The sequence below is a fragment of the Cucumis sativus genome, unplaced genomic scaffold, assembly GCF_000004075.3.
Source record: "Cucumis sativus cultivar 9930 unplaced genomic scaffold, Cucumber_9930_V3 scaffold94, whole genome shotgun sequence".
NCBI classification, from domain to species: Eukaryota; Viridiplantae; Streptophyta; class Magnoliopsida; order Cucurbitales; family Cucurbitaceae; genus Cucumis; species Cucumis sativus.
Window position 1 is genome coordinate 1 of NW_022279583.1, and position 72,089 is coordinate 72,089.

The 72,089-nt window shown below is 30.8% G+C and overlaps 4 protein-coding genes and 1 long non-coding RNA gene across 12 annotated transcripts; 4 read left to right on the plus strand and 1 right to left on the minus strand.

Moving 5' to 3' along the window:
* Window positions 1–10,364: 10,364 nt before the first annotated feature.
* On the plus strand, window positions 10,365–15,139 carry LOC105435884 (trihelix transcription factor ASIL1). 3 transcript variants are annotated; one of them, XM_011659392.2, is made up of 2 exons: window positions 10,365–11,793; window positions 14,117–14,633. In XM_011659392.2, exons 1-2 carry the CDS (start codon window positions 10,968–10,970, stop codon window positions 14,221–14,223), a joined length of 933 nt encoding a protein of 310 aa, XP_011657694.2. In that variant the 5' UTR covers window positions 10,365–10,967; the 3' UTR covers window positions 14,224–14,633. The 3 variants fall into 3 exon arrangements, with proteins under 3 accessions (XP_011657694.2, XP_011657712.2, XP_011657705.2); XM_011659410.2 differs by having other exon boundaries at window positions 14,157–14,633; XM_011659403.2 differs by lacking the exon at window positions 14,117–14,633 and adding an exon at window positions 14,763–15,139 and having other exon boundaries at window positions 10,366–11,793.
* Window positions 15,140–16,411: 1,272 nt separating this feature from the next.
* LOC116401633 (trihelix transcription factor ASIL1-like) lies at window positions 16,412–21,005 on the plus strand. 6 transcript variants are annotated; one of them, XM_031890105.1, is made up of 4 exons: window positions 16,412–17,864; window positions 18,175–18,216; window positions 18,883–18,990; window positions 20,633–21,005. In XM_031890105.1, the coding sequence occupies exons 1-3, from the start codon at window positions 17,030–17,032 to the stop codon at window positions 18,930–18,932; spliced, it is 927 nt and encodes a 308-aa protein (XP_031745965.1). In that variant the 5' UTR covers window positions 16,412–17,029; the 3' UTR covers window positions 18,933–18,990; window positions 20,633–21,005. The 6 variants fall into 6 exon arrangements, with proteins under 6 accessions (XP_031745965.1, XP_031745966.1, XP_031745967.1 ...); XM_031890106.1 differs by having other exon boundaries at window positions 16,413–17,864; window positions 18,941–18,990; XM_031890107.1 differs by lacking the exon at window positions 18,175–18,216 and having other exon boundaries at window positions 16,413–17,864.
* Window positions 21,006–24,261: 3,256 nt separating this feature from the next.
* On the minus strand, window positions 24,262–30,347 carry LOC101210225 (protein LIGHT-DEPENDENT SHORT HYPOCOTYLS 10). Its single transcript, XM_011659443.2, is given in 3 exon segments — window positions 24,262–24,634; window positions 29,635–29,911; window positions 29,914–30,347. Coding segments are annotated over 2 exon segments (573 nt in total). The 5' UTR covers window positions 30,224–30,347; the 3' UTR covers window positions 24,262–24,634; window positions 29,635–29,648.
* A 6,477-nt stretch (window positions 30,348–36,824) lies between these two features.
* Window positions 36,825–38,309, plus strand: LOC116406387. The gene is made up of 2 exons (XM_031890101.1): window positions 36,825–37,084; window positions 37,538–38,309. The coding sequence occupies exon 2, from the start codon at window positions 37,566–37,568 to the stop codon at window positions 38,307–38,309; it is 744 nt and encodes a 247-aa protein (XP_031745961.1). The 5' UTR covers window positions 36,825–37,084; window positions 37,538–37,565.
* A 172-nt stretch (window positions 38,310–38,481) lies between these two features.
* Window positions 38,482–39,497, plus strand: LOC116406386. Its single transcript, XR_004219395.1, has 2 exons — window positions 38,482–39,100; window positions 39,190–39,497. It is a non-coding gene; the product is annotated as an uncharacterized LOC116406386 (long non-coding RNA).
* Window positions 39,498–72,089: the final 32,592 nt, after the last annotated feature.

A 72,089-nucleotide genomic window follows, 5' to 3' on the forward strand; every position in this document is an offset into this window, starting at 1 on the left:
CCTGTCGTATATTCCTCAATTACTACCGTTTTTTATTCTTCTTCTTGTCGCTAATTCCATTATGCTAACCATTTCAATGACAATAATGTTCTAATACATCACACCCATATTGAAACAAAGACTCCACACTTTAATATGTATACGCTATAATACACTTTATAATATTCGTATACCCATTAAAAGATAGTTTACATACAAAAAGAATAAACATTAAGATATTTAGGTACCAACAAGCTTAACATCACACTACAAGAAAATCTACCTACTACGACAGTTGTATACATCCCAAATTGAAAGGAGGAAAGAAAAAGCTGTCACAAAAGCTAAAAAATCGGGTTTTTGACGGGAAAAGACGGAATTTTTCAAATTTCACTTTCCGCGATAGTTATTTGGTGTCATAAAAGATACAAAAAATGAATTTTTAAATTTATTAAAATAAAATTTATTTTAAATAAAAAGTTTATTAAAATCTGATTTTTTTTCTTAATTTCAAAAACATTAAATAATTTATTTATTAAAATAAAACATCTCCAAAACCCTTTTTCTCCACCACCTCCTCCTCCTCTTCTTCTGCTTCTCTCCTTCTTCTTTTTTTCTTCTTCTTTGCATCGCCCCTCGTTCTCGATTTTTCCTCCCTTCCGCTAACCATCTCTCTCCTCTCTCATGCACATCGGGAATAATGAGACTTTTCGTCAACGACACGTCTGAAATCTCCCTCTTTCTCTCCTTCAGTCGACGCCACCACCCAATACCCTTTGCATCGCTGAACTAACTAGTGAAACTCAGCCATTATTTCTATTGTTTGTATTTATACATTATATTAACTTCAAATGCTTTCATTTTACCCAAAATGTGATATATTGATGGTTCTTTTTAAGAAAAACATCTCTCATAGTTTTGCTTTTATAGGAGATATATGTGTTTGTTTTGTCTACCATCCTATTCAATATTTTTGTTTACGATCATTTTTCTAATTTGAATCTACATTTTTTTTCTTTATGGTTGGCTATGTGATGAAGCATTTTGGTAGCTTACAATGTGTTTGATGAAATACCTCAATGAAGCATTTGATTGATTTTTAATAAACTTTTTTTCGTTCGAATTAGGAAATCAAGGCCAAGGGAGATTTTATGTCCATGAGCTGAAGCTTTGAGAAAAAGAGAATGAAAAATGAAATGTGAGATTTTAAACTTTGATGGTGTGTAGGGTCTTTTTGTTTGTCTATGCATTTCCCAAGTGAATTTGAGTACTTTTGATTTTTCTATTGATCTTTTTTTTATGGTTGCTATTGAGTTGTATCGTAATTGCCTGATATTTGTGAGGTAAGACACTTGCTATTAAACCTAAATGTATCACCCTAATTTTGAAACTCATAACAAAGTTACCCAGTCTCTAAGGAACTTTACCCCGAGTTCACAACTTGGGGGTGATCTCAAAACAACCAATGCCAATATCTTCTTTAAAGATCCTTCAAATACTTTCACCAAGAACAACATAATAATCAACAATCAAATTGTCATCAATTGAAGAGCATGAAGTTGAAATTGGGTTTTAAAGTGGAGTTGAGTGTGGGGTTAGACTTGAAATTGGGCTTACAATTGGAGTTGGTACTTATATTTGGATTTTGTGAACCTTTATTTGTTAAAGGTGATGAAGTCATTGATTTTTGGAGCCTAGCAAATTATCCGACAAAATGAAACAACAATAATAGTGATATACAAAACTTAATACTAGAAAAGTCAATGAGCTCATGACTTGAGAAATGAGTTTAATGTATTTCACTCTCCAAAGTTCTTGTATTTGTCTCAGATATGTATGTGTCTATTGTTTATTAGCTTACCAAAATGTTCTTCACTCTCCAAAGTTCTTGTATTTGTCTCAAATATGTATGTGTCTATTGTTTATTAGCTTACCAAAATGTTCTTCAATACATATCTAATGTCCAACTCACAAAGACTTGGTAACACTAAAATGTTCATATTCTTTTTGCATAATTATTGAGGCATAAGTCTAACCAATTTGTTTAATATCATTTGATAGTATAGAAGTTTATGGAGCCCTTGTTTAGATAGATTTCTTTTAAATGTTCATATTCATGGAGCCCTTGTTTAGATAGGTTTTTTTTTTTTACAGTTTAATATATTGAAATGTCCCTTGTTTATCCTTTTTATGAATATTTATTTTATAAGAAGCATAAAATGAAAAATTTGAGCTAGTTTTCATATTATTTGATCCTAGATATATATAGAAGAAAAAAACTTTGAGGAGGTGAGGAAACTAGTATTTGGAGTATATTTATGTATGAGACTTGCACTTTATATTTTTATCCTAAAGTGTACATACTGAAAATGACTTGAAGTTGTTGTGATAAATTTTGTAATAGTACCATCTTACTATGCACGAATGATAAATTTTGAGCAAGAGCCATTGTTGTAGCAAACAGGTTTTTAAGTATATAACATTTCTATTTATAAGTAGTATATCATGTAAGTTTTCTCCTAAATCTCCATCAATGACTGCATATCTCTTTCTATACGACCCTTTTTGTAGCATATCTCCATTGCAACAATGTAAGTATCTTATCTTTCTCTCTTCCACTTGTTAAGTATTTGGTTGATATCTTTTCTTAGATTGTCACCGAGTTCATTAACCTAAACCTCCATCAACAATGTCTTCACGTTGCAACTTGTAATAATGTTTCTTGTCTTCTTCTGTTTTTTTATCTACTTATAGTTCATGTTGATTGTATAATAGTAGTGTAACTGTTAAGCTATTGATTTTGATATTTGAGACCCCATTGTTAAACTTTAGACCAATTGGTCATTGTCTATCTTTTATTATGTACTTTAATCACATCTTTCTTTTGAAATATATATGTATTTTGTATGTTTATAGTTTTATCATTTAGGCACAAGTTATTTACAGAGTATTGCACTCAATTGACCAACGGTTTCCAAATCCCACAATGTTTTCATTCGCCTTGTGCAGTTTCAGTAGCCGCGGGGGAAGTACGATCGCGTGAGTTCTTTCTTTCTCCTTCGCTCTTTGTTTCTTCTTAACCCTAATTATTATCTCTGATTTTGAATAGTTTTGTACATTTTCACATTGGACTTTGTTAAATGATTCTACTTTGAAGTTGATATATCTTTTTGTTTCTAGTCATTTTCGAGTTTGGTTGATATATCTTTTTGTTTGTTGAGATGCAACCTAGCAACATTTTCAATTTTAAAAACTGATTTTTACTATAAGTAATTGCATGTTCTGAGTTAGATTTGCTTATAGGAGATGGTTATAAGGTATGCTTTTCTCTTTCCTTTTGTCCTCCACATTTCTTTTTCAATTAAACCATTTGAGATATATATTTTTTTAACTGATTGCTAAGTTAAAAAGGATGTGCTTCCTTATTATTCATTCCACTGTGTTGTTGTAACCACAAAGTTCCAATTGGACAAGAGAACTATAAGCATTACTTTCTTATCGATATTTGAAATTTCACAAGAGCAATTCATTATAACATCTTTTACTATTTTGTTTCATTCATATGGTATATTGTTCTTCTTCATATTTGGGGACTTGTAAGTTTTATCTAATTATGTCATATGGTTGTTAACTAATAAAAAGACTTGTTAACATATCCTCATCTTCAAAGAATTCCAGGTTCTCTCTCTTAGTGTGTGGGTGTGAGTTTACTTTTTTTGGGGTGTTCTGGTAGTTCTTGAGCCTAAATACATGTTGAAGTGTTATGACTATCGTGCCGTTATGGTAGTTTTTTTTTTTTTTTTTAATTTTCCTATTGGCTAAGGATATATGTTTTATGTGTGCCATTTTCACTGTTCTTTATTTTATTGGGTGGAGGGGATGGACAAAAGTTTGGGCACACTAGTTATTCTTCTATAATTTCACTATTGTTTTTTATTTTTCAATCTTAAATCAATGGGAGTATTAACTTATAACCTATTGGCTAAAGACATGTTATGTGTGTGCCATTTTCACTGTTTTTTATTGTGTTGGGAGGGGGGCTGGAATGAAGGGTTGAGATGTTCTTTAGTCACACTCTAATTAAAATGAGATTTTGTTTTCTTACTAGGTTTGGAATAATCTATTGGAGCAATGAATCCAACTTGGAGCAATTGATTGATATAACACTTTTTTTGTTTTTTTTAGAAATGAAGGATTCGACGATGGTTCAAGCAACAAAGAATATTTTTAGAGGTGAAGGATTACCGGTTGGTTGTTCATGCTTGTACAGAAAATCATGTTATATGTATTATGATGGTATTTACACTAGTTTTGAGTAAGGGCTATAATTCCATACTTGTAAATTGTTCAAACTTGATTGGAAATGTACGAATACTACAAAGTGCATTATAATGTGTATATATATATATTAAAGTGTTGACCATTTGTTTCTATATGAGTGTTATGTATTATAACATATTGTCGTTCAAATGGTTCGTGTAATGGTAGAGCGACAAGGAGAACAAAGAAAAACGGTAGTAATTGAAGAATTTGCAACAAGAAATAAATATCATAATTTATGAATCTGTTTATGAATTTGTTACACTCCATAATTATCAATATTAAAACAATGACATTTTTTTATAAGAAATATTGTCACGATTGCCCTATATTTGACAGAAAAAAAATGTCGTCAATAGCAAAACAATGACATTTAATTTCTAAAAAAACTGTCATGATTCACACATCCTTGACATTTAAAAAATGTCATAATAAACGAATTTGCGACATTTTTAAACTCTTGTTAATACACAAATGATGATAGTTATTTGTTGTTATAATATAAAATATGACAGTTATTTGTTGTCATAAAATAGTAATTATAACGACATTGATTTTCTGTCATGAAAAAACTTATTGCGACAGTTTTCGAAAACTTTCATGAAATGACTTTTCATGACTTCCGCTTCTATGACGGTAAATAACTGTCATAGATTTTATTCGCGACAGAAAATAACTGTTGTCGTAGACCACTTTTCTTGTAGTGTCAGTACATTGGAACCAAACTTTTTCTACTAACCATACAAAAAGTCCTATTTCAATCCATTGCTCCATCTATATAAATTTGCTACAGAAAGTCATACTCAATCAGAACTTTAGGTTACCATGCGCATCACAAATGACAACATGTTCAATTCTACAATCTAACTTCTTTCTAAATAAACCAGCTTACAGCAACAAGTACATGTCAAATGTAGTTGTGATCATGGTCAATAATTATGCATGAAGAAAAACAAATCACTCATTGCTTATGGTTTATTAAAGAACCACTACTAGTATAAATTTGTTACAGGCATCATGAATCATATGGTGCAGAAACTTTACCAGACATTGAATATATCTAGAGGCAAAAGATAAATGAAGAACGTGTCTTCGCTAAAGAGCAATAGATGCGAACTTTTCCCACCACTAACTTGTAAAATGATGACTCCATTAAACAAACCCTAAAACAAAAAGGTGAAACAGTAATTTAAAACTACTCAAACATAATAGGATGAGTATAGGTATCCAAAAAAAACTACTATACTATTGAAGGATGAGCTCTCTGTCTTACCAAAAGGTCAAATCAACTTCACTACTATTGGTTTGCATCTTTAATAATAACTAATAAAAAACGGACAATGGGTAGCAAATTGTAACAAACATGAAGGATAGCTCGTCAACACAAAACGCAAAGAAGTTAAGAAAAACCATTCATAAAACCATATGAAAAGTATAGACCTACAAAATTTTATAGCGTATTAGGGTAATCCAAGACAACTTAGTTGCATGACAACAACATCATTTCAAGAAAGAATAAGACAAATAATATTTAGACCACTCTCATAGTGAACAAGATACATTTTGAACTAAGTGCTTTGAAATTTGAAGATAGCTTTTGAATATGGGTAAAAAAATATTTTGACAATTCAAACACTTCCTTTTCAACAACAATGTATGCAAAACATTAACTTATATATTGGATTTTATTGTGTTGTATTTTATTATTGTGACTGCCATTAACCTAAAAATAACTACTCATCACTACTAGGAATCGGTATACTTGATGTCCTAACAATGGAAGACTGAACCTTTAAGGATAAACCTCCAGACAAAAAGCAACATAATAGATAAAATCGAAGAAAATAGTGGGGAAAGACTAACAGCTAGATTTAGTGAGAGAATATTCAGCCATTTTCTAAAGTTTTCGGTAACAAAACCAGTGATCCCAATTACTCTTGCACCTCATTCAACGTATGTGCAAGTCGAAATTGACCACCCAACTACATTTCCTTATAGAGGGTAGGGTGCTTAAATTTGGGCTGAGGGATTTTACCCTGATTACAGGCCTGAACTGCGAGGAAATATCATATGTTAATACAGAGGATATAGAGGGTGGAGGACGACCGAAAATGATTTATTTCGAGACCCTGAAATCGGTAACAAGGCATTGATTGAGCACTATGTTCAATATAAGTACAATTGGAACGATTGACGATAGGATAATGATGACCAAATTATACTTTCTAGAGAGCTTTCTACTCCCAAGACAAGAATTTTTTAGTATAGAGTGGGATCACGTTTTGATGGTAGATGATGGCAAGTTATTTGATAGGTATCCTTGGGGGAGAGTTGCTTTTGACCTCTTTGTAGATTTCATGAATATGGTTGTGACTAGCAAAGGGCAAACATGGATATTCGTGTGAGGGTTCATTTTTCTGATCCTAGTTTGGACTTACGAGGTAATCCCAACCTTGAGTACGCCACCAAACTTCTTTGCAACACGGATGTCAAATGAAGTACCCCATATAATAAATTGGAAAGAATACACACAACTAAAATGGAAGGACCTACAACAGAAGGTCTTTGATTCGCCAATGGTATGCAACTCATTTTACAACAGATTTTATATGTAGATAATCACTTATAGTTGTAATATTTTTTTTTCTTCTTAAAACAACTTGAACTATCCCCAATGCTCGCTACATCTGACGAAGTGAGCAAACCATACTTCACCGTTCCTTCATGTAGGAAAAAAAAATCTAAGAGAGGCATAGAGGAGTTTACAATGGGCAAAAAAATTGATTGTGTAGCTTACGTGTCGCTTAGTAGAGGAATGCCCTCTACAATCCAACTTGATGGACTAGCCAAGGCTATTGAGAGTATTAAACAAAGCCATGAGAAAATGGAAAAAAGTATAGAGCATATGATTGGATTGTTCAAGACTATGAAGGAGAAAATGGACAAAAAGTTTGAAAAATTGCATGTCAACTTAAACAACATTATCGAAGAGATTAAAAGAAAACAACCTACTTCCTCAGGTGCCCAAAAGACAAACAAATATATTGTAAGCATGAGCTTTAAACTATAAGTTACTTCTATGATTATGTGTATATGAAATAAATTTTGAAAATACATTGTATTTGTAATTTAAGGAGTAAGGTCTTTTGAGAAGCACCTTGATAAGGTAGAGGAGGGAAATGAAGAAGAGGACAAAGAAGAAGATGAAGCTGAAAACCTAAGCATGGAATTGATGCATTAGAAAGACCTTGGAAAAAAGGACGGCCATGACAACGGTAAGAAAAGGGAATGGGTTGCTGGAAGTGGGAGCCAAGGCTCTGGAGGGCCAGCTGGTAGACAACCGACATTAACAAAATCAGAAACAATACCTCCAAAAAATAGGCAAGATGTTGATCAACCACCGTATAAGGTAATTTATAAAGTAAATTATACTACATTATGCTGAAATTGTTTATAACAAATGTTTGAAACCAAACCGTATACGTAACTTTGCACAACTTTCGTATCATCAACAATCCTTTTTCCTTTATTGGTAGACTGAAAAAGGCTTTGTTAAGCAAACAGACATGATTGTCATGTCGATCAATAGTTGGGAAATTTGACGCTGTTAGGGCGAGGAGAAGAAGATGAGGGTGGATCGACGAGATGGAGATCTCGTAAGATAGGGTTTCTGAGATTTTGAGGAAGACGAAGAAAATAAGAGAGTGAAAGAGAAGGGGAGAGGAAGGAGAAAGTAGAGAGAGAGGTAGCCGTTAGAGAAGAAGTGGAGGAAGAAATTTTTTAGAACTAAAACAAATATTTTGTTTTTAAAGATTAGACTAAAAAATCAAATTTTAATGCAACAAAAGAGAAAAACTAAGGTAAAAAATTATCAAATAAGAACTATTAATTAAAACGATAACCCGTAAAGTAACAAAATTTTCAGTAATGATAAAGAAAAAAAATTGTTTTTCAAATAATTATAATCCAAAATTTTCAAGAAATGTGAAATTTCATTTAATAAGACAAGAAATTGTGAACATTAGTTTTCAATTTTGGCAATGGATGAAAGTATTAGGAATTGAAAATAATGATGGACACGCAACTTAACCGTCACCACAAACAAATCCAATTTTTCATTAAAAAATGTTGAATTTATAATTAATGGTTCTAGAAACTTTCATACAATTTTTTTTTAATTTAACTTACTTAATTTGAGTTTTCTTGCGATGTTAATGTCGATATTATACGAAAAATTGTCTTAAATGATAAAATTGTTGAAGATATTTACAAATATAATAAAGTTTTACAGTCTGTTAGTGATAGACATCAATAGACATTTATCGGTGTTTATCAACATCTATTAGTGGTCTATCAATTATCCTCTCTAATTTTTTAGTTTAGTGGTTATTTATCAAGCTCTTAATAAATTCAATAGCGATTTAACAAATATAATTTAAAAGAATATTCCAAAAATTACCTCGAAGTATCACTTAAATTTTCAAAACGACCTAACAATGCTAAAATATAAGTTCATAAGTCATAACCCACCAAAAAGCACAAATAGAAATCTAATTCTAATAGACCATGTTGTAAATATCGGTCTATCACTGATATATATAAGATTCTATAGAGCACTTATAAACTTTGTGATATTTTTAATTTTTAAAGATGTTTCTATATACTTAATTATTAGTTCCAATAAAACAAAATAAAGAAAAAACTATTTAAAACTTGAAACATAAAATAGGAGAAAAAAATATAAAGAGATGAAACAAAATTTTAAATATATGTAAATTTTAGATAAAATAAATTTTCAAAATATATGTAAATTTTAGATATTAAATAAAAAAAAATGTAAGTTGAATTTTAATTAGTAAGATTAGGGAGGTTTAAAAACAAATTTTTAATTTTTTTAAAGTTGATTTATAATGATTTCTTTAAACTTAATATCATGATTGATTTTGAATTCACCAACCTTAAATATTTTTTAAATTTCAAATAAAGTTTAACTAAAATTATATATACCAAGTTTTCTAGAAAACAATGTATCATAATTTTTTTAAAATATTGTCCGCCTAAAAACCGAATCTTAATACAAATTCTAAAAGTTAATTTTCATAAATATAAAGCAAAATATTTACGGTTCGAATCAAGAGGACAACTAAAGGACTATAATGATGTCAAAAAATCTGATTAAAACAGAAGAAACTACTATTTCGTTTGAAAATTTCTATGAAAAATAGAAGACGGTTCGATACCTAAATATGAAGTAAAGACGTGCAGAATTTTTCCAAAAGCAATGCAGAGTAAAGTAGCCAAAGTCTAGATGTACTTATGAAGCAATTAAGAGTAAAGCGGCCGAAGAAGAAGAGATATGGAACAATCGTGAAATGTCCAAATGTGCTTTTGAAGAAATCTGTTAAGAAGATGAGGTTTAAAATGGATTTCAAACATTTGTTAGGGTTTTGATTGAAAGAATGAAATAAGAGACTAAAGTCCAAGAAAAAGAATGATAAATTGTAGAGGTGAAGCTTGTTGTTAATGACAATTCTTCTAATTTTTATGTTTTATGAGAAAAAATATTTTTTCATAGATTTTAATTGTATGTAGCATATGTTATTTAATTACATGGTAGGTGTGTTTTTGGTGAATAATTATATATTTCAAATTGGCCAGATTTATTTATTTTGTTTTTCAAATTTTTATGTTAAGATATTCTAACCTTTAAAATTATTTTTACTAATATTCTAATCTTTAAAAATATTTCAAATTGTGGAGGGTGTTTTGGTAAAGAAAATATGAATAATGAGCATATTTGAATTTAGAAGGAGGAGATGATTGAGAAAAAAGTTGACCAATTTTAAAGCATGAAGGCTCATAAACAATAGTTTTAAATTAAAATTTGGATTAAAGTATCTAAATATGGGGTGTTTTTAAGAATTTTAAACTTTACAAAAAAAGAAAAGAAAAGAAAAGGCAATTGGCGCAGACCGAAAATATGGTGGCATTTACAGAACTCCATATTTAATAAAAATAGTAATTGAATTGATAAGAAGAAAAAAGAAAAAGAAATTGAAAATGGTATCCGTTGAGAAAAACAGAGAGAGTTTGCCCATATACTATACTTCCATTCACCCGACCCAAAACCCACGATTTTATTTATTTATTTATTTATTTTTGTTTTTATTTTTATATTTAAAAAAAAAAAAGAAAAAAAAAGAAAGCGTCTATGAAGAAAAATAAAAATTGGAATCGACGGCCGGCTACGCGCTTCTCGCGTGAGATCCCACGTGCTTTGAACTCCATTCCATGAATAACCGGCCAACCATCCCACGTGAACCCCTCTCCGTTTGTGAGTTTTCCCTTCTCCCCACCCAGCCAGCCAGACCGCAGTTTTCCCGCTACTCACCGACCCCACCCCCCCCCTCCCTTCACCGCACCCTTTCTTTTGGGCCGAAGCCATAGCCGAATCATCCCCAGCCCCTTCCGACACTCTATCCAAACCATCATGACCCAACCCCCCTCCTTCCGGTCCCGGCCCGCTTCCTTTTCGGTTCTCTACCCCTTATCCCTTTCCCATCCCCATCCCCATCCCCGGCCGACTCGCTCTTCATCGCCGACGCTCCCTTCTTTTTTTATCCCTTTCTTCTTCTTCTCTCTTTCTTTTCCTTCTCTCCCCATTCCTCATGGGTGATCTCACCGATTCTCACACCCCTTCCTCTGCTAACTCTCGCCAAGTTCCCATTCGTGAGGATTGTTGGAGCGAGGACGCTACTTCCACTCTCATCGACGCTTGGGGTCGCCGTTTTCTCGACCTTAATCGTGGAAATCTCCGTCAGAAGGACTGGCAAGACGTTGCCGATTCTGTTAACTCTCTCCACGGTCTTACCAAGAAGACCCATCGCACCGATGTTCAGTGCAAGAACCGGATCGATACCGTTAAGAAGAAGTACAAGACCGAGAGGGCTAGGGTTTCTGCTTCCCATGGAAATTTTCTTTCCTCTTGGCCTTTTTATGCTCGTCTTGATGAACTCATTGGTCCTACTGTTTCCATGAAGAAACCCTCTTCTCCTCCTTTGGCTCTTCCTTTGCCCTTCCGTAAGACTCCTCCTCCTTCCGCTGCTGCTTCTTCTGCTATTGTCGCTGTCTCTCAGAAGCGACCTGCTGTTGCGATGGAAGATGTGTCTTTTCGGAGGAATTACTCGGCTGCTGCCGCTGCTGCCGCTGCGGTTGCATTGTCGGAGGAGGAGGAGGAAGAAGAAGAGGAGGAGGAGAGAGTGAGCGACGATGACGAGGCGGAAGGTGAGGGCATGAGTAGGTTGGCAAGAGCGATTAAAAGATTTGGGGAAGTCTATGAAAGAGTGGAAGCTGAGAAAGTGCGACAAATGGTGGAATTGGAGAAGCAGAGGATGCAATTTGCTAAGGATTTGGAGCTGCAGCGGATGCATATGTTCATGGAGACCCAGGTTCAGCTTGAGAGGATTAAGCGAGGGAAGAAATCAACTCCCAGTGGTAAGGCTAAGCGAACTTTCTCCTCTCTTTTCCCATTGAAATCGCTTTTTCGTTTCGCATGAAGTGGAAGTTCGATCTCTTGCAGCTTCAATCATCTTTTTTTTTCGAGCGTCTTCTGTGCTGATTGTTGCAGTAGAGTTATTTGGTCTGATTGTTTGCTAGATATCGTGGTTTTTGAGATCCATGGAGCAGAAAGATTTCCCAAGATTTTTCAGAACTTTGAAATAAACTACTAATTTAACTTTGTATGGTCATATTTCAATCTTATATTAGAGATATTAGTGAACTTTTTATGTTCTTTTTCTTTCTAGGGAATCCTCCAGATAAAGTTTTACATTCTAAACACTATAAATTATTAAAAACCAGTTCCGTAACTTTGTAACTTTCTTGATTCCGAGATGAGGGTTACTTAGATATATATAACAATTTATAAGTTACTAAAACGAAAAGGAATCTTCTATTTCAAAAAAAAAATAAAACTAAAAGGAATCTTGGTCGTTCTTTGTGGTTGTGTGTGGGGGGTGGGGGGGGGGGGGGGGGTGGGTACTTGCGGTTTCTAAGGTTGGATACAATTTGGCTGTATTATGTAATCAATGCCTTATGTTTTGCTTGTTTAGAGACTTGAAAATGGACCTACGAAATGATTCTTTATTTTTACTGGTGCTGGTGCTATGTAAATACAATATAGAAAGGTTATATTTGAATATGGGTTGTAACGAAGTGGTATAGCCTTGGTTATAATGCATTGCTACGTGACCAACTCATAATGATTTAGAGAAATATGTGAAGACTCTAGAGATTTTGACAATGTCTTATAACCCATTTTTGGTTTTTGAAAATTAAGCTTATATAACACTACTCTCACCTTTGAGTTCCTTTGTTTTTTGTTTCATTGTCTATCACGGTTTTGGAAAACCATGCAAAGAAAAGGTAGTTTTTTTCCCCTTTTTTTCTTTTCTTTTTTCTTTTTTCTTTTTTCTTTTTTCTTTTGACATAAAGGTTCAACTATTTCTTTAAGAGAAGGGAAAAACCCTGAGGTGGGCACAAATTTTTTTCTTGTTTTGTTTGAGCGAACAACTATTTGTACATTACGGTTAAATTGACATATAATTATGTCTCTTATAGCCCCCTGGGGTGAGGGTCTGACACACACGTAGACATGGGGGACGGGGGGGCTGTGAGAATTACCATTACCGTTTTATGCGGATGATGAGTGGAGAGGGTGGGGTATCTTTTGGCAATTATCTTGTAATTGATCTCTTTTGAGAATTTGGGAGAGATTGGTATTCTCTTGTATACGTCCCTGATTTTAAAAAATAAAATTGAAGTTGAGGCTAAGGACTCTGAATTTCATTTATAGTCTACCAATTAGTGATTACTTTATCTCAATCACTTTTCTTGGAGAGAATTAGGTCCCTGACATGCAAGGTTGTTCTGCATATTAAAGCCAAAAAGTAATGCAATTCTTCAGGTTTGAGGTGAACACGTTTTGGTATATGTATCATCTGAAAATCTGAATTGCAGAAAGAATCATAGCGTAGAGATGGTAGAGGAATTGTGTTAGGTTGAGGATAATTGTTGTACAGTTGAGTAGCTTGAAGAAGATACATTCATAGGTTCATATGTTGGTTACAGAGGAAACAACCACCAATCTAAAGAGTTGTACATAACTGGAAATTAAAACAAAAATCCAATTGCGTGTGAACCACTGAGCCCCCAACTGTTTCTCGTTTCAGTGATAAGAAAAAACAATGATCTTAAAAATTAGAACTATACATTTCTGTATACATCATAGCCAGAATATGGTGTTGGGGAGGTATTTGGAAGGAAGAGTTATAGCCTGATAAAACTTCTCCGGGTGGAGAACTTTCGACAGTTTAATATATAGATTTTTCAATAATTCTGAACAAAATCCCTCAGACATTTTTTCCGTGTTCCAAACAGAGAATGTGTGCCTTGGAACAGTGTTTTTATTTATTTTTGTGCTTTTAAGAACATTGGATATAGAACTGATGCTAGGTATCAAGAAACTGGTCAAGTAAAGCCAAATTCTGCTTTAATTTTATCTGGGTAAACTGCTATTAGTCATTTGATAGTTAGCACCAGCAGTTAAGTCTCTACATCATCACTTTTTTTTGCAAAATGTTAGGTTGAACTTAGGCTTCACTTTCCCTAGCTGTGGTGTCTCCCATGACCAATGGGAAGGCGTGAAGATTTTAGATTTGGAAATTACAATGACTTTTTGAGCTTAGATTACTGGACTATCTCCTTCGGCTAATTTAGTTATTTGATTCATTTTTTTTAATTGGCTATTTTCTCCCAGGATTAGAAAATTTGTTCTCACGTTTCAATGTTGCTTCTAGCATGACTATGTTTGGCCTCGGAATGTTTGGGGAGGATGTCTCCAAGGTCTTTGACGCAAGCCTCTAGGCGGAAAGCTGGAGGAATAATTTGAAGTGCATGATGTCTTCTTGTTGATTATTGGCTGTGGGGGGTGGCTCTAACTGTTATCATTGGTATCAAAAGGAAAAAGGGGAAAAGGGTACTTGGTGGATAATTCCTTGCTCAAGATTATACCATTGGATCGTGTAGTTTTATATCAGTTTGTTTCCTCTGAAGATTATGAAACCAGCTCTCTGCCTCATTAATGATGTCACGTGACATACTTCCGCTCTAGTCTTGTTTTGTAGTGTACTTTGGTGTAACTAATTTAATTCAAGTTCTTCAAGAATATAAGATTTTATATTTTCGAGAATTGCTAATGTATATTGTTTCTTGAAAACCTCTTCTACTGTCAAATTTGCTAGTCATATCTCCAGGAAAACTGCCTTTCTAATCTATCTTGCTTTTCCAAATATTCTTGAGAACTGAACATTCGAAGATGGCAAAACATGACCATTCATAATCAGTCGTGCGTTTCAAGTCAAATGTTTGTGAATCTTAGAAAGACATTTCTTTTTCTGATGCAGATATGTAGAGGGTAGCCGTGTGAGAAGGGATAACATAAAAACATCGTAAGGTAAATACAAATGGAAGCTTCTGATATTGTGGAGCAGATGATGAACACCTCTAATTTTAAATATCACAAATGAGTTGGAATTTAATTTTATGAAGTTAGCCAAGGCTAACAACCCCTTCCGCACTCCTTGTAGGGAAGTTGGGCAAACTGCTAATCTAAGACGAACCATATTATCTTCTACTATTAAGAATTAGCTTGGTGTAATTCAGCTTCTTTAAATATCTAAATGCCACCATTTTACAGATTTGGTTGGTGTAACTAATCTTGTATGAATGTTGCTTTTGTGGTGGTAAGTTAAGTATGAAGTTCTCTCATCTTCTTCTCATGTGTCGTGATGGTTAGTGCTCTGGTGAGAATCTAAACTTAGTTTTTTATTTTTTTGGGTGGGGGAGATGTTTTTAAGTGTTGTATTTATTTATAGTGATTGTTCCGATGGATTTCATCGCCTAACTTCGAACCAAATAATTTATGTTTCTGAACTAGTCTAAGTGGCAAAACTGGTCTAGATCAAGCACTTTAAGGCCAGCTTGATAATGTCTTTTGTTTTGTTTCTTTTTTTTTTTTTTTACAAATAGACTTGTTTGACAACTATTTTAAACTATTTTAGAGAAAAAATTAAATTAAATTTCGCTAACTATATAGTTAGAGCAAAATTTCATTTTAATTTATTCTATTGTATGTCTCTCATAAAACAAAAACTTGACTTGTTCTAATCAACTAATCAATACGAATTAAATGGATGAGAAACATGCAAATTTTGTTTTGTATCAATTGCATTAAGTTCTAGGTTAAGTTAGGTTGAATAGCTAATTTTTAAGTGCTTAACTAAATATTCACGTGAATCAGTTAGGTTGAATAGCTAATTTTTAAGTGCTCAACTAAATATTCACGTGATTCAATTTTAAGTTGATTCATGTTAATTTGAAACCCATCCTAATTTATTGCTTTAAATGGATTAACGTAGAAGCAAATTTCACATATTATTTATTAGTAACGAAAGCTATAATCATGTAATCCTCAAGACACGATAATATGAAACTCTTCGATCAAAACGAAATTGAATCAACAACTACAAGTGCACGAAAATATGTATTAGCAATGATCAACCTTCGGTTTTCCTATACTTCATGATTGAGATCAGTTTGAATATTTACTAAATTGACCATAGTTGATTTATTTTGACCGATTGATACTCAACCCTATTTAAACTTACATTCTATAATGAAAAATATTTTAGATTGAGATAATTGTAAACAACTATTTATAAGGAACTAGTAGTTAAGATAATTGAGATAGGTGTAAGGAGAAGCAAAAGAGGGGTTGTTGAAATCTTTGAAGTCCTAACATGTAATTGGAAAAGAAAAATAGAACCGTTGTATACTATTTTTCCGTTGAAAAAAAATAAGATGTCACATATAAGCAATGGCCAAAGTAGGATTGTATATTATATTTGTTTATTGAGAAGAAACAAAAATGAAAGAAGGCGAGGTGGAGAATCAAAATAAGATGCTTTACAAGAAGATCCAAAAAAACCAATTTATGGTTATTATTAAACAAAGGTTTATATTCAATATTTAGGTAATAAACGAAATGAGATAGAGAATTAAAAAAGAAAAAAGCAATTGGCGCTGACCCTTCAAAATGGTTTCCGTTAAGAAAAATAAAGAGAGAGAGAGAGAGAGAGAGAGAGAGGGCATCCACCGGACCACAAAACGGACGATCTAACATAACCCAAAATAAAAGCCAAAATGCGGATATACAAATAAAACTATCGTCAACGGCCGGCCACGCGCCTTCCCATCATGAGATCCCACGTGGTTTGAAATTCATGAGTAACCGGCCAAACCATCCCCACGTGAACCCTCTCCGTTTGTGCAAATTCCCCCCTCTGGCTACCCACGCCGCACTCTTTCCCTAGTCAGCGACCCCACACCCCCCCTCCCTCTCTTCACCGAATTTGGCCGAAGCCGTAGCCGAATCCGAGCCCCTTCCGACACTCTAACCAAACCATCATGACCCAACCCCCCACCCCCCCCTCCTCTCTCCTTCCGGTTCCGGCCCGCTACCTTTTCGGTTCCCTATCCCTATCCCCATCCCCTATCCCATCCCCGGCGATATCATCGCCTCGACCGCTTCACTCGCCGACGCTCCCTTTTTCTTTTATCCTCCCCCATCTTCTTCTTCTCTCTTTCTCTTCTCTTTCTCTTCCCATTTCTCATGGGTGATCTAACCGATTCCCTCACCCCTTCCTCTGCTAACTCTCGCCAACTTCCTATTCGTGAGGATTGTTGGAGCGAGGACGCTACTTCCACTCTCATCGACGCTTGGGGTCGCCGTTTTCTCGACCTTAATCGTGGAAATCTCCGTCAGAAGGACTGGCAAGACGTTGCCGATTCTGTTAACTCTCTCCACGGTCTTACCAAGAAGACCCATCGCACCGATGTTCAGTGCAAGAACCGGATCGATACCGTTAAGAAGAAGTATAAGACCGAGAGGGCTAGGGTTTCTGCTTCCCATGGGAATTTTGTTTCCTCTTGGCCTTTTTATGCTCGTCTTGATGAACTCATTGGTCCTACTGTTTCTATGAAGAAACCCTCTTCTCCTCCTTTGGCTCTTCCTTTGCCCTTCCGTAAGACGCCTCCTCCTTCCGCTGCTGCTTCTTCTGCTGTTGTCGCTGTCTCTCAAAAGCGGTCTGCTGCTGCCATGGATCATGTGTCTTTTCGGAGGAATTACTCGGCTATGGCGGCTGCTGCTGCTGCGGTTGCATTGTCGGAGGAGGAGGAGGATGAAGAGGAAGAGGAGGAGGAGGAGGAGAGAGTGAGCGACGATGAAGAGGCGGAAGGGGAGGGTATGAGTAGGTTGGCAAGAGCGATTAAAAGGTTTGGGGAGGTGTATGAAAGAGTGGAGGCTGAGAAAGTGCGACAAATGGTGGAATTGGAGAAGCAGAGGATGCAATTTGCTAAGGATTTGGAGCTGCAGAGGATGCATATGTTCATGGAGACCCAGGTTCAGCTTGAGAGGATTAAGCGAGGGAAGAAATCAACTCCCAGTGGTAAGGATGAGGAAACTTTCTCCTCTCTTTTTCCATTGAAATTGCCTTTTGCGTTTAGCATGAAGTGAAAGTTCGATCTCTTACAGCTTCAAACATTTTATTTTGAGTGTCTTCTGTGCCGATTGTTATGGCAGATTTATCTGGTCTGATTGTTTGCTAGGATATTGTGGTTTTTGATATTTATGGAATAGAATGATTTCCCAAAATTTTTTACAACTTTGAAATAAACAACTAATTTAACATGGAGTGGTCTTGTTACAATCTTCTATTAGAAATATTAGTGAACTTTTTATGTTCTTTTTCTTTCTAGGGAATCCTCCAGATGAAGTCTACATTCTAAACACGATGAAAGGTTTAAAACCATTTACCGTATCTTTGTAATTTTCTTGAGTCCAAAATTAGGGTTATTTAGATATATAGCAATTTATAAATTACTAAAACTAAAATCAATCTTCATCTTTCTTTGTGGTTGGATACAATTTGGCTGTATGCAATCAATGCCTTGCAGTTTTCTTGTTTACTGACTTACAAATGGACCCACGAAATGATTCATTACTTTTACTGCTGCTGCTGCTATATGTAACTACAATATAGAGAGGTTATATTTGGATATAGGTTGTGGTTAAGTGGTACGCCCTTGGTTATATTGCATTGCTATATGACCAACTTGTAATTATTTAGAGAAATATGTGAAGGCTCTAGAGATTTTGAAGATTTAGAATTTTGCTTGGACAACTAAAGCTTATATAACCTACCTATGCCTTTGTTTTTTTGTTTCACTATCAATGTTTTAGAAAACCAAGCAAAGATTTTAAAACTAAACAAGAGAAAGAAAAGTAGTTTTAAAAACTTTTTTGTTTGGTTTTTGACTGAGAATTCAACCATTTCTTTTAGAAAAGAGAAAACCATGATTTGGGCACAAATAAGGCACAAAGAATTTTCTGGGAACTATGGTCAAATTTACACGTAATTATGTCTCATTTATAGTCTGGTAATTAGTGATCATTTTGAATAATAGCTTATCATGCAATCACTTTTCTTGGAGACGATAAGGTTCCTGATTCCTGACTTGATAGGTTGTTCTACACATTAAAGAGGAGAAGTATTGCAATTCTTCAGGTTTGAGGTGATCGTATTTTGACATATGTATCATCTCTTTTTTCCTTTCTTTTTAAAATTTTTTATAAGAACACGTGTGTCATCCGTGAGCATTGAAAATTTGAATGGTAGGAAGAATCAGAGCGTAGAGATGGTAGAAGAAGTGTGTTAAGTTTGTGTGTAATTGTTGTATAGCTTAATAGCATGAATAAGATACGCTCATAGGTTTCTATGTTTGTTGTGGAGGAAAAAACCACGAATCAAAAGGGTTTTACATAACTGGCAATTACAAATAAAAATAAATTCCAATTGCGTGTGAACCCCCAATTGTTTCTTGAGAATTAGAATTATACATTTCCGATACCTCATAGCCAGAATATGGTATTTAATATACACTTGTTTCAATAATTCTGGATAGTCTCTCACAGGTTTTTCTTCCTTTCCATGTTTCAAACAGAATGTGTGCCTTGGAACAGTGTTTTCATGGTTTTAAGAACATTGGAGTATACCACTATTCCTAAGTCTCAGAAACTGGGCCATGTGAAGCCAAGTTCTGCTTTATTTTATATGGGCAAACTGCTATTAGTCATTAGATAGTAGCACTAGCAGTAAGACACTACATCCGTTTTTTGAAATGTTTGGCTGAACTTAAGCTTTACTTTCCCTGTTGAGGTGTCTCCCATGACCAAGGGGAGGCTTGAAGATTTTTGATTTGGAAATCTGCACAATGATATTTTGAGCTTAGATTACTGGACTATCTCTTAAGGCTATTTTAGTTATTTGATTCCTTTTTTTATTTGGCTCTTTTCTCCCATGATTAGAAAATTTGTTCTCAAGTTTAAATGTCGCTTCTAGGATGACTATGTTTGGGGAGAAAATCTCCAAGGTCTTTGACGCAAGCCTCTAGGCGGAAAGCTTGAGGAAAGATTTGAAGTGCATTTGTCTTCCTATGGATTAATGGCATTGGGGGTGGCTCTAACTGATGTCATTCGTATTTAGTGCATGATTCCTTCATCAGGGTTATTATATCAGTTAGTTTACTCTGAAGATTATGAAACCAGCTCTCTGTTTCATTAATGATTGCCATACTCAGTCCTACTCTAATCTTGTCTCGTGGTCTACATTGGTCTACATTGGTTTAAACTTACATATTTCAAGTTCTTAAAAGAGTATAAGATTGACATTTACGAGAATCTATAATGTCTAGGGATATGTTTCTTGAAAACCTCTTCTCCTGTCAACTTTGCTAGTCATATTTCCAGAAACTGCCTTTCATTAATACTTTGCCCTATGTTCTTGTGGACTGATATCAAAGATGGCTAAACATGACCGTTCGTAATCAGTCTTCAAAGGGACAGAAGACATTTATAGTTATAATATTGTCTACAGTTGTATATGCCCTTCTTTCCTTCTTTTTCCTCTCAATTGAATGGTTTGAGGAACCAAGGTAGTATGAAATGCCTTTTCCCCTCATTTGTGTTTCTCCAAAATGCTTAAGTACCTAACAAATTGTTCGATGCATTCATGGGCTAATGGTGAATTAACGCTTTGTAATGCACTGTTTGAAATCAAATGTTCATGAAACTTAGAAAGACAATTCCTTTTCTGAAGCACTTAGAAAGAGTTCTTTTTCGGATGCACTTAGAAAGACAGTTCTTTTTCTGATGCAGATATGTAGAGGTAGCTGTGTGAGAAGGAATGACATAAAAACTTGATATAAGGTACATACAAATGGAAGCTGCTGATATTGTGGAGGAGATGATGAACACTTCTAATTTTAAATATCATAAATGAGTTGGAATTTAATTTTGTGAAGTTAGCCAAGACCAACCCCTCTTCCCCACTACTTGTAGGGAAGTTAGGGAAACTGCTGTAATATCAACTTTTAGATGTGAAAGCTAATTTATGACGAATCTTTTCTTTTCTTTTTCTAATCTTCTACTACTAAGAATTCTCGTGGTGTAATTCAGCTTCTTTAAATATCTTAAATTTTAAAGATTTGGTTCCGGGAAGTTAATCTTGAACCAATGTTACTTTTCTTTTCATGTGGTGTAATTGTGAGTGCTCTTGTTCGAATGGACAAAGTGAAAAATGTGATAATCTATCGTCTACAAGGTTTGCTTGTTTGTTTTTGCTTTTAGTTACACATTTGCATGACGTGTTTTGCCTAGAACTACAAGAAATGTAGTCTTTGTTCAATATGCTTATAAAGACGTAACATTTATTTAAAATGTAGATGTTTACAAGGGCATATCATTTATTTATACTAATGAATTCGTGTGTCGTAGAAAGGAATGTACCTCTTAAAGGATGAATATAATATTGGTGTTTGGGGGATAAAGTTTCTCGACATTTTGAATAATTAAAATCTCAGCAAATGTGCCAACCTGAAAAGAGTTTATTTGTTAATGTAAGTTTTTTTTTTCTCTCAAACCCTTTGATCGTACTTAAAAAAGAAAAGAATAGAAATGATTAATTATTGAATTGAAAAGTGGGGTTTAGGGAGGTAATTTCTAAATAATATTTAAGTTTGGAGTTATGAATGTCATTTTATGAAAGATACGATAAGAGATATCCAAAGGAAAAATGATGATAGATTTATTAATTTAATTGAGAAGTTAGGAATTTTATAAATTATTTTGGTTTTGGAATTATGTGTAGTGTAGAAAGGGCCAAACCTTGTAGCCTACTTTCTTCTTCTTCACTAACCCCATTCATCATTTACCTTATCACTGCCTTTCATCTTCCATTTCCATTAAAATTTTCACCAAATATTTATGAATTTTGTACTGCGTTCTTATCCTGACAGTAAATTTTTAATATATTTTATTTTTACATTTCAAAATAAAATATAATTTATCATTCCATTTTAAAACTTGTTCTAAAGAGATTTTTAAATTATTTAAAAAATATACTTTGCGTTTCAAATAAATTATCAGAACTAAAGGGATTAGTGTTATAAGAAACTAGAAGGCAAACATGATCTAATTTACAAACCACTACTCATTAATGTTTAAATGAAAAGACTAATACACTCTTATGTTGTAAATGATTTCTATTATGTCTCTAAATTTACGATCTTATTTCTTTTTAGTTTGTTCTTTAATTTATATCATTCAACATTTCATGAGAATATGAATATAAAAATTTTAATTATGAAAATGTTAGGATCGGAATGACATATACTATATATCACAATAATTGTTGAACTATTCTTAAATCTAAGTTTATTTGAACAATACCCTCTACACTTAGAGACGGCCCCGTGTAAAAGGCTACGAGTCATCCTTATTAACTTAAGTCATGACACAATATAACTAAGCTAAATGAGCAGCGTTAAAACTAAAAGTTAAAATGTTTGTGTGCGTTGAATTTGTTATTCTAATCACAATTTGTGAGTTATACAATAGATAGTCTCAATAATAATACATTTTTAGATGTAAACTATTTTAGTTTGGATAATAAATAAAGAAAGATAATAGTTATGAAATAGTATATATGATAGATAATGATCCGACGTTTGATCAATTGTATTATTGTTGATCATTATTAAGTGTGTATAAGTACAACTATTTATAATATACGATTAAATATAGTAAAATTTTATTTGCTACATTATTTACTATTTCACATTAATATTGGCTATTTTTTCCTTGTCATCTATTTTTCTTATTTGTTACATTATTTACTATTTCTTACTCAAACAAAAATAGTTTTATACGACAAACACAAACAATTATAATCGAAACTAAAATAATTTGCTACCTAAATACTAAATATTGAAACCCATTGACTATGATTTTTATTAGGTAAGTCAACACTTTAAATTACATCCCGTGAAAGTTTAAATAGTTTTTATTGTAGTTAAAGTGTGAGTTGTAATAATCATGAATTTCAAGTATTATCGTACTCGGAGATCTAAACATTGCAGATTACATTATAGCCCATTCTACTCTAGACACCGGTTAGGGCCAAACACCCCTTTAAAAAAAGATTAAATAAGTTACAACATCACTCGAGAACAAACATTAAGCCAATTAATATGACCCTTTGTTTCGCTTCCCTCCCACCTCATTTACTTTTTCTACTCCTTTTTTTGAAAAAAATCATATTTTGGTGTTGTAGGTACAAAAGATGTGTCAATATAGTCAAGATTTTAGTGTACTTGTAACCCCTCCCACATTGTGATTGTTGTTAAAATCAATGTCAAAAGACTAAAACTCTATACGACGAAAAGAAATTAAAATTAATTAGAAACTACGATAAATATCCACATTTTAAAAAAATAAATCAGGTAAAAAAAATCAATATATACATATATTATATGAACATATATGATTTTTGAATAGAATAAAAATAAGTAAAAAGAAAAGGATAAAAACGGAGTTTTAGTATCAAATTCACATAATTAGATTTCAATTTAAATAAATATTGGAAATGTATATCTCGAGTATGGAAAAATGATGGTAGGTAGAGTCGTAAAACTATTGAAACTATTTATAAAATATAATAAAATTTTAAAATTGGTCAATCAAATGATAGTTAATGAATATTAATAAAATATATAATTTTTCTATACTTTGTATTTTTTTTCATTAAGGTATATTTGTAAACGTTGTTTAGTAAATTTTTTATTTCTGTAATTATTCTTCAAGTGTTAAGATTCAAACTAAAATCAATAAATCCAGCAAGGCTATAAATTATAAAGCTAGTTGTAGTCGTCTAACAATTGTACATATTATATTTATGAACATAGATAATAAGTTGAATTGACGTTTTAAAAAGATGTGCATGCATTAGGATACATTTTAAGTGGTTGTCAAACATAATATTACTACATATCATACAAATATGTTTAATTATTGATATTTGAATTCCGATAACATACAATCAATGCAATGATCTTAGAAAAATTGCGCCTACTTAATTATATAGTACATGTTAATTTAATACAACTCTATATCCTATACTTTTAAACTATCTACTTTGATTCAACTAACCATTATTTTGATTATTTGTTTTAAAAAATAATTTCTATTTGAAATTGAATTAGGCTAAACTTTGGAGATCCAAAATGGTAATTTCAAAAGGTATATATATGAACCAAGTTGTCGTGATAAAACGACTATTTTAAAAGTACGGTTAAAAAAAATAAAGTATTTTAAAACCTAAATAATACAGTAAAAAGAAGCAATTAAGAATGATGAAATACAAAATAGCATATATAGCATCAACAATGAATATAATTATTAATTAAAATGATGTATAAAAGAAGAAAAGAAAAATGTAGAAGATGACATTTTATGAAAAATGGAGAATTGAAATGACAAATTTCTTCTTAAATGTGAAGGGTAAAACTGACAATGTATAGTACCTTGGTTTGTGACCTTCTAATATGGAATAATTAAAAAGTGAACCTACAAGTTGGGGGACTCTTTTTTTTTTTTTCTTTTCTTTTTCTAAATTAACTAAAATGGGAGCAAACACATTGCTTGCTAAGGCTACCTTTTGCTACATTACTATATGCTAATTTAATTTTTTTTATTCAAATTCTCTATTTCTTTATATATAATTAACTCTACAATAACATAAGTATTTTAATTTATCATATAGAAAAAAAACCCTTCAACTCGTTCCATATTTATACACTCTTGATCAGTTGCTTTCTTGCCCTGAAAATTCAAAACAATCAAATGTTTTCTTTTAATAATTAGATTCTTGCAAGTAATGTAATATAGTATTGTTTGATAAATAAGCAATATTCTTTATATTTCTATTCTAGAAAAAAAAAAAAACCCTAACAAAATATATATCAAGAAACTAAAGTTTAGAGAGATTTGGAAGTAGATCAAGCTTTCTTTAGTTTTCGTTGGATAAATATTTGAATTTTGGAAATGATAAAGTATAGAAAAATGAATATTTGGGTGAATAAAATTAAAAAAAAAAAAAAATTGAAGTAGTGATGGTTAAATAACAGCATGAACACTTTGAATGGGTAGGTTTTAGGGTGTAGATATAATACTTAAATCTATGTTTTAGCACTCTGATCTAATCTTATAGTTTTAGAATGTTAATAATTAATATGACATCCAACCTATAAAGTATATTTATTATAAGAAATGAAAGGGAAATATTATCATGGAAGCTTAAATTTTAATTAAGATCTCTTATTTTATTAGTTTAACTTCTTACTATAGATTGAAAAACTGAAGCTAAAATAAGGATATATGTATATATAAATGTGATCTTTTTAATATATTAACCTAACAATGATGCTTTAACAAATTAATTCATTTGATTGGTTTAAGACTTTTACCAATAACTCAGTTTTCCCTTACTCTCTTTCAAACTTCTGCTAAAATTTTGATTGGGTGAGTTTTCTTTTCAGTAGAGTTAATGAGTTATCTTCCATGGCTTTACATTGGAAGCTTTTCCTCTGATCTCTCCCTCTCTCTCTCTTTGCTTTACCAACTATTTTTGGTGACAATGAAGTTTTATTTTGTATGAATTTAAGAGTTGACAAGGGTGCTAGTGATCAACTACACCTCCTGATCTCGATCTTCTACTTGTGTCTTGATAAATAAAGCATGTTAATAGTTTTGCTACACATTTTTTCTTGTTATATATATACCTGAGTCTGCTAATGCTTTTCTATTTTCTTAGAAAAAAAAGGGATAATCTAGCTACCTAAACTCCTCACACTACTCCACAATGAAAGAAATACAAAGCTTTTCCTATATTTGCTATAATTGTTGAGAACAATAAAGGGTTGGTAAACAGATTCAAAACCTTTATTTTTATTACATAATGTCTATATTATTGAGTTAAATTGATTCCAAATTAATAAGAAAATTCTTTTAACTAGAAAAATGTGGGAGACAAATTTAAACTTCAATCTTTTAGTCTACAAAATATCCATTTTATAATTGATTTTGAACTATATTGAAATTGATAGATTAATAAGAGATTGATGTTAGAAAAAAGAGTAATTGCATCCCCTAGCTAGAAGATAAATTGAGTTTCCTTAAAGAAAAACACAAAAGGAAAAGCAAAAACAAAAACAAAACGAAACAAAAGATCCTACAACAAATGTAATTATTGTAAAATTTATCATGTATACCACAAATTATAGGGATAGAAATTTAAATGTCATTGTTGTAAATTATATTATACTTTTATAGAATAAATATTAGTTTATTTATTTATTAAATAATGCAAAATTTCAAACAATAATAAGGTATTGTACGGTCTAAGAAATCCAAATTAAAATAAAAACATTTAGAAATAAAGTTTATTCTACTCTTTGAAATCTAAGAAAAAAATTTAGATTATTCTACCAATTAAAATTTCACTTCTATTTATGTTAGGTTTCAAGGCCTAATAAAATTTAAAATGTAAAAAAAGTACCAACTAAATAAACTTCAAATATAAGCACGTTATCCATAAATCAAATATAACTTCTCCATGAGGTTGGGTTCCATATAACTTCGTCTATGATCTTTCTTGGATTTAAATTCCTCTCGTCTAATTAAAGAAGTTAAAATAGAACTTTATTTTGTTTGACATACTTTTTCAGGTGGAAGAATCTGAATCTCTTTAACCTCTTATTAATGGTAAAAGTGTTTTAATTATTTGAGTTTAGATAGAGTTTTAGATACAAAAATGAATATGATAAAGCAACTAGAGTTCCATATAGTGACTAGAGCCAAGGAGAATTATTGGGGATATATATATATATACATGCATGACAAACAATATGAATTCTTATTAGCTCTTCTGGATGAAAACCAAAACTAAAACCATATTGGCTTATGCCTAAAGGAAACAAGCTCTATTGATTATGTTGTGTGCTCTAGCAAACATTTAGGAGTTGACCTAGATAAGTATCGAATTAGAGGGATAGATGATCATTTGAGGGAAGAGACTTAATTAATGGCCATTGGATAGATAAAGTCATGCGAGCTTATGTCTAAAGTGGACATATATGTTATATCATTGTGAAGATAGTGGAGAGTCATTGTCCCTTAACAAGATGGGTAGGAGTACAAACAAAAGATCTACCATGCTTAAAAAAAGAAGAGATTAATTATATATAATTTAGAACAATAAATTCCATCAATATGATGTTTTTTAATGATTCCAAATCCAAGAAGGCTTAAGCTAATTAAAAATAGACGATATCGTACCATTGTAGAAGTCCCTTGTTTTTGTCACTTTATTAGAGTTGATGATTTAAACCTAGGAACTAGAACACAAATCTTCATATTTTGAATAGAGAAAACTAGTGAGCCTCATTTCTTCGAAGGTGTCTTCTACTCACCTTAAAAAAAGAGGAAGCGGAATTATCTGTTCTCTTTTGGATATTAACTTTAGAATTAAGAATTGTTGTGCTTTAGAATGAAAGAGCAAGCTCTCATTGTTAGGAGTGGATAGATATGTTTGGAGAGAGCTTCAAGCCTCTTACTTTGTTCGAGGAGAGGATTGTTAGGTAGATATATAGAAAAGGTCTTACATTCGACAGACAAAAAAAAGAGAGGATCTATATGATATATATGAGTGATCGAGAACAAGAATCTCTATCGACATGATGTGTTTTAGGTAGTTTAAAAAACAAAAGTCATGAAGACTTAAATCATCCAAAGTGAATAATATAATGACATCGTAGAGATCCTTTATCCTTTTATCAATAAGCTTTTAAAAATAACGACATCAACTAAAACATATAGGAAATTTGAATTTTCTCCTTAAAAAAAAGTTGAGGCAGATGCATATGCCCATGTCCTAGAAAACAATAGTTGTAAGAAATTTTGTAAACATTAAACCCAACGGTACAATCTTTCTAAAAGTTCTTCTGCTTTAAAGATTTATATATATCTAGAAATATAGTTTTAATGGCTTTCATAATCCAATAATGTCAAGCTAATTAATATTTCCTATTTCAATTACTTCTTAATTAGAATAAGAAAAGAACTAATTTTAGATCACATACCAATTAATAGGTCCAAAATGTTGAAAGCAAAATTTTCTGTTGTTGAGTTTATTTATTTAAAGGTTTTCATTTTTAGAAAACATAGACTAAAACAATTAATGACCACAAATCTGTCAACCATTAATCTTAATGATGAAACTTCTTCTAATGCAATAGCAATAAGGCAACTAACACTGAAACAAAAAAGGTAAATCAAATCTTTAATCTCACAACAACCATTTCTAAATATTATGTTAATTAGATTAGATTACACAAAAAAAAATCTGATAATTAACATTTAATTCTATCAACATGCACTTATTAATTCTGTTTAAATGAACTTTACCCAAAGTCTCCACTGTTGAAGAATCTTATGTTAATGGTTAAGAAGGCTTTTATAATCTAAACCAGAAAACTAGAATATCCTAAGAAACTTAAAATAAAAAAGAACACAAATCCAAATTTGTCACAGAAAATAAAAATACTTATAATTTATACTTTAATAAGACTTCATTAATTTTTTTTAAAAAAGAACTTAAAAATAATAGATCGACATGTCATTTTGGTTTGTATTATCAATCTCGAAGAATCTCTATCAAAATAAGCATAGTTCAACCTAGATAATGTTTATAATATCAAATTTAGAAGTAGAGATTCAATTCTTAGTTGCACCCAATATGTGGTAAAATAACGAAAAAAGAATTATCCACAGCAACTTAAAATTGGTATGGAATGAGAGTAGAAAGAAAAGAAAACAGATGGATCACTTGCAGGTTAAGCCATAAAAAAACTTTGAGACAGAAAAAGGAAATCACTATTTAGGAACAAAGTTCCCATGATGTTCCATTGATTCATACATAAATCAATCAAAGAGACAGAAAAAAGGGGAACACTTATTTCAACTTTTATTTTTCTTTTCTTTTTCTTTTTTATTTTTGAATGTAGGTGGGTTTTGTTTGTGAAATATTGAACAAAATAGTGCACAGTTCTTAGCTGAGAAAAGAAAACAGAATGAATTGATAAAATTATATTAAGGTGAAGAAGAATTAAGACAGCAAAAACACTATATAAACGAAGGAAAATTCACATGCAAATATATAACACACACACTTATATATCATATCATATCAATGTATATATTTTTATATTATATGGTCATTCCATTTCCATCCATGCATGGGAGCACAAAATCGCACAGAATCACAAAAGAGCCAAAAACTAGTAAAAGGTGAGAATTTAAATGAAGTATTTAATTAAGTCAATCATAAAAATAAAAATTAAAAAAAAAAAAAAAAGTCCTTTGTTTGATTTGAGAGAGAGAGAGAGAGAGAGAGAGAGTACGGTTCCAAAATTCATACAGTAGCTTCTGATCTTTGTGAAAAAAAAAATCTTTGTTTTAATTACTAAATTGATTATATATCCTATATAAAAATTAGGGTTTTTGTTCTTAATTTGAATTACGTTATTTCTAGGGTTTTTGTATTTGATTTCCCCCCTTTTGTTCCTTACAACTAACTCGAAATCGATATTATGAGCTTTTATTTGACTATTATTCCCAGGTATGTATGTTATGAATCAATTATTGGTTTGTAAAAATGAAGTCTATTTTAAAGGCTAATTATTATTGGGGTATTTTAATAAAAAAATATATAGATAGATATAGATATGAAAATTAAATGGAAATGGAAATGGAAATTTATTTACCAGGATAAATTGAATCAAGGGAGATGCTTGATGGGTTGTTTGCTGTTGGAGTTGGTGTTGTTGTTGTTGTTGTTGTTGATATCATCATCGTTGGATTTCAATTGAGTTCTTTTTCTCTTCTTTTTCTTGTACGGAATTCCTCTAGCTTTAGCTTGACACTCCTTAACTTCCCTTAAATAAACACGAATTGCTCCATTTCCGAAAGGGTTTGTTTCAGGCGATCCGCCGTGTTCTTCATAGGCAGCTCGAAGACGGCCGATGAGGGCGTCGAGACTTCCCATGCTTGACGGAGTGGGCAGGTACAAGGGGCAGGTGGGTCAGGCTGCCCGAAAAAAACACAGCCATGTAAATGAACCTTAGTTTTTCCGAACTGGTCCAAATACCTCAAGAATTCAAGCACGTGGTTGCAGTTACACTGCGACAGTGATACCGCCGGCGTTTGATTCTTCAGATACTGTCCGAACGTGTTCCAATCACGTCGCTTTTGTGATTCGTACCGACTCAACGCCGCCGTCGTCGTCGTCGTCGTCGTCGTCGTCCTCGACGATGACCCGGCTTCAGTCGGATCTTTTCTTCCTTCGCTTGACATGATATGATCAATTCTCAGATCGAGAGAGAGAGAGAAAGAAATAGGAGAAGGAAGCCTAGAAATTCTTAAGCAAAATTGGCAAGAAATGACAAATTGATAAAAAAGAAAGAGAAAAATAATTAATAAAGTTGGAAATTTTGAAGGTTAAAAAAAAAAAAAAAAAAAAAAAAAGATGGGGTTTTATTGCAGTGGAGAAGAAAGATGAAAATCCCATCCTGAGAGGGGACAGTATATGGGCCCTATGAAGGTGCTTTTTGTTTTTTAAAAAAAAGAAATAAAAAATTATATTCTTTCCTATTTATTATTATTATTATTATTATTTTACCCACTTCCCCTCATCTCTCTATTTTCTCTATTTTCTCTATTTCTTTTTTCTCCATCAATTTCTTTTGAAAATTCCACTATAATTATGTATTTCTGTCATCATATATAGAGATATATACGTACAAGATTTATTTATCATTGTTGTTATTATTATAATTTTGGAATAATGGATTTTATTTTTCTTTTAATATTTTTTTGCTAATAATTCTCAAGGCAGTGGGGAGCCTGTCGGTGGTGGCTAGCTGTTAGATTTGGTGTGTGTGTCTGTGTCTGTGTAATTAGTCTTATTTCACAAGTTTTAATTTTTTTTCTTGCAAATCAAAAGGGGAATTATACTGTTCATTGACATTAACTTCATAATAATCCCTACTTAAATCTTTCTTCTTTACTAAGCATCATCTACGGACAAACCCACTTTTTTTTCTTCTTCTTTCTTTATTTTTTGGTTGAGTTCCAACTCTATATTTGGAAGCAGAAATGGGAGATTTTAGTTCACAACATATATACCTAAATCATTGGATTGAGTTCATGTTCATTATGTAAACCATTTTTTGTAAAAAAATATTTGTTTCCATTCAATTATAACTGGACTAAAAACTTAAGTTCATATAGGTTAGTTCTAATGATTATGTTGCAAATTTAGTCCCTATGATATCAAAAAAAAATTAGAATTAGAATTTAGATTGTATGTCCATTTATGGAGCTTTTAGAATTGCAATGTTTCTTTCATCCCAATTTTTTCATTCTTTTTATTATAAAATCATGAGTAGTCTTGGTAGGACTCTTATTTCACACAACCTTGGTGTGATGTATTTTGAGCTTCATAACCCTATTGTGCAAAAATGGGATAGGGCTTTAAAATGGGTGAGATGAAGGTCAGAATAATTCCAATATAAAGAGCTAGCAGTGTTCAAATTCTAGGTTGGTTTGGTGAGAAAACTATATCTGGACTTGTTCTTGTTGATAGAACTCTCATAAATAGTTTCTAAAGTAGGAGGACTATATAGAAAGATTTTATCAAACCGTATCAACTACTTAGATAGAGATTATATATATTTTTAAGTAATTATTGAAAGCTTAATAATCAAGTGTGTATAACAACATATTTAAAAAAGTTACAAAAATAACAAAGTCTATCAACGATAGACTTATACTGTTAATAGAATCTTAAGGTTTTTTTACAAAAATAACAAAGTCTATCAACGATAGACTTATACTGTTAATAGAATCTTAAGGTCTATGAGTGACAGACTAATATTTGTAATATGATCTAGCAATAGTAGACTTCTATCGTTGATAAACTCTCATAGATTTTATTATATTTGTATTTTTTAAAATGTTTCTATATATGTTAACATTTTGAATCTAATTTTTATATTTGCAACTACTTATCACACATATAAAATTCTAACTTTAACCGATCTATAGAGACTAAAATTTTAAATTAACATAAATTTAATTATATTAGGACTTAGATTTTCCTTTACAGGTGGGTTTGAAAATTAAATTTATAAAATGTCCCCTAATCCAAAATCAATATAGACACAATACAATAGTGCAAAGACGAGCCTTAATTAACCAAGAATTATAAACAAATGGATTAGGGTGAATTTATTTATATCAATACTTCCAATTTATTTATATCAATACTTCCGCATACCTTAGAAAATAAAGCCTATTTAATTAGATTAACATTGTGAATGCTTAAAAAAAACGTTTTTAAGTAGAAAAAAAAAAGGATTTTTTTAAACTAAATAAAAAATTAATATCCAAATAAATCCGTACACTTAAATTGACAATAAATAAATAAATAAATATGGTTTAATTTCACCATGGGTAAAAGAATAATATTTACATTTTACCTTGATCCCTTTGATTATTCGGGTCTTAGGGTCTAACTTTAGATTTAATATTTTAATTAAAGAGAATAATAGATATGTAAGACATTTTGTTGTGATGGAATCCTTCTCTATTTAGATAAAAAAGAATTCATTACATATATGATGTTTGTTATTATATGTATATATTTTTATTTCTCTCTCTCTCTCTCTCTTTTTCCTATAAGTTCATTAACACTTATCTCCCCATCTCCTTGCTTTGGTCTAATGATGGAATATTAATTGTTATTTAAGCAACTAGATGCTAATGAAGATTACCTAATCTAATTAAGATACACCATTTCCTTTTGTCATAGGATCCCCTCTTTCATATTTTTAATTGATAATATTTAATCATCAATTTCTATTCAAGAAAAACGAAACAACAAATCCCAAAAATTAGGTAATATCTCACTTAAAAAATCAAGATTTTGAGAATATATAAGAGAGGAAGTAGAACATATTTTGTTAAACTTAACTTTATATATCCATCAACTTAAAAACATGACACTATTAGAAGAAGATGTAGTGCAGGATGTTATGAATTAGAATGTTAATTTTTCAACAGTAAATATTAACCTTTTTTTTTTTTTTTCTTTTGTTAAATCTTTTAAAAATTTCAAAGAATCAATAACTTTAAAATCATATGACAAAAAGAAAAAAAGAAAAAAGAAAAAGACAAGTAATAGCACTATGGCACACAATGATATGTGGATGGTTTTCTAGTTCTTGTAGCCAACAAATTTTTGGACTTGAGGGTTTAATACATTACAACAATTTAGTAGAAACTATTTTTACAAAAAGATTAGGCTTAGTTTTGAAGTTGGAAGCCAAAGTTTGATTTAGGTCTTTTTATTCTTATTTTGTCTATCCCTTTTGTTGTGTTAATTTGACTATGATTTGAATTATCCAACAAATTAAAAATAAAGTATCTTTTGTGATAAAAAGAAAATGAAAACGACAACAATATTAAATATATCTTCTAATTCTATAATTTATTCATATAAAAAAGATATTTTTGAAATAATTTCAAAAAAATGAACCAAAATATTTCGTTACTACAAGATTGGCCTTCTTTGATATGCAAAGCACGCCAAAAAAATGTCTACCTTAATATGGTCTCACAAAAAAAACTAGGTCAAAACATGTCATCAAAAGTTCTTTTTCGATGGTCAATACCATTAAGAAAGGAAACTTTCATGTTTTTTGCCCATCAATAAAACTAAAAAACCTATCAAATCAAAGAAAATCGTTTTCTTGATCAAATTTTTAATGCAATCCAATTTTATAAACAATTTCTACAAATTTTTTTAAAAAATCCTAAATTATAAATTTTCAATTATGAGTTGAACAGAATAACTAATTTAATTTTGATAAAATTTCTTATTTCAATCTAATTATAATTGCAACAGTTAACTTTTAAAAAATTAATATTGTATTATTGATGAATAAAAAGTAATAATTGAAAAAAAAAGTAGTAAAGATTTAAGAATATTGTTGATGAATATCGTATTTTCTGAGTCCATCGACCAGAGCCCGAATTTCGTGGAAAATAATTTTTTCTTGATGTGTCTTGCCCATGATCTTATCCTAAATCCAAAATTATATATATAAAATTCTTGATAGGTAATGTCCATCAATATATCGTTTTTCTTGATGATATCTTGATATCCTAAATCTAAAAAAAAAAATTGATAGCCATGTTTTGTTTTGTTTTTTTTTTTTTTTTTTTTTTTTTTTTTTTTTTTTTTTTTTTGTCTTTGTCTATCAAGAAACCATAGACACATTAAGAAATTCTAAATCCATCGAAAAGTTCAAAACAAATATATTAATTTTTTTTATGATGAGCATTGGAAATCAAGAAAATTCATCCCTTGATGGGCCTTACAATCACGAAAATCTAACTAACTTGATATACATTGCCCATCAACAAATTATATATTATCCTTGATGTTTATTGTCCATGGAGAAATAGTTTTATTGACATTTGGGGACCATCAATAAAACTAAGACCATCAAAAAAATCAAGAATCCACATTTTTTACGTTTTTTTTCGTATTTCTTCAAAAAATAATTAGAAGACTTTTCTTGACGTACATAACCGTCAAAATAAATATTGTATCAAGAAAAATATTTTTTTTGATAATCCTTTGTCATGACCATTCAAGAAATCAAAATTTGTGTGCATCAAGAAATACCAAATTTATAGTAGTGTTTATAAAATATAACAAAATTTCAGATTCTAACAAGCGTTAAAAATTATAGTTTATTTCATAGTTTTTAAAATTCGACCGTGAAAACAAAATATCAAAAAGTTAAAACACCACAACTAAAACATGTAAACAAGGTTGAATTACAAAAAAATGTCTTCAACTTTAGAGTTTGCATAAAAAATAATTCAACGTCTTTAAGTTGGTGTTTTTAAAATGGTTAAAAAATACTTTTACTATTGATTTAAAATTCGTTAAAGTTTTGTTTTAAAAATATAACTATTGAAAAAAATTTCATAAATACTGCTTACGTTCGAAAGAAAGTTAAAAAATTTTTTTTAATTGATTCAAATTTTACACCAAATTTTCTGACCAATCAAAATAAAAATCTAATTTTTAAGTTAAAATCGTTAAAATCTTAGTCTTAAATTTATTATTTGACTATTAAAACAATATGAACACAACCAATTTCTATAGTTATTGTAATTAACATACAATTATTTATTAAATAAAAAATGTATTTGATTATCACCGATAGACTTATGGGTGTGAGATTTTTTTGTTTGACTAATTATTGTTTTATTATGTTTCAAGGAGATATTTTTATTTTGATATTTTATATTTTAATTTTACATAGATTTCGATTTGGATGAATATCTCTTAAGAAATTATAAAAAAATTCAAAAAAATAATTTACATTATTAAATAAATATTTATTATTTTTAAATAAATAACATGCTTGTTATTTATATTAATGAGTGTCGTATTAATGTTTATTTTTTGTGTTTTGTGAATTTTTTTAAAGATGTAATGAAAATATCAATTAATCCTTTTTATGGAAATTGGATCCATACAAAATGTGAAAATATCAATAGAAATATCAACATATCCATGAAAATTTAAAACTGTAATTTTAATTTTAAATTTTAATTTTTTTCTTTTTGCTAAAAACTTTGGTATAAAAATTGGATTAATGATTCTTTTTTTTTACGTTAAGGATATTTATAAAACATTTTAATAGTCAATGAATATTCTTGAAACAAAACTTTAACCGTTTTCATCCGGAACTAAATGTAAGAATATTTTTAAACCATTGTGAAAAGTTTAAGAATGGGATATTTTTTATAATTTAGCTAAAAAAAATAGAAATTTTGGAAAAGGTATTTGGTATGATGTACACATTTATATATATATAATTTAAGAAAAATGAGAGTTTGTTGGTTTTTATGTGTCATCTTTTTGGGTTTCCCAACAATTTCTATTATGAGCATAAAAGTTATATAATAACAGTGACAACCTTCAATTTGTAGTTCTAAAATTTTAAGCTAAATGTCAGCATCTTCATCATCATTTCTTGTACCATTCATTTACTCTCTTCATCATACAATAATCCTTCATGTCTCTCCCTCCATTTCTTTCATCTCTAATTTTTTTTTTCTTTTCATAAATTCAATTAAAAACTTTGTCAATCCATTTATCAATTTATCATTTCATCACAAGTTGGAAATTGGATCGCACTAAACAATTACCTTAAAAAAATGATTTCGACTCTTAAACTTTTAGTTGTGTGTGATAGAAAACTAAATAAAATACTGTAATAATAATTGAAAAAAAGAAGAAGAAGAAGAAGAAGAAGAAGAACTTTGAAGAGGTTTAATAATTTGAAAATGAAAAAAAAAGGGAATAAATGTAAAAAGAAAAAAAGTGGATTAAAGAAATGAAAGTGTGGATTAATGAAATGAGAAGTTAGTGGAGATGGATGTCATTTTCCTAAAATTAATGATTGAGAAAGGAGAAAAAGAAAAATAATAAAACGCGTTTTTAATAATTGATATGTAATACTGTGGAACTCGTGATTTGGGGATACCATTTTCATTTTACCATCAAAACCCAACAACGCCTCCCCTCTCCTACTCTTGGGGTGGGTTTTAAATTAGCAAAACTTAAAGGGCCAATAATGCAATCACCTTTCTATTCAAATTCAAATTCAACTTGGGAAATTGACAAAAATAGGCCAAAAATGGGGTATAAATAGAGTTTTAGGATTGATTGTAGAAAAGTTGAGATTTAGGATAAATTGGAGGTGAAATGACGAAAATACCCTCTTTTAATTTTAATTCACATTTGCTCTTCTCTTCTTTTCCAACCCCTCTCTCTCTCTCTTCAATGTCATTCACCTGAAGAAAAAAACAGAATTGCGAACGCAGCCTTCTTCTCCTCTCCTCATAGATTACGTAAAGGGAAAAAAAAAGAAGAATCCTTCTCTTGCAGTCTCATAGATTACGTAAAGAAAAAAGAAGCATTTCTCCTCCTTCTCATAGATTATGTAAAGGAAAAAGAAAAAAGAAAAACTCATTTGCGATTCTTCTCCTCTCTCAAAAGTTTGTCAACTTTCCGCTTTACTCCGGTGTCGTTCATCATCTACTCCGGCGAACATCTCACGCATTGTGGTTTGTTTTAATTTTTAAATCCGAATCTGAATTGTGTTGTGTTATATGTATATATATTTTTGCATCTTAAATGTATAAATCAAATATTATTTTTTATTGTTTCAAGTTGATTTAGGGTTGATTTAAGGTTGCTTTATAGATGTTTCAAATGATGTTAGCAATTTATCATTATTATTATTTTATCTCGCAAACATCTGGTAGACATCTCGCAAACATCTCGCAGACATCTTGCAGGTTCTTAAATTGAAATGTTTAATCTGAAATGAATTGATTTAGGGTGACTTTTAGCTATTGTTTTTTGTATCTCGCAATATCCTAAACATTTTGTAGCTGTCAAGATCGTAAACATGTAGGGTGTGACTATGCACGTTTTATTTAGTATTTACCTACTGTTTTTTAATAAACTTTGTTTATGTGATATGTCAAATGCTAACTTCAAATCATTTTTTGCAGCAATTGAAAAGTATAAGGTGGTTTAAGGATGTCACATATTCCCATGTTAGTGCGTTACGGTGGTATGTGGGATGAGAGGCGAAGAAAATACGAAGGAGGCATGTTAAAAGGCATCGTTGTCAGTAAAGAAATAACACATAAAGATTTACAGGCAGAATTATATGACCTTGCAGAAGTTGACCCTTCAAAGTTCGACGTAATGATAAGATGCATATATGAGATAAAAGTGGAACACGAAGCTCCTACATTTGAGTTAAGCAATGACCGTGATTTGAAGTTTTATCTTCTTAGTGAAAATCCATTAAAGGTCCCTTTATACGTCTCATTTGAGCCTAAAAGTAATCAAAGCAAAAAAGTGTTAAGCAAAGATTACAATTCAGTATCTGGCAGCAACCAAGCTCATAACTTAAACCCTCATCCTCCAATTGTAATGGATACATTAAATGAGAATGAAGTCCATGTTCGTGAAGTTGAAGTTGGCTTGTGTGATAACGTGATAGGGACCACTTCGGCTATATGGGAATCATATGAGTCATATGATTCGAAAGATGAGACTTTTACATGGGAGCCAGTAGAGATGAATAGTGAATCATTTGACATCCCACAACATAGAGATGGTCCTACAAAAGATTGCAAAGGAAAATCTAAAGTTCGTTACAGCTCTTCTAGCCAAAAGTTGAAGACAGACATGAATGATTGGTCCGAAGAAAGCTCTACAAGTGAGGAGTTTGATGTAGGACAAATATTTTTTTCCAAAAAGATTTGTCAATGAGATTAAGTGTCTTGGCAATGAAAAAAAATTTTCAGTTTGTAGTAAAAAAGTCTACAAAAGAGGTTCTCTTTGTTAGATGCATTGACAACAAGTGTGGTTGGAGACTGCGAGCGATGAGATTGAAGGATTCAAATATATTTAAGATTAACGTTGAACATGTTCTAGCCTAGAGATTTGCCTATTGCTTCATTCCTTGAACATGTTCGAGCTTTGCTACAACGTTGGTTTTGGGAGCGTCGAGAAGAAGGCATTAAAGTGACGTCTACATTGACTAAATGGGCAGAGTTAGTTCTACAAAAGAAACAAGAACGAGCTTTGACAATGAAAGTCAACCCAATTGATTGTTACCAATTCCATGTTAAAGATTTAGATAAAGAGGAGGTCATAAATCTTCATACTCAAGAGTGCACTTGTAAGGAGTTTCAAGCTGAGCAACTACCATGCGCACATGCCATTGCTGTTGCACGGGATCGCAATATAAATGTTTATAGCTTATGTGCTAACTATTACACTAATGAATGTTTGTTGGCAGCATATTCGGAGGCCGTCTACCCAGTTGGGAATCAGTCGGAATGGAAGACAACCGAAGAATATGTACATATGACTGTCTTACCTCCGAAAGTAGTCAAAAGAGTTGGTCGACCGAAGAAAAAGAGGATTCCAAGTGTCGGTGAAGCACCAAAATTGCATAAATGTGGTCGATGTAAAGAAACAGGCCACAATAGATTAACGTGTACCAATCCAATTTCATACATCCAGAAGTCGAGCATACAAGATTAGTACCCGTCTTGGTACGTAGTAATAGTTTTATACTTGCTTGGTTTGTGCTTGCGTTGTTTGCATGATCACGATGTAAAAAAGGTTCATTTTTTTAATGCAGGTGGAAGATGCTTATAAAATTGTGTCCTGTGTTGTTTGCAAGATCACTAAAGTCATCTCACTGACAATTCTAAGTTGAAGACTTTTCTTCTGCAACTTCAAGACTTTCCTTCTCTTTTTTTTTATCCTACAGTGAACTGTTTATAGAATATTTACTCCTTTGGCATTTCAAGCTTTTTGAGAAAGACTTCAAATCCTATTATGACAATATTGTGTGCTTTAGAACTCAATAAATGCTCTCCTTTTGCTACTGCAGTATTAATGATGCAAATCTTGCTGATTACTTTTAGTTTTTACATTCATCTTCAAGGTTCAGCCTCTGTTAGTTTTTACAAGGTTCAGCCCTTGCTGATTACTTAAAGGTTCAGCCCTTGCTGCATTTGAAGCCTCTTGCTGATTACTTAAAGTGTGCAGTAGTAATAAATGCAAAGCTTTTGCTACTTTTAGTTTTTACAAGGTTCAGCCTCTTCAAGCATATGAACCACCATTTGCATGAAGGGCCTTGTAGATGGAATCTTAGTCGTGCAGCGAAGTGCGATCCTTACCACTTTGACTGCGTTCTCCACTTTGATATGCTGGGATCTACCATCTCTTTCAGATTACCTTTTAGATATCTCATTCTGCTTTCCTGTTGTTTTCCTGGCAGTTGTCTTAGAAAATGGGCTTCTTTTATGTTGGTACTTCCATTAGAACAACTCCAAAGCTGCAAAGAATAATGTTTGAACAATCCATGAGAAGTAAATAATATTGTGTGCTTTAGAACTCAATAACTGCTCTCCTTTTGCTACTGCAGTAGTAATGATTCAAATCTTCAAGCTAAACATGCATTCTAAACCGTTTAGGAAGTTTACACTCTTATATTGGGACTTCTACTCAAAATTTTGGAAGGTGAGAGATAGGTGCTGATAGGTGAGAGATGATGGAAAACTTCAAGGCAAAGTTGCTAAGTCTAATACAATTGCTAACCCTATAGCCTTAACACCTAGTAGACTAGCTAAACATGCATTCTAAACCGTTTAGGAAGTTTACACTCTTATATTGGGACTTCTACTCAAAATTTTGGAAGGTGAGAGATAGGTGCTGATAGGTGAGAGATGATGGAAAACTTCAAGGCAAAGTTGCTAAGTCTAATACAATTGCTAACCCTATAGCCTTAACACCTAGAAGACTAGCTAAACATGCATTCTAAACGGTTTAGGAAGTTAACACTCTTATATTGGGACTTCTACTCAAAATTTTGGAAGGTGAGAGATAGGTGCTGATAGGTGAGAGATGATGGAAAACTTCAAGGCAAAGTTGCTAAGTCTAATACAATTGCTAACCCTATAGCCTTAACACCTAGTAGACTAGCTAAACATGCATTCTAAACCGTTTAGGAAGTTTACACTCTTATATTGGGACTTCTACTCAAAATTTTGGAAGGTGAGAGATAGGTGCTGATAGGTGAGAGATGATGGAAAACTTCAAGGCAAAGTTGCTAAGTCTAATACAATTGCTAACCCTATAGCCTTAACACCTAGAAGACTAGCTAAACATGCATTCTAAACGGTTTAGGAAGTTAACACTCTTATATTGGGACTTCTACTCAAAATTTTGGAAGGTGAGAGATAGGTGCTGATAGGTGAGAGATGATGGAAAACTTCAAGGCAAAGTTGCTAAGTCTAATACAATTGCTAACCCTATAGCCTTAACACCTAGTAGACTAGCTAAACATGCATTCTAAACCGTTTAGGAAGTTTACACTCTTATATTGGGACTTCTACTCAAAATTTTGGAAGGTGAGAGATAGGTGCTGATAGGTGAGAGATGATGGAAAACTTCAAGGCAAAGTTGCTAAGTCTAATACAATTGCTAACCCTATAGCCTTAACACCTAGTAGACTAGCTAAACATGCATTCTAAACCGTTTAGGAAGTTTACACTCTTATATTGGGACTTCTACTCAAAATTTTGGAAGGTGAGAGATAGGTGCTGATAGGTGAGAGATGATGGAAAACTTCAAGGCAAAGTTGCTAAGTCTAATACAATTGCTAACCCTATAGCCTTAACACCTAGTAGACTAGCTAAACATGCATTCTAAACGGTTTAGGAAGTTTACACTCTTATATTGGGACTTCTACTCAAAATTTTGGAAGGTGAGAGATAGGTGCTGATAGGTGAGAGATGATGGAAAACTTCAAGGCAAAGTTGCTAAGTCTAATACAATTGCTAACCCTATAGCCTTAACACCTAGTAGACTAGCTAAACATGCATTCTAAACGGTTTAGGAAGTTAACACTCTTATATTGGGACTTCTACTCAAAATTTTGGAAGGTGAGAGATAGGTGCTGATAGGTGAGAGATGATGGAAAACTTCAAGGCAAAGGAAATGGTCTTTCAACAATGCAGCTTATGATAATGTCTTTAGAATACAATATTTAGAATGCATGTTTAGCACATATCTATTGTACTGGTAACTTTGCAGAGTTTATATGGGATACCAAATATATGTTCGAATTCAAGTTCTAAACTCCAAGGTATGGTTTTTCTATTATTACAGTACATTGCAAAGGAAATGGTTTTTCTTCCTAAAAACAGAATGGCTCCCACGGTTCTCTATGTCTGTGTGCATATGACATGCATTTCTTCTCCAAAATGTGCCAAAAACAAAAAACTCACATCTTAACAGACAACTTAAACAAACAAGATGGAATACTGTAATAATAAATAAGCTACAACAGACTAACTCTAAAAAAAAAACTGAGATTTTATTACTCACTTGACTTCAAAGATGATGGATACGGCACTGCCAATGTAGAGGAGTGGATAAGAAATGGAGAGGTCCGGTGAAAACAAACCTGAAATCGAAATGGATGGAAGTGGAGAAGCGTCCGCCGGAGATGAAGTCGAAATGGAGACCCGTGCAGAAGAAATGGAGACGTTCGGTGAACAAGTTGAAATCGGAAAATATAGCGGAGAGTCGTGAAGAAGAAATGGATGGAAGTGGAGAAGAAATGGACGGAAGAGAAAAACGTTCACCGGAGGCGGGAGAGAGTTGAAGAGGGTAACTGCAGACGCGGGAGAGTTCAAATGCGAGTTTACGTTTTTCTTTTGAACGGCCTTCTGTCTTCGGGTTGAAGAAAAGGAAAAAGAAGAAAAGAGGAAGGAAAATAAAAGAGGGTATTTTCGTCATTTCACCTCCAATTTATCCTAAATCTCAACTTTTCTACAATCAATCCTAAAACTCTATTTCTACCCCATTTTTGGCCTATTTTTGTCAATTCCCCATTCAACTTCAACTATGTTTTATTTAACAAACCTTTCCTTTCCTTTGTGTTCTCTACAATCACTTTTATTTCTCACACCTAAACTTCTCCCCATTCTCCCTGTTCTTGGGGAATTCACATATCTTCTTTCCTAAATATTATCTTTTTATTTACTTATATATATATATATTGAAATGTTAAATCATCAACTTTTTAGCTTTCAATTTCCTTGTCTAATAAGACCTTAATGTGTAGAAGAAGAGACCAATTCTATCATTTGAAGAGACTACAACAATATATATATATATATATACATACATACATAGAGGAATTAAAAAGTTTTTATACATGACACGTCTTTAATAAACCTTAGGTCCATATTATTTGTGTATAATTTTGGTTTTGAAGGCATTGCTCCCATCCCAATTCTCCTCTATCAAACTATGTTACTATTAGATCTTTGTCTTACATAATATTCAACACATTCCAACATTAAAAATTAATTAAAACTTTCCTTCTCTTTTTATTATTATTATTGTTTGGGACATTTGTAAGTTTTTGAATTATTATTTTGAAACTCTATAGATTTAGTTTGTAATTTTAAAAGTTAATAAATTAAATAAACACAGATGTGAAGGCATGAAAAAAAAAGCTTAAATATAAAAAAAGGAAAATAGAAAATTTTAAAAGCAAGGACTAAATTGAATAAATATTTAATATTTAGTTATGGTTTAAGCAGTCAAAAACAATGTTTTAACCATTTTAAAATATACTTCTTTACACTTTTTTTTTTTTTTAACGGGTCAATTGTTAGTGAGAACCTATATTATATTCTTAAGATGAACATTTAGATTACTACGTTTGTTTTGTAATAATATAAAGATGCTTATATATTTGAAAATGTTTATAACTTTGCCTAGATGTCTTGGTTTTGAACGTCATTTAAGACATAATTTTTCAAGATTTCCACGTTGGCATATTCTTCACACTTTTTGCCCTTTCTTTCTTATGAGTTTTGGATGTCTTTTTATATTTTATTTTATTCTTCTTTTATTATCTCAATTATACCCTTTATACTAGCGCTATATTTTGATGTATATATTTTATATATGGTATACCAGTTAGATTGGTGAAGATTCAAATTAAGTATTATTTACAAACAATAAAAAATGCATGAGCACCTAGTGACGAATAAGATTTAGTATAAATAATTGATTAATATGTAGCATATCAGCAGTGAATCAGTAGCATAAATTTCAGTACATCTCTTAGGACATACTAAATATATAAAGTATATCAATTGACTAATATACAAAAGATGTATATTGTATATAATATATAGGCTACTTTTACCATTGTTACTTAAATTAGACAAAAAAGAAATCTTTTTTTAAAAAACATATTATTATTAAAAAATTTAAAGTATTAGATGATTTGAAACATGCATGAAACCCCAATTCACATTGTCTTATATGGCTTTAGGGTTGACACACACACGCATGAACTTTTTAATTTCATTTATTTTCTTTTATGTATTATGTCACCGTCACTTTTGTAATTTAACTGTTAAAAGTTACTTTCAAACTTGAGAAGACATCTCTTGCATGCACTCATGTTAGTTATACTCTAGTTTTCTCAAATGTGAGCATCCATGGTTTTTAAGTTTTAGAAATATATCTATTTATAAGTTTTGTATCAATTATGTTTGGAGAATGGTATAAGATATAGTTCACGTAAGGATCCAAGTCCATAAAATATGTTAGGAGGTATATATATATAAAAACATTAGCTAGTTCCAAAACCATTTTAAGAGATTAAGGGAAGCACTTTGTTTGATTAAATATGCAAGCTAGTTGAAGAGATCAGTTTCCATCATAAAATCAACTAAAACTCCGGAATGGAACTTAAGAAGCTTATGGAGGTCAACTCATAAGGTTAACCATGAGAAAAAAAATAATGTAAAAATATGGAGGTCAGCCCATAGGCCATACTACTATAGAGTTTGAGGAGGCCAACTCGATGAAGGTAAAGATCGTGCCTAAGTGTTTGGATATTACATATGCTTGAGTCACTAGTGATAAATCAAACAAGTTGATTAACGAGCGAGAAGTTAATTAGAAAACAATTGTTACAAAACATATTTCTACATGACCAAGAGAGCTCATGGCATTTGAGGTGGGTAAAATAGATCTTGAATTGATCTCTAGCTCTCTAAAATATGATTATTGTTAACTTGATCGTCAAACTGTGGGTGGTCGAACACCACGTTGATGCAAAAAAAAATTTATTATACAACATCACTATTATTCCATTTTGATGTTTTGTTAGATAAAATTAAGTAAATTTACATTATTCTAAAATACGTTTGGATTAAAGGAAAAAGAAAAGGAAAAAATATTTTTTCAACGAAAATCCATTAAAGTTCCCCACAGTATCTATCTAAGGTGCTACAATTAAATGAAAATTGCCAACTATCTAAGGTGCTACAATTAAATGAAAATTGCCAACTACTGGAGTACTTTCTTAGCTTCATCTTTTTCTAATATAAATTCAAGTGAAGCAAGATAATTGAATTTTTAATTTAGAAAAGAATGAGTTGATTTATATTTTATGTTAACAAATCTAATTTTTTAGATTAATTAACAAATCATCAATAGTGTAAAAAAGAATTAAAAAAAAGAATGAAAGAAAGGATATATGAAATGAAAGAAAGTGAGAAAAATGTAGGTCAAAAGAAATTGATGATAAATTATAATTGTAAAGAAAGAGTGGAAAAATAAATTGGTTGAAAGAGAGATTAGTGAAATTATTTTCTAAAAAAAAAAAAAAAGCTTGTGGTAAATAAACGTGTGAAAATGTGATATGAAGAAAGAAGTTTCAAAGATGTGTCAATAGAAGTATTTAAAATAAATTGCATAAAATACGTAACACTAATATCTTAAATCTATAGATGCTTCTTATAATACCATTTTCCTTAATCAACTTCATTAAAAATTAATATCAAAATTTAAGATTTATTAACACTATAGAGATTAAAAGTAAAAGTTAAAAGGGTTAGAAACTAAAATTAAATAAACTTTAAAGTATGCCATTTTATTTTACTACAAAATTTATTTTTTTAATTTCTATAACATAAACTTAAAAATACATAAATTTATATAATGCTTTATCCTAGTCTAAATCGATGAACATATTTTTGATATACTTTATAAATATTTTAGTTTATTTTTTTATATTTATGAAATAGGTATAATTTATTAGATATAGGTGGTAAAATATTCCCCAAAAGTAAAGTATATCCAATATTTAATTTGTAAGCATTTGGATTTCACTCTTTAATGGCATCTTCATACTATCGTCTTAATTAAGTTTAATATCCTTCTAAATTCTCTCTTCCTATATTCAAAATAAAGTAGGTCACTTTAGTACTGATCATATAAACAACTTTCCTAATGTACTCATTTATATTTGACTCTTTTTCTTTTCTTTTGTTACAACTTACAACTTAGCATTCAATCATACTTTAATGGACAAAAAAGTGAATTTCTTCCCTCAATTATCACTACTATCACAAATTTGATGTATCAACATATATATACTATGCTACAAAACGCGTTTGGTTTCAAAAGTTGTAGAATAGTTATTAACAAAAGCATATACTTTTAATCTTTTATTTCTTTTCAGGTATTTACACTCGATTACGACGTTAACAAAAATTGAACAAATTAAAAAATAATTATAATAATTAACCGAACATTAGATGCATTTATATACAACCATGATCTCCCTGAAAACTTGAATTAATATTTCTAAAATGATATAACCACATCTTAAAATTCACATCATCTTCTCGAGCATATATGAGGATCGAGTAACAATGATTTGTATTAGATCAAATTTGTTGGTGGGATGTGGCCTCTAGAATCTAAACCTTCCTCCTTTTTTTCTCTCTTAATTTAATTGTAGTTGTTGAGTAATTTCAAAACCAATATAAGAGGATATATACCATACTCCTTTACATATATATCATCATTACATAAATGTACAATTCCTAATGTATATTATAAAATGGTCAAATATGTATACCTTTAATTGGCTGCTATATCAAGTTTTTTCCCCTTTACTTTAACCCTATATAGAGAGAGAGGAGGTAGAAAATTTTGGTAAATAACAATTGTTTTTTTAAAAAATATAAACCTATAAAATATTAGGTTTTTACTTTAGTTTCTTTGCTATATAGTTTACTTGTTGTAAGGGGTTTTTTTTTTTTTTTTCTTTTTTACTAAATTTTGAAAACTAAAACAAAAAAAAATTTTATTTTTTGTCTTTAAAATTTAATTGAGAATTTATTTATTTATTTAAATTAGCATAAAATTCAAAAACTAAAAACGAAGGTTATTGGGTAATTAATATAACTTGTTTTTTCTTCTTCCATTATTTTTACCTATCAATCATAATTAGAAAAGATGCATTATCAAAATAAATAAGAGATTTAGAAGAAGTGTTAATAGATTTAATTTTTAAAAATAAAATGATTATCATACAAAGACTTTAATTAATTATTAGGAAAAGGAGACTTTAGAAACTATTGATTTGATTTGATGTTTAGAATATAATAATGTAGGACTCAACACACATAGATATATATGCATTTCTTTTTTTGTAATTAAAAATCTAATTTACTTAGGAGAATTAAAATATAATTGAAGGGAAAGTGTTGGAGACAAAAGAGAAGAAATTGAAGATTATGTTGCCGGACTTTATTGTAACTAAAAAATTTAGTGTATATATTGAGTATAGAACAACACACCTTCCCCCAATAATTACAACAAAATTAAATTAGGAAGTACATCTTTTCTCATGCCCCAAGTTTAAGTTTTTGCCTATACATACACTTTAATTTATTTCCTTACTTCTCTCATTCTCTATTAATTTCCTTTTTCTATCTTTTTATAATAATATATTCTCTTTTTATAATAATATATTCTTTTTAGAAAGACTACATCCACCACAAAAACATTTTAAAAAAAAGTCAATGTAACCTATTTTTTTATATTATGAATATGATAAAATTAATGATATCATACAACTATTAGATGGTTATCAATTTTTTAATTTGTTACTTTTACAATTTAGAAAATGTAACGATATGTATTCTTTTGTCATATTTTTTTTGCTACTTTTAAGAGCGTAAACAAAATTTACATTTTGTTCAGGAGAATCCTTTTCGAGTGTGCTTCTTACAAAATCAAACTATATTCTATCACCCAAAAAAAATAATATAATTGAATTGATATATAAATATGGTAGCAACTAAAGTATCTAACATGTTGTAGTCATAAAAATCTCCTACCTAATTAAAAAACATACTTTAATTTCAAACTATATTTACTTCTTTTCTTTAATTTTTTCAAAAATAAATCTAAGCTAAAAAATAACAAGTTAAAAGTATTCATATCTCTAATACTTAATATTAATATTAATTATTAATTATTAATTATTAATAATGTTTAATTTAAGGTGGTTAAAACAATGAAGACAAGTACTAATTAGTAATTAGTGTTAATGGAATAAATTATAGTGTTCTAAAAGCTATTTCTTTATAGAATTATTCAAAGTTATATATAAAAATAAAAAAGAAAATGGTAAAGATTATAAGATTGTTCGAACAAACTTTTTTTCTTTTCTTTCAATTTCTTTTTAATGAAAAGTAAATGAAAATGACAGAATTGGAACATAATGCTATGCTACACACCAATTACAATTAATATTTGGGGTTTCAAGTTTTAATTTCTCTCCCTAATTATACTTATTCTTCTTTTAATAGACATAACATCTCTATATTCATAATTAAATTTACCCATCCTACTTTAAGCTCTCTCTATCTCCTTAATTCTAAATTACACTTATAATATAATTAATTCTTCCAACTAATTATCAAATTAAAAGACTGAAAAAGTATCAACTTGGAGGCAATTTTATTTAACCATACTCATGAATAATTCAAAACTAAAAATGTAAATTTTTTAATTAGGACCCAATAAAAACTAGGAAAAAAAAGAATTGAAAAATTAGTGATTAATATAGGTAGATATGTAATAATTTTAGTAATAAGATTTATTAATTTATTTAGTTTGTTAAAGGGGCCAAAGTTGGGGATATAATTAAGCTATTGATGTAATATTCTCCACTACACGTGAGCAATGGGACCATATGTTGCTAATGAATTATGGAAAAGAATGTGAAGAATCTTCACTATTTATTTCACCATATAACTCTTCTCTCTTCTCTCTTCTCTCTTCTCTCTTCTCTCTTCAAAAGCTACCTCTCATTGCCTCTTCTTCTTTATTTTAATACTTTTTCTCTACAATTTTGATTATTATTCCTCTTTTAATTCACTTCTCAAATATGATTTATGTAATTATAATATTTAACAAAACTTTTTTTTTCTTTCTTTTTTTTGTCAAAAGCTCTATTGATTACCTACATCCTTCAGTCGCCATTACTTTCTTTTCTTTCTTTCTTTATTTTCAAGCTGAATTTGTTATTCATGAGAAGTTGAAAAATATTGAATTCAAGATAGTATTAAGTTGCTTTTTACAATGTGGCTTACGCGAATATAGGTAACTTGTTCGTGTTTACGCGTTCTTGTATGTCTTTTTTGCTCTTTTAATTTTTTTTATGCAATTTCAATATTAACGTTAAATTTTTGTAAATGTTTTGAAAGTATTAAAATGAATGTTGGGTATCTACGTTTCATACTAAAAGTCTAAATTTTCATTTCAAGTCATTGTCACATCATTCATCTTAAAATTTTCATCCAACATTTCTAACATACATTTCTACCATATTCTTACTCTTGAAATAAGAAAACTCAAAAACTCCTTCATTTTCTTCCGTTTTATAGCAAAAATAAAAAAGAAATAAATGATAGATGTATTTCTTTAAAATATATACTAAAGTTCAAAGCTACCTTTTGTAATTTAGGGTATATTGAATTCAACAATATATATGAATACTTCTTAACGTTAAATATACAACTATTTAGTTTGAGATTTATTGATATAAGTAATACACAATAGTAAAGTTAGATATGAAATAATTTAAATTATAAGGATATACCCAATTATACTATTCTTTGGTAAATGAATTGTGTAGTAAGAATAATAATGAAAGTGAATGGTTTTAAAAATAAATTCAAGTAGCCCTTTGAGTTAGGGGAGACTACTAAAAGTAAGGCAACAAAACTGTTTCAGGTCTAAAAGCCATGCAATCAACGACATAATGACCTTCTCAATAAGTGTTATAATCCAATTTCTACTTTTATTTTGTGGGCAATATTGCTTCCAATCAACATCTTGGTCTCTCTCTCATCAAAATAACTTCGTTTTAAAAAAATCTAATCAAACTGTGATACTCAATTTTTCATAAAAGAAAAAAACATCATGCTCAATTATGGTCATAAATTGTGATAGTTTCAGCTCTTTAGAATGCCTCTTACAATATCTAGGATTTAGATTTGAGGTTACACAGAGCTATGGTAATTTGTATTTTATGAAAGCAAGATTTTGGAAATGTATCTTCTTGCTTAGTTTGCATGTGAAGTTCTTTGATGCTCAAGTTGTTGTGTCCATTTCAAACTTTTGTCTAATAATTGAGTTCATTACATTGGTTAAGTAAATCTATTATTTAGTCTATTTTAGGGGTTGAGTGAGAACAAATAAAAAAATTTCATATCAAATGGACATCATTTCCAGAGAGAATGTTAAAGTGCTAATTTACTATAACTCTCAAATTAAGTGTTTGAATCAATGGGTAATGTAACCTAAATTATCATAAATCTTAATTTCTTTATTAAAGCAACCATAAATTTATAATTATTCAAGAATCAAACTTACAAAGTCCCACTTCAAGCCTTTGGTCCTTAAATAAAGTTTGATTCTTCTCCCATTCTAGTCGACTTGACTTAACTCAACTTCTTTTACTTGTAAATTTGGATAGCATATGATGTTAATTTTTGTCGTCTTATTTCTAAGTCTATGTAACGGAATGAGATTCTTTTGTTAGTATCCGTATTTGATCTTCATTCTTTTTAATGAGATAATTTCTGTTATTGAATGTTTGTTTGGGTACCATAAATTCTAATACTACACTAGATAAACATGAAACTAATTCTCTCTCTCACACCCAATTGAAGAGAAATAATTAATTGTAATTGATGTAGGACAAATAATGTGAGACGATCTTTTTCATGTATGCCCAAAAGAGAAGACACCCCTCGAAACACAATTGAAGGGACAAGGCAGCAGTTCCATCCTCAGCCACATTTTGTTGAAAAAACAATGGGAAGATGAATTGTACTTAAAACCCATTGTCATTTAGACAACACACACAAAAGTTGTATTAAAAGTTTTTGATATATCCAATCCAACCCACAAAAGGAATATATGCAATTATATTTTTTACAGTTGTTTTTGGTGCATGCAGCTTTTTGGGTTTGGAAAAATATGAATATATATATTTGTAATTTCCATCAAAATACAATGTAAATGAGAAGACAAACTCACAGATTGTCTGTGTGGGAGACACTCAAGTATTTTTTGCTTTCCTTCTAAAGCTGATGAATTAATTGGGTATGAGAGGAATGTCTGATATATATTCAGGAAGGTGATAGCCCTAATCTCAAGGCCCCAAGCCCCACATTATTTGGTCTTTCCCCCTTACCCACATCAGTACCTTGACCCTACCACACATACCCATTATTCTAATTATATTCTTTCCCAATCTCCCTCCCTACTCATCAAAATAAATCAATAAATATTGTTTTATTATTACTCTTTTCTAAATTATTTTGTTTCTTAATTTGTGTACATGTCCATACAAGGATACTTTTTTTCCCATATTTAAAGCTCAAGTATAGTAATTAGCGTTCTAGGATTATGAATTAGATAATATTTCTATTTAAAATAATTAATATTGAACTAAATGAACTATATGTACGGCTTGTAATCAAGAAATTCGTAGTTCAAATCTCTCCACCTCAAAAAAAATGCACAATTTAAATAGAATACATTAAAAAAAACATTGACTGTCTCTCTATCTATGTCTATAAAAAAGAATAACTATACTGAAATTCATATCAAACTAAGACAAAATGTCAATCCCTCGACAGAAGTTTTGTAGTGAAAGGTTGCCATATCAATCTTCAAGTACAATAAAAGCTTTGTGTAGCTAATGATCTCATCAATTCACAAGATTGTTATTTAATTTGTTGGTAACTTTCAAAGAATATTAACACTATCAAAATGTTGATAGATCATCACATACTTATTTGTGAAACATCTATGAGAATCATGTTTTTAATACGAATCAAGAACATTCATTCTATTTCTTTTCTTGCCATCACTATTTTTAATAACAATGTTTGCCCTTATAGACCTACTAGACTTTATTTTAATGTTTGTTTTTTTAAATAAACTTCAATAAACCCCAAAATCGGGGAGGACAACAACGGAGGAGAAAGGTCAAACATTAATAACATCTAAAACCCAACAACGGAAACAAGAGTTCCAGCACCTCCCAGAATATCTTGAAGTAGAAGAATCATAAAAATCAAAGATATTTTGAAAAATAGGAAGCCTTGCCGGCTACATAGCATAGTGGGCAACTCGATTATTAGCATGAGGATAGAAAGAGAAAGAGACAATTTCCATATGCTTTGCCAAAACAGTGATCTCTCACTCAACTACATTTGTCATTTCGGTATACTTGACGAGCAATTGTCAATCAAGTTTATCACCTCTTAAGAATTAGATTCAACCATGATATGTCTGAGAAGGAAGAAGACATTAGATTATTTAAAACCCTCAATAAAAACTTTAATTTTCAATATAATTAGACGGATCGCGAATGATCTTATAAAAACTTGCACACGTATAAAAGATTCAAGAGAGTCACAAACCACTCACACCTCAACTCGTCCAACACTGTTTAACATTCCACAAACCATCAAAATTGAGCTTCCATTCACTAGTTGGAATATATAGATGGGGTAGAAATAAATAATGAATTAGTTTAGAGTACTATATAAATATTTATACGGAAGAGAAGAGTATGAGAAATGGTATAGGATATATCCAAAATGAAAAAGAACCCAAGTGTTTATGTTGAATTTTGTTATGGTGGGTATTGATTCAAGGGCCGATTCTGAATAGGATGGAGTTTTAAATGTGAGATGAAAAAAAGGAGCTTTCAATGAGAAGGACAGGTAGTAATGTAAAGAAAATAATCCAAAATGCCAAATCTCTTATATGATTAAATCTCCTTGTCGGATGCAACACTTTTTCATAGCCAACAGAATCAAATTGCAGACATTGTCTCTTCCCATCTCACTATGCACCACCACTTGCCTTCATTCTCCTCTCAAAACTTCAAAACTACAGAGACTTCATATAACATCTTTTTCTAAACCCTAAACTTAAAATAGTAACATGTGGGTATCAAATAAATTCATAGAACATTAAGATTTAAAGGTAAGTTGTAATATAACCATAGATTGAACTCACTCTCTTAATTCTTTATCAAATTCATATCTCTCATTAATTAAGTCAATTATCAACATAGTTAAACTGGAATTAAATTGTGACCTAATAATTAAATTGATATAAATTAAAGATTGAAGTAAAACGAAATAAGTAATAAGATGAATAAAAAAAATGTTTGTAACAATGGCTCACCTTTTCATTTGATAGTATACTATTTTTGAAGTGGTGTTTTCCAAAATGGGGTAGTAAGGCAGGTGATTGGCCCCCCCCATAATACCACATAAGTCTTGTATAAGAAAGCATCTTCTTTCCTTGGTTGGGCTCCACTTCATAATTTAATTTATATATGCATTATTTAATTATTATTATTATTTTTGTAGGTCACTTTGTGAATATTGAGTGTCCTCAGTGCATGCAATGGCAAATTGAGAAAGATTGGTCATGGGCTTGTTTAGGCCCATTTTTAAGAAATTATTGAGCCGATGGACCTAAGGTTGGGCTTTTAGTTTCTGAATAAGAGATGGGCCAGATGGCCTTTCTTGTCATCATTGTTTTAAGAGATGACATTATTACCACCTCATTTCATACAAATGTAATGACAAATATAACAATGAAGTATAAATATATAATGTGATGGAAAATAATTTAAGTCAAATTTATACCTTTAATAGGTTTATATTACTAAATAAGAGTCTATAAGTAATGTATGTTTAGTTATATTTACAATTCTTCAACCTTGTTGCAAGTGTTATCCATTGCAATTACCTTTTTCATAATTTGCTCAATAATCTTTGATAATGATTTTGCCTTTTTTTATATATATAATTTAAAATTGAAAGCACAATTTATTTTTTATTCTTAAAATGTGAACTAGAATTTTGGTATTTCACTTGATAAGAAAGAAGTGGACGGCTAATAAAACCATACGTTGTTTTTTCCCATGTGTCTATACTTGAATATGTAACTTTCCTTCAATTGGGATTTGGGTTAAAAAAAAAAAAAAGAATCACATGTAACACATCTTGATATATATACTTGAGATCAATGGTGACAATGTATACTTTTATTGCTATATATACTGCTTTTATACTCAACATCGTCACTGAGTGCATAAAGTTATTAAATAAATGTTGTTTCTAATGATTCACTTATATATACACTTTGGTCTCCTTTTAATTAGGTGGCATTGATATATTCATTTGGTCAATATTTAGATAGAAATGCAAAGGGTGGTATTACTATCCACTTATTCCATCATTTGCTTACTTGAAAAGGCATGGTTGGCTTCTCTTTTGAATAATTTCAATTAAATTGTAGTTAGATTGAGTACTAGTAGGCATCATGGGTGTTTTTTTCTTTTTTTTTCTTTTTTGACACAAGTAGAAATCTGATATACATGTTTTCAAAATAATATTGTCTATATATATTTACTTTTTGTGTAGAATTTAATTCTCTTTTCCTAGCAGAAATGGGTGGAAGCATAATTTCAAATTGCTTTTTTTGATGGTTGTGGCAAAGAGAATTATGGTTATGCTTAAGGCATGATATTTGACCTCAATTATTATATTAATTAAGCATGTCTAATCAGGAATATAATTTCTCTTGGCAAGAAAGATGAGGAAAATTAAGTAAGCAACATTCATAATAATATTAGTGTGTAAATGCTCTGCAATTAATGTATTCTATCAACATTCATAATATTGAAAGAAATATGGTTTTTTTATAAAGCATACCCTCTGCATCAATCAACACTTTGTTGTTAATTTTGTTTTTAACATACTACAACATAACTTCAAAAAAAAAAAAAAAACTTAGCAATGTGTACAGAAATTGTGATTGATATAACAATAAATAAAAACGATGTGAAATATTTGAAATAATAATGGTTGCAAAAAAATCTGTTAAAAGTTTGTGATAGACTAAATATAAACTGGGTACCTATTGTTGTAGTCAATTTATGTTCAATAATAGTATCCACAATCTATATACGATAATTTTCATATATGTTAAATACGATTATCAATAGAGGAATTATGGGTGTTAGCAAAGTATCATCAAATTCAGAGTCACGAGAAGCACACAAGATGGTATACACATATATATGCCAAATGAGTAAAAAAACAGTTAAACACATTGAAAATTATAATAATAAAAATAATCCAAATGAAACATATTAAATATTAATGTAAATTCTATAGTTTAGGCATAATTATATTTTCTTCCTTATTTACTTGTATAGTTTATCTATGTATGCACAGTTAATATTCATGTATAATACATAGAATATTTATCAATAAAATATCCCCCACGTGGTATCAGAGCTTTAAACCTACATCTATTGTACCTGTCGCCGCCGCTGCGACCTCTACCGTGAAACCCATTGGCAACGAAATCCTCCACGGATCTCAGATTCGACCAAATCCATTTGTCGTTCACCATTCGACGAAATCCTCCATCTCATTCTTCGTTCATCGTCGGCCTCTATCTACAGGTCTCTGCTCACCCTTCGTTCAGATCTGAAGAACAAATCTCACAATCCGCTTCGCATGTCACGTATCTTCTTCTCCAATCATCGTTGACCTTTGCTCTCTCTGCATCTATCGTCGTTCAGTTGTAGATCTTACCCTGCCGCATCGAAGCCTAGCCATAACTATTCGCAACCCAGATCCGACAAAGCCCAGTTTAATAAACCCAGTTTCGTCCACCGTTCGCCGCGATTTGTATTTGACACTCAATCTCTGTACGACGTGTGATTTTCCTGAACCACCATTTGCATTGCCTGATCAGTTACTTCAAAACGTGTGATTTCAACCATTCTAATTCAATGAAGAGAGACCATATTATTAGACCATTAGCACAATACTTGATGGAACAAATTATATCATTTGGGAAAATCAAATGAAAAGTTTTCTAATTGGGCGAAAACTATAACGCATTGTAACTGGCAACATAACCAAACCAATTAAACAGGACAAGGACAAGGAAGAAGATAACAAATTCATTGAACGCCCTGAAGATTGGGACCGTAAGAATGATGCTAAAGGCTTTAAATCTATTGGATTAGCCCATTACTATCAACTGCACAGTACATTTGTCAGGACTCAGCTTGATCAAGCTAAAATCAGCAAAGATCATCTTAGTCTTATTAAAGTTCTATAATTGTTAATTAATTATTAACTAATTAATTGGTAATTAATTATTAACTAATTAATTAATTGTTAATTAATTATTAACTAATTAATTAATTGTTAATTAATTAGTAAATTGATAATAAAATCTCATGATTCTCTCCTACTTCTTTTCCTATTCTAAGAAGGAAAGAGAGTTATAAATATCTAGAAGAAAACATTTTTTTTGAACCAAAAATTGATTAAGAACTCTCTGCAAAAAGAAAAGAGTTTCTCTCAAATATTTCTAAACATTTTTCCATCACAATTGGTTTCCACAAACCAATCTCATCCCACATGATAGAAAGGTCTCCGACGGGTGGTGTCCCAATTTGGAGATTGATTTGTAAATTCAGAGACGTCATCGAAAGTAAGTTATCGTATCTTATAAATTAAAAGCATGTTTAGTCTTTTATTTAGAATTTTGATTCTAAAATTTTGCCAATGTACTAGTATTTTAAGATTCCCAAATTAATTTGAGAAACGATTCTTTAAATTCTTCTGCTGTCATGGGGCTTTTATCCCTTCTAGAACAACAAATGAATAATATTAAATATAGTAAATAATAGAACTTCCAACAGTATAAACAACGGTCTTCTGACTTATTTTACCATATTTTGATCTTGGTCAACCCAGAAGTTATATGAATGATCTAATATTCTTTTCCTCATAATCTTACAACAACTACGAAATGCACCTCAAATTTAAAATTGTCGTTCACCCACAATTTATAACCACAATATATGTTCTCTAAAAATAAAAGAAAATAATTTTGTTAGAATAAATATGTATTGTAAAAATAAATAAAGATAAATTATGTTAAGATAAATATGTGTGCACGATGTAACAGTTGTACTTGTCCAGAGCATTGTTTGCCCATGGTCGTATGTCCAAATACCAGCGATTTATCTTATCTTTATGTCCTATGTTTAGTTTAGCTAGTTGATTTCCTTTTTATGTAAATCTATAGTGTAACATTTCAGCCTTTTCATATGCAAGCCTACCAGAGTTGAAAAAGTCCAAAATGTACTATAGGGAAGGTATAGTAGTTGAATTCCCGCCCAAGCATTGTCGCACCCTTTGCAAGCAAACATTTTTCCTTGCAACTGATAGACTTCATTGCATATTGTAACATTGATTTAAATGAATTTCTTTCTTTCTCGCATTTTAAAACAATTTTCTCAAGAACGCTAAGGAAGGTTCCATCATACGTTGAGTTTGTCCATGACTTTCAAATTTTGATCGGTTGACTTGTTCATCGAGTTCAAACAAGTGCCACACAATCGTTCGTTTCGAGTTTGAAAGGCTACAAGTGTGACAAGTGGTATCAGAGCCAAATTGACTAATTGACCGTTGAGACTGAAAGATGTTGACTACGAAACAGACGGGCAAGACCTATAACGAACGATTGGTAGGAATCGAAGAGCAAATGTTCTACTTCGTGGAAGTTTCTGATTCCATCTTTCAATAGAAACCCAACTTAATGAAATTTCCAAAAAAGTTGATGCAATTGATGCGGTGTCCGATCGTCTCAACGGCTTACCCATACAAGAATTGTTGACTAGAGTTGACACTCTAGAGTCACGAATTGTAAGAACTAAAAACGTCACCTACGAGAGTGAGGACAGTTCATCGGGCACTGCTGTCTATATGGAAGAACAATTTATTGATCTAGATAACTTCCAAAAGACGATGTTATAAATGATAAACGACATGACAGAGGATTGTTTAGCTACCCTTGATGTCATTAGGAATGAAATCACAGAGGTGAGCCTTACGATGCGAGCAGTCGCAAACCAAGCTTCGACTGGAGGAGCAATTCCAGTTGGTAAAATAAAAATCCTTGAACTCAAGCCTTTTTGTGGGGCAAGAGATGGAAAGGTGTTAGAAAATTTCATCTTTGATATCGAGCAATACTTGAGGCCACAAATACCATTACAGAAGAAGTCAAAGTGACATTGGCGACCATGCATCTGTCTGAAGATACGAAGTTGTGGTGGAGGTCTCGGTATGTTGATATTGAGGAAAGATGTTGCACGATAAATACGTCAGAAAATTTAAAGAAAGAGCTTCCCTCGCAATTTTTTTTCGAGAACGTCGAAATTCTGACTCAAGCGAAAAAAATTGCGCAAATTAAAATATGTTGGCACCATTCGAGAGTATGTGAAACAATTTGTGAGACTAATGTTAGACATATGTGACATGTCAGAAAAGGACAAAATCTTCTATGTTATTGAAGGGCTGGAAACCGTGGGCAAAAACTAAGCTATATGAGCAGAGAGTTCAAGAACTCACATAAGCCTATGCAACAGATGAAAGTTTGTTTAATATTTCTAATGACTCTCAAGATATGAGACGTCACCAAAGTTCTTCACCTGAAAGAAATAGAAATAACCGATCAAATTCTTTCAAAGGTGTTAGTGAAGACAGACGTCCTGGTGAAGACCACAAGCCTTCCCAACCCAATACGGTGAACAATTGGCGATGACACAATAATCAAAACACACTAAATTGTTATCTCAGTTGCTACATATGTAACGAGCCACATTGGACTAAGGAATGTCTAAATCAATCAGTCTTTTATGCCTTTAAGGACTCTTTAGCCTCAAACTCAGACAACAAGTTGAGTCAATCAGAAGGGGAAGTTGGTAACACATTGGTGAAGCCACATGCGAGTTACACATTAACTAGCAGCGAGCGAGTTGAGTTTTGCAAGTTCTTGAAATCAGTTAAGTTTACCGATGAATTCGTTTATAATATTTATGATGTGTGCATGAAAAAGAAGGGAAGGTTTCAGGTCTCAAAATGCACGACTATCATGATTTGCTACATCAACTTCTACCTATTGGTACTCGAGCTTTCTTACCAAAAAATTGTGTACACTGCTGTTACTGAACTATGTAACTTTTTTCGTGATTTGTGCACCAGAACGAAACCAAGATTGTTTGTCTGATTTCTTATAGTTGGATGTATCATATTGAAAGAAGTTTACGCACATTAAAACAGTATGTTCGTAACAAAGTACGTCCTGAGGGGTCTATTGCAGAATCCTATATGAAGAATGAATCAGGAGCCTTTTGTTCGGGATACCTAACTGGGATTGAGACGCAATTCAATATAGATGAACGAAACGATGATAACATTCTGGATGATGAGGTGATGTGTGAGTTCAAAGTCTTCATTCAGAAAGTAAGACCATTAGGGGTGTCAAACGTTCTAACTCTATCACAGGAATGATGGAAATGGCAGCGAAATAAGGATCAAACTTTACTCTAATTGCACTTAAACACTCTAATTATTTAACATGCATTACAACCCTAATTGAAACAAAATAGGGTTTAAAAGAAAAACTCACATTTGATACTTTTCTCTTCTTGTAATATTCTTACAAACTCCTCACGATCTCAAAGCTGGGACTACCAGTAGAGTTAACCCGTTATTCTCTGGACTTAGAACCGAGTTATGAGACTCAAATGGTGGAAGGAGAAATAGAGAGAGATGATATCCTTTTGGAGGAACCTAACTATTAGGTCTTTTTGTTGTTGAGAGAAAAAAATGTTCTTGGTTTATTTTGTAATTCTTAATTATAAAAAAAAAACATTATTTTCATTTCTCAAACACAAGAGTCCTAACTCTTACAAGCAAACTACATGCAACAGATTCCATATCTCACCACTTGGAATTCTTAGTGGGGTAAGTGTCTTGCATGCAATAAGCCACTTGCATACTACATGCAAGTGATAAGTTTGCTAAATTTCAACAAATGTTATTATTTAAATTAGTCTAAGGGCAATATGGTAATTTAACATTTAAATCAAATTCAAAGTTTGACTTTTTCAAGTCCAAAGTCAACATTTTGATTTTTTACCATTTTGTCCGTCTTGACTAATCTTGATCTCCCCAGCATGAATTGACATTCATTTCTCCAAAATTCAAGTCACATTTGAATATAAAGTATATCAAAGTTTGACTTTTCAAAGTCAAAAGTCAACATTTGGACTTTACACAACTTTGACCATTTCCATCAATTTCGAGCTTTCTAACATGAATCCATATTCATATTTTTAATATTTAAATCATATTTAAACATGATACTCTATTTAAAACTTATAATTTACTTATAATTAATATTCGTTAACTGTGTGTACACTCCACTACAGACCCACAACTAATTAATGTGGTTAATGAGTTTAGCCAATTAATCTCATATCGTTGTAGCTTATGGTCTGTAGGTCCATTAGGTCTCATTCCTAGCTCGTAAAGGATAATGAGATTTATTAATATTAGATGTAATTTGAAATGTTCAAATTTACTTTGAAATTTAGTATAATGTATGGTGATACATTATAATATAAAGTTTATATGTTAATCAAACTTTATTGTATAAATTTAAATTTGGATATGATTCAAAATTAATTTATGAGAGATAAAATATTTGAATGAGTTTAAATATTAATTTAATATTAGTTGGGTTCATATTAAAATTACTGATTAGGAGAGAAATTTATAAGAGAAATTTATATTTGAATATGATTCAAATTTAATTTAAGTTAATATAAGATATTTAATTTAGTTATTAATTAATTGAAGAATTAATAATTAGTTTAGTTTAATATTATTTAATTAAATTAATATAAAACTATAAGATATTTGATAGATATTCATTAAATAAGATTTAAATGAAATATTAATTAAATATGATTTAATTAATTATTAATTAATTATTAATTAATTGATTAATGGTTAATTAATTAGTTTGTTTGAAATTTCTATTAATTTAATATTTTTTAAATTAATAGAATTCTATGATTATCTCTTACTCTCATTCCTACTCCAAGAAGTGAAAGAGAGTTATAAATATCTAGAAGAATAAACAGTTTTATTTAATGATTCAATCAACCAAAAAATAAAAACTATTTTTCTACAAAAAGAGCTTTTCTACAAAAAGAGCTTTTCTAAAAAATCTCTAAACTTTTTTATATCCCAATTGGTTCCCACAAATCAATCTCACCCCAGAGGATAGTAAGGTCCCCGACGGGTGGTGTCCCAATTTAGAGATTTATTTTGTAGATTTAGAGACGTCAAACAATAAAATTGGTTTCTATATTATTTTGCCAATGCATTGGTATTTTTAGATTTTCAAATTAAATTGAGGAATGATTCCGTAAAATCTTTTGCTGCCATGAGTTTTTATCCCTTCACTCTCTACATGCCTCATTGACTGAACTTTCACAAAACCGATAAGGGTCAAAGTTGTTTTGGCCACTCCTTCTTGGAAACAAGCTATGGATGATAAATATGATGCTATGGTTAGAAATCAAACATGGCACCTCGTACCACCATCTCCTAATTTGAATGTGACTTGCCGAAATGAGTCTTTCGAATTAAAAGGAATTCAAATGAACAATTCAACAGTATAAGGCACGCCTCGTAGCCAAGGAATTTCATCAAAATCTGGATGTTGATTTCTTTGAAACGTTCAGTCCAGTGGTTAAAGCTTCCACTATTCGAATAGTTCTCAGTGAGAGGCAAGAGGGTATAAATATCAACGAAGGTTAAGTGAGAGTCTAAAGTATGTTGGTGGTGATAACATAACCTTGTCATCGGTGAGTGAGAGGTTAATTTAATAAAATAAATTATGAAAGTGAAGTAACTTAAATTAAAATATATGATAAAATTAATTTTTTGTTCCCAAATTTTTACTGACAAGCAGGAGTGATACAAAAAATCGAAAATCAATTTAATCCTTTGGTTTGGTCCATAGTACCAATTGGAATTCTTGGTTTGTATTTGGAAAAAACCATAAAGTGTTAAATTGGATCTTTTGATCCTGAATTTTTACTTCCATGTAGAAGTGATACAAAAATTTAAAATCCAATTCAATTCGTTTGGTTTGTTTTTTAATACCAATTGGACTTCTTGGTTTGTATTTAAAAAAAATAAAAATGTATTGAATTAGATCGATCTTTTATTGTAAAAATCAACGAACATCGAACCAAACTAAATGATACACACTCCTAACACTACACTATTCTTTAGGTTTCTTTTTGTATTATAATTACCATGGTGCATATGTATTTGTTGTTTAAGAAAAAAAAAAGGCTTACTTATTATGTAGGGTGCATGTAAACTTATTTAGGAAAGTATCAAAGAAAGATTTAAAATAATGAAGTGTCAAATTGTATTTTATAAAGAAAGAAACCAAAGAAATTTTAATTTAAAGTTAGAAATTGAATATTTATAAAAAATGTAGCAAAATATAGTAAAATCTAAAAAAAAATTGCTTATTTAAGTTTTTTTTTTTGCTATATTTCGTAAACAATTTCAATTTTCTTTTGTTGTCCATGAGATTTTCTCTTATTTAAATTTTATTTAAGCCGGTTATGTTTAAGTTATACATGTTTAACTAACGGATTTTTTTCTTTTTTCAATGATTGTTCGTAAGTTTTTCAGAATTTAGTGAACTTCTAGTTATTTTAATTGACTTTTTTTTGGTGTGAAGGGAAGTATTTGGACTTATGATTATTGAGTAAAAATATATAGCTTCTAAATTTTGAGTTTAGCTCATGACAAATACTTCTAAAATTTAAGTCAATTTTTTTTAAATGGTTATGAATTTTTAATAGTTCCACATGAAAATGGTGTTGATTTTGTGAAAGGTGATTATTTGATGGGTATATATAAGGTGTTTGAGAAGGCTTTCACTTGGTTGATCCTTGTGCTACAAACATTTAAATATCATCATCATATCTAAAATTTTGTTGTCCTTTCATATTACTACTATTACAAGAATTTTCATTTCTTTCGACGTAGAAAAACATAGAGAGTTCTTATAAAAAATGTGGGTATAACTTATGTCGACATTTTTTTGTGTGGGCACGATGCGTAGTCGAAACACCGTCGTCTTTTCCTTTGACCACGTTTTTGACGTTGCGTCGGCAGAAATGCCCATGCAAATTAAAATCGTTGACATAAAATATATTTCTAGTCATGAAAAAAAAGTCGACAAAAAGGTATTTTTGTCCACGATCATCATCACATTGGCAAAAATATATTTTCTAGCCACGAAAAAAACGTCGATAGAAAAATATTTTTGTAGATATCGTATTTTGTCCTGCCTTTTTATTTTTTTTCATTAATTAATTTATTATTTTTTTAAAAGAATTTGAATTTGAATTTAAATTTAAATCTTAATTTTTGAATTTATGTTTTAAAACAAAAACAAAAATAAAAACATATTTAAAATTAAATTTAAAAGTAAAGATTTTATTTTTCTTCTCCCTATTTTTCTCAACCATCCCCTGTTTTACTGAGTCACAACCCTCCCACTTTCTCCCAATCTCTCACGTTCTCCCACTCTTCCACCTTCTTCCCCAATCTCTCACGTTCTCCCACTCTTCCACCTTCTTCCCCAATCTCTCACGTTCTCCCACTCTTCCACATTTCTCTATATTCCATTTCACTATCTAAACCTACTTCACTTCTATCTAAAAAAGGAGACATTTCCCTATAAAAAGAGAAGGAGAAGATTCAGAAAGGAGGAGGATTTTTTTTTTTTTATTATTGGAGGATTTAGAAAGAGGTGAAGAGTGAAAGAAGATCAAAAGGAATAACCTTTGGCATTGAAGGGCAGACCTGCTGGTAAGTTTTTTTTTCTTTTTCCTCTTTTTATTCTTATTCTTGTTTAATGATTTTTTTTTCTTGTTTGATATACTGCTTTTAATTATGAACTATCGTGTTCATCATTTAACATGTTAATTTTATTATTTGTATTTTTCTTAATACTGAGCATTCTATCTTCCATTCTATATTAAATTTTTTATTTTTTATTTTTAAATATTGAGCATTCTGTTTTGTTAATTTCTTTTTAAATATTGGGTATCCATTCTGTTCTGTGTTAATTTCTTTTTAATTGTTGGGTATCCATTCTGTGTTAATTTCTTTTTAATTGTTGGGTATCCATTCTGTGTTAATTTTCTTTTATTATTGGGCATCCATTCTGTGTTAATTTTCTTTTATTACTAGGCATCCATTCTGTGTTAATTTCTTTTTAATTAATTAGTATCATATATTTGTATTTGGATCTCATTCTTCATTGACACCCATTTTACAGTTAATTACTTATATCCATATGGCATGCCTTAATAATTATGCATAATTAATCAATTAGCCTTCTGTATTTGGTAATACTCATTCTTTATTGGCACTCATTTTACAGTTAATTACTTATGTTCGTATAACATGCTTTAATAATTATGCATAATTAATCAATTAACATCCTGTATTTGGTAATACTCATTCTTCATTGGCATCAATTTTACAGTCTTTGTTAATTACTTTATCCATGTATCCATATGGCATACTTCGTTAATAATTACTGCTATCCATATATTATCCATGTTAATAATTATGCATATATTATCCATGTTAATAATTATGCATGATATAATTAATATTTGGCAACAACCATTTTTCATTTGGCCTATTAATTAATTAGCAACTTGTATGTGACATTTTCACTCCCTCATTCTAATTATTTGCATGATGTATTAATTAATCAGTATGCATATGTGGCTATAATTATTTGATATTCATTTTGGTGTGATTATTTATTTGCAATATTATTTATTTGCATATTGGGCCAAACCTACTTTAGCATTCAACTGTTAATTATTATTTGATATCTATTTGGCCTCGTTTAATTATGCATTAATCAATTATTTTGCATCCTGCATTAATCAATTATTTTGCATCATTTTGAATTAATTAATTATGTTGCATGTGTTGTATTAATTAATTATCTTGCATCCTACATTAATATCTTTTACATTTTGCATATATTATCAATGTATTTATTTTATCTCAGCATATTACACTAAGTATTTTTCAAATTTCATAATGTTTTGTCATTGTTATTATTTTTTTTATAATAATGTAAATTGGAGAAAAAGTATTGTTTTTTATGGATTTTATAATTTAAAATCCATAAATACATGAAATTTTTCCGTTTGAAATTTAATTAATAGATTATTTTTTTTAAATTAACACATTTCATATTTTAAATGAGACTGAGTAGTATTTTCTATGAATTTATTAATTCTAGATATATGAAATTTTTCATTAAACACCTATGATAGAGATTAAAATATCAAGTGTTGGTATCTTAATATTCTTAAGGTGAATAAAAATATTTTAAAACAAAAATAAACTTAATTTTTCTAACGGCTCCTATGCCACCCATAATCATCAATTCATGCTTAGGTTTTACTTTCTTCGATATGAATTGATAAACATGAGACATTTAAACAAAACCTAAATAAAAACTTTGTTTTGTGAACCTCTATAATTTAATTTAAAAGATAAAATTGGGTAACCATTTTTTGGGTGTTGTAGGGTGCTAACACCTTCCCTACACATAACTGACTCCCGAACTTAAATCTCTGAATGTACGCAGATCATTTTTTTTTCTTTCTTTTTTTTGGGTGACCAATCACACCTTAATATGATTGGTGGCGACTCCAAAATTTTTTATTAAAATTAAATAAACGGGGAGGTCGGCCGCTCCGCGTAGCGATCACGTCGCGACAGCTTGGCGACTCCACTGGGGACATTGCAATGTGTAAGAGAGTCAAGCCAGTACATTTTTATCTTTTATTCTTATTATATTATAATATGTTGGTTCACTTAATTATTTTTTTTTTTATTGATTCATATGTAATATTTTGTACTATGTTATTGGTACATTTTTTTTCCAACATGCATTTACACACACTCACAAGCCCTCTACCCGGGCTACAACCTTATAGGACTAGAATTGAGGATGGAGTAGTGTTGACCTTCGAGGGGTTTCGACTCCCGTGTAGGCACATGAAAAATCCTCGCTCAGATTAATTCTTTTGTTATTTCTTAAATAACATTAGAATAAGTTTGAAGACCTTTAATTTCTAAGAGTTTAGATGATACCAACACCATGTCAGTTTCTTTTTGACATATTTTATCCAAAAGTCAAATATTCAAATTATTTTTATTTATTTATTTTAACAAAGTTTCACATTTTCCTAAAATTTTAAATAATACATATTTCATTTAAAAAAAAGAATTTCAATAACAGTATTTTCTATATTATTATTATTTTGAGTTTGATATTTAAATTTTATTTATCTTAGTTCCCTAGAAATTGGGTCATTTGGCTTCATGCAATACTTTAAAGAAAGTAATGTTTACATTGTAGAGGTACATGAAAACCTTTATATATTCTAAAATTAACTAAATATTAAAAAACAATTAAGCTAAAGTACATAAAATTCTTATTTCTTTTTTTTTCATGTTTTTTCTTTTTTTTTTTTTTGATTTTTGATTTTTGATTTTTGATTTTTGATTTTTAATTTTTAATTTTTTAATTTTTAATTTTTAATTTTAATTTTTTTTTAATTTTTTCTTTCTCTTTCTTCCCTTGCTCTTTAGTCTTCAAAGTTTTCAAAATAATCAAAGTAAAACATAGCTCACCCTACTCCAATTCATCATCCTTACAATACGATGCATAAAAGTCGAATCGATGAAGAACAAGATAAAGACATGGATAAAATGAGACAAGATATTAATAGTCTTGGGGAACAAGTTTCAAAAATACTGGAATTGCTTTCAATAGGAAAAGGAAAAGTCGTCATAGAAACAACACAATCAAGCAATCCAGTTCAAGACACCAATGATCCCATTTATCCCCAAGATTTATGTCACGCCACATGAACGTTACACAGTCTCAAACTGCTCGACACTATGTTGCTATGAATCCACTTTTTGATGTTCCACCTCCTGTCCCAGATATAGAACAATTGGAAGCTCAGGCTAAAATTCAAGACATAAGGCAAAATGAGAACACTTCGGCTAAGCAAAAACTAGATGTTTTGGAAGAAAGATTGCGAGCAATTGAAGGGACTGATGTTTATGGAAATATAGAAGCAACACAGTTGTGCTTAGTGCCAGACTTGATCATTCCAGCAAAGTTTAAAGTTCTCGAATTTGACAAATATGATGGATCATCGTGTCCAAGGAGTCATCTTATAAGGTATTGTAGAAAGATGACAATGCATATTGGTAATGATAAATTGTTGATCCATTGCTTTCAGGACAGTTTGACTGGTCCAGCTACTCGATGGTATATTCAATTAGATAATACACACATTCATGTTTGGAAGGATTTAGCTGATGCATTTCTAAAGCAATATAAACATAATATTGATATGGCTCCAGATCGTTTAGACTTGCAACGTATGAAGAAGAAGAATTCAAAAAACTTTAAAGAATATGCTCAACGATGGAGAGATATGGTCGCGGAGGTTCAACCACCATTAACAGACAAAGAAATGACGTCTATGTATATGAATACTTTGCGGGCTCCATTCTATGATCGAATGATTGGTAATGCTACAACCAATTTTTGTGACATTATTGTTATTGGTGAAAGAATTGAATATGCGATAAAGCACGGGAGATTAGCAGAGGCTTCAGCTGAGTATGAGGGATTAAAGAAAGGAACAACATCTAAGAAGAAAGAAGATGAGGTTCATGCATTTGGTTTTCCTAATTTAGGGAACCACAAATCGTTTTTTGGCCAAAGAAACATGACCAAAATTTTTCTTCATATATAAGCAATGTTTCTCATGTCCCTCATAACAACTATGTACCAACTCACTCTTTCTCTAGAGCCCAAAAGCCTATTAATTCAAACTCTTCTCAACCATTTGTACAAGGTCAAAGTAGCGAGACCAACTCAGATACATGACAATTTGATCCAATTTCCATGACATATACAGAACTTTTACCTCATCTAATTCAAAATCGACAGTTAGCTCCTATCCCAATGAATCCTATACAATCTCCTTATCCAAAATGATATGATTCAAATGCTCGATGTGATTATTATGCCGAAGGAGCAGGACACTCAATTGAAAATTGTTTGGCTTTAAAAAGGAATGTGCAATCTTTGATTAATGATGGATGGTTAAGCTTCAAAAAAGTTGGTGAGAAGCCGGATGTCAACAACAATCCACTGCCTAATCATGAAAATCCAAAAGTGAACATTGTAGATTGCTTTGTTTCAAAAGTGCAAAAATGAAGGAGAAACAGTTTATGCATGTCCACCTGATTTCGAGCTTAATACTTGGGATGTTGTAGATATACCTACATTTTCAAAAGAATTTCAAGAGTAATGATTAAGCTTTTATTTGTCAAATTCCTTTTATTTTATAGTGGCTCTACACAAGGCCACAATGTTTTATTTGCTTTACAATATGAATGTACTGTTTTATTTGTTATTTAATGAAATCTTCGCATTTTCCTTTCGTTCTTTCCAACTTCTTCTCTCTGCTTTCTTTCTTGCATCTTGCAAATTAAACACAAAAGTCCAAACTTTTTCATAGACAACATTCATAAGAACGAAGATGTTAGTAATTCCAGTTCTACCCTTGATACCTTAATATACACTATGGAATCTGACAAAGAGAGTGACGATGAAAATGCTGGGAGAATATCCTCAGAACTGTTAAGATTAGTAGAAGAAGAAGATAAGGTCTTAGGTCCTCACCAAGAGCTAGTTGAAGTAATCAATTTGGGTTCTCAGGAGGAATTAAAAGAGGTAAAAATTGGCACATCAATGACCAGTGAAACTCGAAAAAAAATAATCAATTTGTTACGTGAGTACTCAGATATTTTGCTTGGAGTTATCAGGATATGCCGGGGTTAAATACGGATATTGTAGTACATCGTGTTCCTTTGAAGCCAGAATGCAACCTAGTAAGACAAAAGCTACGTAAAATGAAGCTTGATATATTGTTTAAAATAAAATGGGAAGTACTTAAACAATTCGAAACAGTGTTCCTCACAGTCTCCAAATATCCTGAACGAGTGGAAAACATTGTTCCAGTATCCAAAAAGCAAACAAAAAGACAGAAAAGTGAGAATGTGTATGGATAGAGATTTAAATCGAGCTTGTCCAAAGACAACTTCCATTTACCTCATATCGACATGTTGGTGGATAACACTGCAGGATACTCAACTTTCTCCTTCATGGATGGTTTTTCAGAATATAATCAAATTAAAATGACTGAAGAAGATAAAAAAAAAAACAACATTCATTACCTGTTGGAGAACATTCTGCTACAAAGTAATGCCTTTTGGTTCAAAAAAATGCTGGGGCAAATATCAGTGAGCAATGGTTACACTTTTTCATGATATGATGCATAAGGAAATAGAGGTGTATGTTGATGATATGATTGCAAAATCCAAAGCAAATGAAGATCATACAACTATACTCCAAAAATTATTTAATTGGTTGAGAAAGTATCAATTGAAATTAAATCCATCCAAATGTACATTTGGGGCAACCTCGGGAAAACTGTTCGGATTCATTGTCGGTGAAGAAGGGATCAAAGTAGACCCAGATAAAGTGAAGTCTATCATGGACATGCCATCCCCTGAAACAGAAAAAGAAGTTCGAGATTTTCTTGAAAGACTAAATTACATATCCAGATTTATCTCGCATTTAACTTCAACCTGCGAACCAATCTTCAAGCTTTTACGTAAAAACAATCCAAGAAAATAGAATGAGGATTGTCAAGAAGCTTTCAACAAAATTAAGCAGTATTTGCAGAGCCCACCTGTATTATAATAAGCCATGGTATTTTGATATCAAGCAATACATAATTGTAGAGAAATATGGAGCTTCAGAGAATGACAAGCGCACAATAAGAAGGTTGGCCATGAACTTTTTCTTAAGTGGTAAAGTTCTTTATAAAAGAAACCATGATATGGTACTCCTTCGATGTGTTGATGTGGAAGAAGCAAAACAAATTATGACAGAAATTCATGAAGGAATATGTAGAACACATGCGAACGGACATATTATGTCTAGACAAATCCTTAGATCTGGTTATTATTGGACAACGATGGAATCAGATTGTATAAAATATGCAAGAGAATGTAAAAAGTGTCAAATTTATATGGATAAGATTCATGCAGCAGCATCTCCGTTGCATGTCTTGTCAGCACCATGGTCGTTTTCTTTATGGGGAATGGATGTTATTGGACCCATTGATCCTAAAGCCTCAAATGATCAACATTTTATTCTTGTGGCGATTGATTACTTCACTAAATGATTAGAGGCAGCATCTTACTGCAATGTTACAAGAGGAGTGGTGCTCAAGTTTATCAAGAAAGAGTTGATCTGTCGTTATGGTCTACCAGAGGGTATTATTACAGATAATACCAAGAACCTTAATAACAAATGATGGACGAACTTTGTGAGAAATTCAAGATCAATCACAGAAATTCGACTCCATATCACCCCAAGATGAATGTGGCAGTTGAGGCAGTCAACAAAAATATTAAAAGAGTTATTGAGAAGATGACAACAACATACAAAGATTGACATGAAATTTTACCATTTACACTGCATGGATATCATACATCAGTTCGTACTTCAACAGGGGCAACACCATTTTATTTGGTTTATGGTATAAAAGTTGTCCTACCTTTAGAACTTAAGATACCTTCATTGAGAGTTATCATGGAAGCTAAGTTATATGAAGTTGAATGTCGTTATGAGCAGTTGAATTTCATTGAAAAAAAAAATGTTTGGCAGCATTAAGTCACAGACAACTTTACCAAAGAAGACTAATACGAGCATACAATAAAAAATTGCACCCTTGAAGTTTTTGAGAAGGAGATTTGGCATTAAAAAGGATATTTTCATTTGAAAAGGATCATCGAGAAAAATGGACTCCTAATTATGAAGGTTCGTTTGTGGTGAAAAGAGTTTTCCAGGAGGAGCTTTGCTTTTAACCAATATGGATGGTGTTAAGCTAAAAAAATCATGTGAATTCAGATTATGTTCGAAGATATTATGCGTGAGGCCTTTTCATAGAAAATTTCGTAGTGTTGAAAGAAGTCAAGGGTATTTATAGGAAACTTACATTTAGTTCTTAGAATGTTATTTCATATGTATAAATTATCCCTTACCTCCTCTCTTTGTACTCCTATTCCAAGAATCGTTGTTATCTTTTCATTTCTTATCATATTTATCAAACACTTCTTTATTTGTCAATCCATTCTTTCAATCCTTTCTTTCATCTTTTTTTTAAAATATCATCAACTTATAGTAAACATCAATTTATTCATTAGTCTATTGTTCTATCTATTTGTTAATTAATAAAGATTCAGTACGACTTATTGTATTTGCAAACCAAGTAAAAGCCATGATTTTCTCTTGTTAAGACTTAAGGAAATGTAGGCGTTTACAAGTCCAGACACATTTCTCTATGATTGTGAGTTGCTGTAATTGGAAGTCTACATCCTAAAGGATTCATGTTTTGTGAAGTCCAAAACTAAAACAATATTATGTTTTTACAACATAGTACAATCTATCGCAGTTGGGTTCATTTGTTTTGATACGAAGAGAGGCGAGTTTGACAGCTTAAAAAATTCTCGTGATATATGTCTTATTCTATCCTATGACGACAATGCTCATAAATTGTTAATGGTATTGGTAAAATGGAGTAGTGAGCTATTTATTCCTTTGAAAAGCACAATATATTTAAATTAAATTTCAAATAGTTTTAAAAGAAGGATGAGTCTCATTTATCAAACCTAGTCCTAGAGCTAAGGTTGATGTTGTTTTTTTTTAAAAAAAAAAAAAAATTGGTTAAATTGAGCCCAGATATGAAGCTGAGGCCGAAGCCTGTCTATCAGGTCCTTTCTCATTTATCAAACCTAGTCCTAGAGCTAAGGTTGATGTTTTTTTTAAAAAAAAAAAATTTGGTTAAATCGAGCCCAGATATGAAGCTGAGGCCGAAGCCTGTCTATCAGGTCCTTTCTCATTTATCAAACCTAGTCCTAGAGCTAAGGTTGATGTTTTTTTTTTTATAAAAAAAAAAATTTGGTTAAATCGAGC

Bases quoted from the DNA above. Each gene is read 5' to 3' on its own strand.
- LOC116401633 (XM_031890105.1), top strand. From the start codon at position 17,030: ATGGGTGATCTAACCGATTCCCTCACCCCTTCCTCTGCTAACTCTCGC. The intron at 17,865-18,174 runs GTAAGGATGAGG...TTTTCTTTCTAG, and splicing joins GAAGAAATCAACTCCCAGTG to GGAATCCTCCAGATGAAGTC. The intron at 18,217-18,882 runs GTTTAAAACCAT...TTTGAATAATAG, and splicing joins CATTCTAAACACGATGAAAG to CTTATCATGCAATCACTTTT.
- LOC116406387 (XM_031890101.1), top strand. From the start codon at position 37,566: ATGTCACATATTCCCATGTTAGTGCGTTACGGTGGTATGTGGGATGAG.
- LOC105435884 (XM_011659392.2), top strand. From the start codon at position 10,968: ATGGGTGATCTCACCGATTCTCACACCCCTTCCTCTGCTAACTCTCGC. The intron at 11,794-14,116 runs GTAAGGCTAAGC...ATTTTCTCCCAG, and splicing joins GAAGAAATCAACTCCCAGTG to GATTAGAAAATTTGTTCTCA.